Consider the following 72089-nt stretch of genomic DNA (forward strand, 5'->3'; position numbering starts at 1 on the left):
ACACCCACAACGTGTGCACGTTTAAGCAAAACTATGCACATCTAAGTAACAACGAAATGTGGGAATTTACAGTAACAAGCTATGTGTTGGGCAGTTCAGCACTAACACAGACATATTTGTGGTTATATCCAGGTCCCTCAGAACCTATGCCGGGGTCATTTATTAATTAATGACACCAATCCAGATGAAATCTAGGAGTCCATAGAGTAAGACGAGAACTGGTAAGCACTTAAAAATGACAAGTACATGAGCGATAACAGCATCTCTATACAGGAGAAACAGAGAAAAAAAACACTGTATAATAACACAAGGAAGATACAAGATAGCAAGAAATGAACGCTACCTAATGGCGGTATGTCCGCCCTTAAATTAAGTTCTGAGCTTGTGAGAGATGGACAGTGGACTAGATAGTGATGGCTCCTATATATGTTGTTTTCCCTTATAGGGTTCCCACAACTAACAATGGGTGCATAAAAAAAGAAGCAACGCCCCTCAACCAAGAAGATGGAGATTGCGACAAACAATACATGTTGTCCTTTTAACTTGAATGTCTAACCTTGACCAAAGAAGTCAGGGAGAGTCGTGAAGAAAGTCGTTTATTACATGAATCCTTCTGAAACGGGTAGACTTACATAGTAGATGGTGATGACCTGACCTACGAGACAGGTGTATTTGGGGCCAGCTTGGATAAATAACATCATTTTAGATACCTGAGTACTCTGTTATAAGAAAAGTGACAATAACAGATTTACTCTCAGTAAGACACATATCTTCATATAGCAAGGAAACTTAAAACGTTTCTTTTTAGTGATAAATCACACTATGAGGTAGTAATTGATTAAACAATGTGATTTAGGCTTCCACAAGTGTGCACCTCCATAGTTTTTAGAAGAAGTTAGCAAAAGTAATGAGAGAGTATAGAGTCTCTTGATCTATCCCCTAAACTAGATAGGTGGCGCATCAGCGCACTCTAGGGAGAGCTTATCCTGGAACCCACATTTATGAATGGTTCTGTTTGCTTCGTTCACAGAAACTGCAACTGAAGCCGCCATACAACAATATGAAGAGAGGGTTGTCCCATTAAAGCAAGGTACTTTTAAGTAACTCAATGACTGTTGATAGTTATAACAGTTAACAACATTGATAAGCAAATGAAAATGTGTGCGTTGCTAGTCCTACTCACAAGGTTTTTTTTTTTCACTTACATGGGCGATACATGCTCCTAAGCATTGCATTTAGTCCAAATATTGTGGACTTGAGAGGACAAATTAGAAGGTAACCTATGTTTTATTATGCACTTAAAACTATTAAAACAAGTTGGTTAGCTGATACAGTGTCTACATTTTTTTTCTGGCTGAAAAACGAAGGCCTAATCATGTGTAAATTACTATTAATTTTTGTAAATGACACTGACATATGAATTATGGCTTTATAAATGAATTAACATAAATTCGTGCTTGTTTGTATGGCATTGTATATTATTCCAAAATGTTTTAAATGATTTTTAAATTCAAAAATTGGGTGTACTAATAGAACATTGTTGGGTTTAGTGTGTGTGCCCACTGCATATATAGTTCAGGAGTCATTTCATTCTAAATGTGTTAATGGCCAAATGAAAGCCCATGTTCTACACGGACGTGCAGATTGGTTGACCTGCCTTAGACAATATTTTTTGAGAACTTCTTTAGTTTTTCATGGAAGGTCAAGGCTAAGCACCAGGTCCCCCAAGTTTGAGTATCTATACGAACATGTGTTCTCCAGAAGCCAACTGCCCTTCTACACTCATGGCAAGTGTGTCTTAGACCTACCTTGTGGATTAGGCCATCCACTAAATGTATATATTAAAGACATCATGAAAATGGTTCTCCCTGGTCTGCCTATCCTACTCACATCGATCACAAAATCCCTGCATCCTCCTATGTCAAGATAATCTGAAGCATCCTATGCTCCATTAGTACCACCCAGCAGGAAAAAACATTCCTTATATCACAGTGTGTGGTTTCTGCCTGAAATGCTTCAGAGAAAACCTTTCTGTTTCAGAGACTTTTCTCCATGGATTGCAATTACATCCATGCAGAGAGAAATCAACAGAAGCCTTCTGATTTTTGTCAAGTAACCTGACCTTTGCACTGCCCTCTGCTCTAAACCTATTCATAAATGATTTTACAAGATGTCAGTGTGTAAAAAGGCCTCATAATACACTTAAATGGAGGCCTGCTTGTAATATTTACTGGTCACTATATGCCAATATAGTGTTACCTTACTGGTTTCTTCAAGCCTATGTTCCAACTCTCTTAAATTATATTGTCCTACGATTCAGAACTGTACTACTTTATGTCAGGGGTCAGTAATGCGAGGAAGACAACTGTTTGAGAATTTATCAACATATGCCATTTTATTCTTAAAAGAAATATGATTAAAATGCCTCACTATCCCAGCTCTGCGTAGGATGTCCCTGCCTAACCAAAACCATGGGTAAACACCCTAACAAAGGATAACTGGCCCACACACTAAGCAACAAATACACAAAGAAAAGAGATGGCAATGCAACATAACATGAACAATATTCACAGTCTCTGAATACACTTCCAATGTCCTGGGTTATTTCCCTTCCCCAGGATACAAGGTTAATTCTCTATTCTTCAACCAAAGAAAGAAATGTCTCACATTAGTTCTGGATGTTTCAATGTCAAGGTGCAAGTTTGTTAACCTAAGTTCCAATGATAGCACATCTCTTCTCCTTGGTGAAATATCCACTTTCACCTTCCACCAAATAGCACCATTGGTAATCCAGCCACAATGCTTTGTCACCTCTAAAAGAAGACTTGCCAAAGTAAAACAATTAAAAAAAAATGTAATGTCCTTAATTGTCAGTGATACATAGTTCTTGGTTCACAGTTAGTATTCTCTTAGTTACAGTTTTAGAATTCACAATGGTTTATTTGTCAGGATGACTTCTCAGGACTGCTGTTTGCACTTTAACAATTTTATGTCTACTTGATTCACTAAGAGAACAGTCATCTTTGCCTCACAGTACTCCAATCTGTTTGGACTACTACAATATTGCATCTCCTGACAACCAGATATATCACCACAGCTTTGGTATTTTGGGCTGCTACCACAGCTTCAGTGATTTGTACTTCTAGACAGGCTTTGACAAGATAAACTTCAAAGTAGTTTAACAACTTCAAGTAGGCAATGCACTACACCTATAAATACATTTCTTCAAAAGGGCAGACTCTTTGCCTTTCTTGTCCATCTACCACAACAACAACCTGCGTTTGCCTTTACTTCTCTCTGTCTTCCATAGTCTCAGGCAATACAGGTTGTGTAAACTTCAAGACAGTCTTTACAAGCAGCCAGTTTCCCTTCCCTAACTTCACCTGCACCTTTCTGCCAGTTATCAGCCCAAGTAATTACCCAGAAGCCTTGGTGCCAGTCTCTTGGCTTCAGATAATGCTTGCACACTTGTATCTTAGGCCTATGAACTGTTATTAACTTCACAGCGCAGTTATTTTGTTTTCTAACTCTGAGAAACCTGTTTCACTGTTAATATGGGAAGACCCTTGGCTTGGGCAATACTTGTTATCTTCTTCAATAAGATATACACTGTAATTTCTTTCACATGAAAGGTATGCCACGTTAAAGTAAAGAGTAGGGTTCTGTCTTTCTTTTGAAATCACATTTATGCACACACAACCAATTCTTGATGGAGTTTTCAAGGTTTAAAGATTGGTATAGAATTGTTTTCCCATGTGAAATTGAAGATAGAGTTCAATCCTCCTTTGGGAATCACAATTAGGCACACGCGACCACTTCTTGATGTACGTTTCACAAGTAAAATATTTCAACAATGATATCAAGGTTAGATTTTTCGGTTATGGTCTTCGCAGCATTCACTCATTTTAATAAGTGACACATGACCACTCTTTTAGACAGTAACAGTCTTTTAAACATTGAAGAATGGATTTAAGTAGTATTTATTTATTTTTATTTATTGGATATTTATAATGCACCTGTACACAAGTTGTTTCAAGGCGCAACCAGACAGGGGCTGGGGCAGGGATGAAGAAAAACAAAATGTGTCCTAATAGGCCTTTTGACATTCCGATTGTGCAAGTGCAGTGCCAAGAAGTGTGGGGGAGAGAGGAAGGGGGAAGTGCTGGTCAGGGGGGAGGGCCCTGAACTTTAAGGGAGTGCCAGGGGAGGTCAGGTGGACACAGCCAGGGGAATGCATAGAGTGCAGGGCAAGAAGGTCAATATGCTAGGTGTGAGGGGCAGGACTGGAAAGGCTCAAGGGGTGCTGGCACAGCCAGGCTAGTGGAGCAGGATGGAGCCTGGAAGCGCAAGTGCAGGTTGGGGGGTGTCAGGGGAGAACAGATGCAGGGGTAGACTGGTCGAGGACGGCCTGGTGCCCTGTAAGAATCTGAAGGAAACATGCAGCCAGTCAAGAGGCAGAGAGTAACATTCGCAGTGGAGGGGAGAGGGAGGGAGGAAGAAAATGAGGGTCTTGAGAAGCTTTGAGAAGTTAAGGAGATCCTGCTCAAGTCTGAGAGAGGCAGCAAGGCAACTGTGGTGGAAAGAGATCTAAACCGCAATCTCTGCTTGGAAAAGCATTTGATCTGCAGAGAGTAAGAGCTAGAAGACCAAAGGTCTCTAGCAGGGAGGTATTTAGGGAGAGAGAGTTGGATGTAGGTTGGTCACAGGCCCCAGAAAGCCTTGTGGATGATACAGAGGGTCTTGAACTTGATCCTTGCAGCAACCAGGAGCCAGTGGAGAGATTTTGGGAATGGAGAGATGCAGCCCTGGGCATGAGGCTAATGATACGTCTTGCAGTCCTATTCTGGATTAGTTAAAGGGGGCAAAGGGAGGAGGTAGGCATATTGAGGAAGAGGCTGTTGCAGTAGTCCAGACTGGAGAGGACCAGAGCTCTGCATACATTGAGTTTCTGGGTGAAGGTGAGGAAAGGGAGAAAGGGAGAATGCCTCTGAGGAGGTGCAGCTGAAAGAGGGCCTTCTTGGCAAGGTCCATGATGTGAGGAGCGAAGGAGAGGGATGAGTCGAAGGTGACACCAATTTGTTTTGCCTCAAAGCAACCGGGTGCCATTGGAGGGATTTTGGCGATGGAGAGATGTTTTCCCTGGGCTTGAGGCCAATGATACGTCTTGCAGTCCTATTTTGGATTAGTGGAAGGGGGTGAAGGGAGGAGGTAGTCATATTGAGGAAGAGGCTGTTGCAGTAGTCCAGCAAGGAGAGGACCAGAGCTCTGGAGTCATTGAGTTTCTGGGTGAAGTTGAGGAGAGGGAGAATGCCTCTGAGGAGGTGCAGCAGAAAGTCGGCCTTCTTGGCAAGGTCCATGGTGTGAGGAGAGAAGGAGAGTGTTGAGTCGAAGATGACACAAACATTTTTTGCCTCACAGGTGGGTGAGGGGAGGGGGCCCATGGAGGGTGGCTAGAGTGTAGAAGGGGAGGATTGAGCTGAAGTCCCAATGAGAAGGATCACAGTGTTAATGGCATTAAGGCAGATACCTTTAGCAGTGCACCATGCCTAAATAGTAGACAGACAGTCAGGAATTAGAGAGGAAGAGGAGGAGCCAGAGGAGGGAAGCTTGAAAGAGTGCTGTGTGTTTTCTACATAACACAGGAAGTTAGGAGAGAAGGTGGAGATCAAATGGGCTAGAGGGGCAAAGTATATGTTGAAAAGCCAAGGTGAGAGGATAGAGCCCTGAGGGACACCACAGGTGGAGAGTGAGTTGGAGGAGAGAAAAGGGCCCAGTTGAACCAAGGAAGGTCAGTCAGAGAGGTAGAAGATCAACCAGTCCAGAGCCATGTTCAAGATGCCAAGGGTATGATAGAGCCAATTTATAAGGTGACATGGTTGACCGTTTCAAAGGCAGCAGAACGGTCAAGAAGGATGAGAATGGAAGGAGAGTTGGAATCGATATTAGAGAGGTCTTCGCTGGTGTTCAGGTTTCAGGGTTTCAGGGTTTCCATTTCCATGACTCCGGCAGCTCTGAAGCCAGACTGGTGGTCGTAGAATCAACCAAAATATACGGTGTGGTGGATAAGCTAAGGCGATCTACTCTAAGAGTTTGCCCAGGAAGAGGGTAATGGTGTTAGGGTAGTAGTAAACAGGACAGGAGGGGTTGGACGAAGGCATTTTGAAGAAAGGGTGCACAAAGGAGTGCTTGAAGAGTAACATGAAGGATCCAGTGGAAAACGTATCATTGCAGAAATATTCCAAAGCCGGAGCAATGGTGTCATGCGGCAGCCATGGCAATTGTGACATTCACAGAGGATACACTGTATCAATCTGCGTAAATCAGGTCCTGAGAACAACTATCTGAGAAGGAACACATGCGGTCTAGTCCTCTCCCAACATGGCCGCCACATAGGATGGTTGCTATAACAACGCGCCGTAGTCATGGCTCAGTGCATTGTATCATACTTCCTGGTACCCGCTGCAGCTCTCCTAGCTGTTTTCCTCCTGCTCCTCAGTGTTCGCTTCACTAAGGGGTTCTTCCAGTACCCGCCTTGACCCTTTTCATTCTGTTGCCTTTCCCGTTCTGCCTTCATACTTTCACCACTCTTTATCTCTGTGGCTTCAGTTTCATCGAGTTATGTCTCATCTGTTTACCGCTCTAAAGGTATGCCTTCTTACTTTCCTTTCATCGGCTCTTCTGCTTACTTCTCTTGCTGCTGTTCCCACGGAAAGGGTTTTTTTTCACGTCTGTGTCTGTACTTACCTTCTCTGAGCTCCTGCTCATACTGCAGTCACTCTGACATTACTTTTCCTTTTTTCTTCCCTCCGCCTGACTTCAGGTTTACTACAGGTACAATCTGTAGCATTCTTACTGCACATACCTCTAGCGATTTCCTGCCTCCATGGTTGTGCTGTTCCAGTTGGATCCCATTGGAGTTTCTGACCTCTGTTTCCTGGAGATTGTGTCATTCCCAAGGACTCTTAACTGCAGGGTTTTTTGGTGCCAAGTGTTTTTTCCCTGCTATGGAGACTGGCTTCCTGGGGTTCCCTTTGGTCAGATGTTTATATCCTGCCAAGGATGCCTCCGGCGGAGACGTCCTTATTTACGTGAGAAGAAGAGTAAGACCCCGAGGTGCCAAGGAGTTGGAAACTGAAGAAAAGGGATGACAGAGACTCTGACTGGATCATCTGAAGAAAGAGATGAGGAGGGATCATGGGAGAGTTCCTTGGAGTTGTCCAGGCATAACAGTATACAACGCCCAGAAATACCCATGGCTTCATTAGAACAATACCAAGAGATGGTAGCCGCCATCCAAAGCTTAACAGCCCAGATGCAAACCCCCCAAGCTGAAAATGCCATAATTAAACAGCAGGCTACAGCACGGAACGAAGAAAGAGGAGATTTGCCCCCATGCCTCTCTCCTTTGGTAAGTATGACGGTAGTTCCAAAACCAGGAAAGCATTCATGGATGCCTGTCGGGTATACTTCCAGTTCAGGCCTAAAGCTTTTGAAACAGATGTGGCCCGAGTCGGATTCCTGGTTTCGAACATGGTGGGAAACACTTTGGCATGGGCCACTTGTCATGATCACTGCTTCCAAGGAGTCAGGAACAGCCCAACGTCCTTGGAAGCAGGCCCCTAACCGTTATCTTAGGCACCAGCCGGTCCCCACTGGGACCTTTTGGACCTTGTCCTGGCGCCGGTGGCACCAGGCTCATCAAAGCCCTCGGTCCCGGCACTGGAAGCGCCGGGCTCATAATATGTATGAAGATGTTTGGGTGGACTTACCTGCAGCAGACCATGCTGCTTACTTACCAGCCACATAGGAATCCTCTGTGAACAGGAACTACTTTCTTACCTGGGTGGGGCAAGCTCCACTCCCTGGATACAACACGGGAACTCTTCTGGAACTGGAACTCTTTTCTTACCTAGGCGGGGTCGTGGAGGAAGACGCCTCATCACTCCAAGGCTATTTAAACCACACCCGATTGAACAAACGTGCTTCGCGTTATTCTGCATCTGCAGCAGAACGCTCACCGAGTCTGTTCCAGCCTTTCTTCCTTCCGATCCTGAACCTGCAAGAACAATACTTACCACTCTTGTATCCAGTATTCAGCAGCACCTGCAAAGACAAGAAACAACAGGTTAGCACGGCAACCTTTACACGCAGCGCTTTCCTCACCTGATCCTTCGGCAGCGAACATTTCTTCACGCTGCACCTCCGCCTGTGAAGACAAAAGCATTGTTATTACTTACCGGCACTCCGCGAATTCCGGATTTCTTCAACGCTGCAACCCAGCATCTGAAAGACAAACGAAGAGACATTAGACAGGTATTTACTCACGTCCATCGCGCTCGCCACAATAGAACGCCTGCAAATACTCCGGCGTTTTCCAGCATCTCTTCAGCACGAACTCACAGCTGCAAGGGAAAAGAGACAGTTAGAGCGCTTGCATTTACTTACGCATTTCCAAGCGCTTCATTCCAAGGCTCTGGCTCCAACTTCGGCTCTCTTCACACCATCTCCTATCTCAAGAGCCCTGCAAGACAAATAGGAAAAAGCATTATACAGAGTCCTGTTCTATATTAACGTGCCCACGCACCTAAAGACTATAAGGACTAAAAAGGTGTCCGGAAAATCACAGCTCGTGCAGTTAACGACGGTAGTGATCCTCTGATGTCAAGAGGCCTATGTTTCACCAGTGAAGGAACTGGCAACGGCACCCTGCACCAGACGCAGATGGAGAGTCCAGCATTCACCTATCTAAGGTGAGCACGTTGACCTGGGGGCTCTACGGAGAAGCTAGGAAGAGAGAGAGAGAGAGGGACATTCAACAACCCAGATCATTAACCCCCATATTCGTTCACCTGCAGAAATCTCACTCTTCGAGTTCGACACACAGTGCGAAGAGGTTCGGCCCCAGAAGCAAATCGAGTCCTGCACATCACTTTTCGGGTCACAGACACCTTCCTGCCAAGACCAGCGCCTCCGTGGGAATCAGGTGAGCGTTACACCACTCCCCTAGTAACAAACAATGACCCAGCCTTAAAGAACTTTGATCAGTTCGTCCAGCTGTTTCAGAACTGTTTTGATCAGCCGGAGATGTTGTTCACCTCATATGAAGCAATGCTAGACATCCACCAGGGCAGTTCCGATATCCAGACTTACGTGTCTAAATTTCAAAAGATTGCCACTGATGTAGGATGGTCTGATACAGCTCAGCAGATGGTCTTTAGAAGAGGTTTGCACGAAGACCTCAAAGATGAACTAGCTTGGGCGGCACACCGAGGGACTTTTCAAGCGCTAGTTACTCTGACCTTACAGATTGAGTACCGACTGGTGGAAAGGCATCAGGAAAGAAGAAGACAACTGAACTACTCCCTGATGACAGACCTCCCTCCTCCCACCAGAGACTCTTCCAGAACCGAGCGTCCTCCGGATGAGCCCATGCAGATTGGTTCAGCACAAGGGCCCCTTACTCCTGACGAAAGGTAGAGAAGAAAAGATTTAAGCCTCTGTATGTATTGTGGGTCTTCCAGACATTTGCTACACAACTGTACAGTGGTTCCTCCGAGGAGACAGGGAACCGCTTTCCCCCGAGTCAACGCAGGGGTGATACCGGAGGAGCAAACTGAAGACCCTGCAACCATGCCCAAACAATAAATCTCACCGAAGATTGCAGGCTGATGGTGTTCCTTTTAAGGCTTCAATTGAACCCAGAGAAAACTTTAGAAGTGTTGGCAATGCTAGACAGCATAGCTGCCAGCAATTTCATAGGCATTACTTCGGTAAATGAAAGGGGCATTAAGATGATAAACAAGAACAACACCATTCCGGTGGATGGAGTTGATGGTACTCCTCTCTCTTCCGGGCCCATTGTGATGGAGACAATACCCATGCAAGTACAGATGGGCAGACATCAGGAAACCATCTCTTTTGATGTAATCAGAGTCGCTCACTTCCCAGTGATTCTGGGAATTCCTTGGTTGAGGAGACATAATCCTCAAATAGACTGGTCCCTGAACACTTTGAGCTTTGAATCGGTCTTTTGTCGGGAACATTGTCTTCTTCATCAGTCTCAAAAAGAGCAGGTCGGCCACAAGATTGTACTCTCAACATCGGTGGTCTCTAGTATCCCTGTACAATACCAACAATTCTCAGAAGTCTTCGAGGACAAACCACCCAACTACTACCCCTTCTTAGACCTGAGGATTGTACTCTGGAGTTACAAGAAGGGAGCTTGGTTCCTTTTGGCAGGATGTTCCCTCTTTCCCTTCCGGAAAGAAAGGCACTCAAGGAGTACCTTGATGCCAATTTACAGAATGGATTGATCCAGGAGTCCAAATCTTCAGCTGGGGCTTCTTTTTTTTTTAATCCCTAAGAAGGGGACCTCAGAACTACGCCCCTGTACAGACTACTGTGGACTTAATCGGATCACTATACAAGACCGTTATCCCATGACTTTGATCCAAGACATTTTGGAAGCTGTATAAGGTTCTGTTATTTACACTAAGTTGGATCTTCGGGGAGCATATCACCTTCTAAAAGTTCGGGAAGGCCACGAATGGAAGACCGCCTTCCTAACTCCCTTGGGTCTATTTGAATAAAGGGTAATGCCTTTTGGCTTAGTGAATGCTCGCTCCAGCAGTGTTTCAGAGGTTTATTGACAAACTCTATTCTGACCTCTTTTTTCTGACTGAGGTCATATACCTGGACGGCATCTTGGTGTTTTCGGCTAGCCCTTCAGAACATATCGTCCATGTGAAGGAGGTCCTCAGCCGTCTTCAAAGGAATCAACTCTTTGTGAAACCAGAGAAATGTCAATTCAGTGTGTAATCAGTGTTGTATGTTCTGTCCAAGGATGGAGTAGGGATAGAAACCAACAAGGTGGAGGCGATATTAAGAAGGCCAGAACCCAAGAACGTTAAGGACATTCATAGATTTCTGGGCCTGGCAAATTTTTATCGTCGCTTTATACCTGGTTTTTCAAACATGGTTCTTCCCATCACTGCATTATTGTAGAAGGGCGTTAAGTTCCACATGGATCCCAAGGCAGTGCAAGTGTTCCGACAATTAAAGGCATTATTTACCACAGCCCCCCCAGTCTTGATTCAACCGGATCAGACCTGTCAGTTCATAATGGAAACAGGTGCATCGGAAGGAGCAATAGGGGCTGTTCTACTCCAAATGTCAGTGGATAATCAGGAACACCCAGTTGCCTATTTTTCTAGGACACTCACGAACAGTGAAAGCAACTACTCGGTACTAGAGAAAGAGCTGTTGGCCATCAAACAGACCTCTGAAGAGTGGAGGCATCTTTTACAAGGTTCATTACAACCTTTTATTGTGAGGACTGATCATGCCGATTCTTGCCATGCCAAATGGGCATATTACTTTTCTCAATTTGATTTCATTCTCACTTATTTACCTGGCTCACAGAACACTTTGGCCGATGCCATCTCCAGAAGTTGGGATAATGAGGCTAGTTCCCTCCAAGGAAGAGAACTTATCTTGGCCGATAAGAGATTTGTTTCCTCTGTAACAGGATTTCTCCAGGCTATCCAAGAAGGGGTTTGAGCAGAAGACAGAAACGATCCAGCACTTCTACTAAAGGAGGGACTGTTGTATCATAACAAGGCATTGTACATACCTACACCCGATCTAAGAGCTCAGGTATTGGCCTGGTGTCATGATACTCCTCTGGTGGGACATAAGGGATTGAAGAACACCTTGGAGTTAGTAAGGAGTTTATTTTGGTGGCCCACTTTGTACAAGGATGTGCAGTCCTATGTATCTGCTTGCCCGATATGTGTCACTAACAAAACTTTGTCTGGCAAACCATTGGGCTTGTTACAACAACCTCCATTACCAACACAACCTTGGGAACAAGCGTTCGGGAGAATTCTCCAGAATGGCTAATTTCCCTTACCTACTGAGTCCCTCAGCAGCTTTGTTGGATTTCTAGGATTTATGTTTTCACCTGGTAAGAGTGTGAGCCTTTTTTTCCCACTCTTATGTGTGTTTTGTTGTGTGTGTTTAACATTTTCTTGTGTTCATAGACTGTGGAGTCTCACCTACTCCACAGGCAACATCTTTTTACTGTGTGTTACACAGCACCTTCAGTGCAGTGACACAGGGTTGTCTTTTAGACTTCCCAGCTCAGACTCCATTTTCTGGGACTGACTACTGTCTCCCAGAGCATGTAAAGTTTCCATTAACTTTATTAGTCTTTTAAAATGCACAGACCAAGTACAAACTATCTTACATAGAGTACTTGAAAGGGTTAATACTTATCCCTTTTTGTATGTTTCTCTTGGAGCATTGTTTCGCTCCCTTTTCATCAAGACTTGTCTGGTGGCAGTGGTAGCTACCCTATTTTTCCTACCGCTGTTATATTAAAAAAAACCCTGGTAGTGTTTTAGGCTATCTTGGTAGCCTCGAACTTAAACCCGCTAGACCATATACGTCTTCATACGGTTCCAGCTGGGTTTATTCAACATTTCTTTTTGAAATTGTCTTTCTCGTGTTTTACTCCGCACGCACGCCAAACAAGGTTTGGTTCCTTTTTTCACCGTCTTTTCACAGGCTTCTATGCAGAAGCCCTCCTTAGGCGCGTGAAAGTCTGGGTAGGCAGGATGTGAGGGAGCGGTTTTAGGACCCCTGCCATGGGTTCCCCATGTCAGACTCCTGTTTGATTGTCTAGGTGGCTGTCCCGCCAGGACAGCCACCCTGCTGTGTGATTGAAAGTCAGGCTTTGTGAATGGGGGAAAACTGCATAAAAAGCAGGTCTCTGGGATTGGAAAGGCAGAGTTGCCACTGGAATGAAAGAACTGATGAGAAGCTGACAGGAGAGGACCCCTACAATGACTAAATTGCCCGGTGAACCAGTGAAGCCCTTCTGCAGGTCCGAATCTTCAGACTCCAACGACAACGAAGATCTACCAGGAATCCTCTTCCCCTGAGCTGGTGGCACACACCAGTTTGCCCAAACTGCAAGCCAGGACTCCCTCCCCTGGTCGAATTTGCTGCACAGAGCTACAGTGAACCAGATAGCCAGGAAGGTCGGACCCTGCTTGGGTTTTAAGGACCACACCATTTATTTGTTGCTTTGCTCTGCTTCTAGTTTCTTCCCTGGGCAGTGCAGGACCTTCCAGTCTTCCTACTTCATGTCAGTCCGACAGTCGCTTCAGGATCCATGAGCCTGCAGGAACTGCCAGGAACGTCTGCCTCAGCTACAGCTTCTTCTCCAATTAAAGGTACTGTGCAAATCCGGTTTTTCATTTTGTCCGCCGCGGTGAAGGTGTGTGAAATTTATCGCCAATCTGAGGGCTTGTCCTCCTCTACACTTTAAACTAACTTTTCTGCCAACCAACTTCATCTTTAACTCTTGGCAAAGACTTAACCGCAAACTACCCTGAACTGTGTGATCTTGAGCAAAAGACCTTTGTCCTATTGACTTTGGCCCTAAGCCTTTTCGATTTGATTCCATCACTGTAGTTCCTCTTTCTAGATTGACCTGCTTGCATACCTGTTGGTGCTTTTCAATTTGTGTATAACTTTGTCTTTCTTTCCCTTTTGTATTATTGGAGTGCCATTTTGCTCACACTTTATTTTTTTGGCTTAACTTGTCCAGAATCCATTGGGAATGGAGTGGTTCATTAAGAGTGTGATTTTTCAACTGCTTCACTTTAGTGAGATGTTATACAACTGATGTGTAAATACATGGATATTCTTTTACTAGGAAACCTTGAGTCAGTGTTTGTTTGAATCATAGTATTTGCTGTCCTTTGTGTAACTATTGATTCTGCTCACTTGCTCTTGTGATAAGTCTGGCTGCTCAGCCCATCGCTACCACTTTACTGTGTAGTACAGGCTTGTACCAAAGGTGAATTTGCACTGTCACTTGTAGTCTTAATTGTGTGGGGTGTTCCCAAATGGTACTGTATATAATTCTGCCTAACAATACGTCTCAACAGACTTCATTGTGGAACTCCCTTTGACTGATGGCTGTCATGCCATTATGGTTACAGTTGACTCCTATAGCAAGTTCGCTCACTTTTCAGCTCTCTCGGGTCTTCCCACTGCGCCAGAGATGGCTTCTGTTTTCTTCAAAGACATAGTATGACTTCACAGACTCTCTAGACCATACTATCAGATCGTGGATCACAGTTCACTTCTAAATTTTGGACCACATTTTGTGCCCAGCTTGGCATACAGAGAGTGCTTTCATCGGGATTCTACCATCAGAGCAATGGACAGACAGAGCACTTGAATGGCACACTCAAGCAATACCTCACATGTTTCTGTAATCGGGAACAGGGCAATTGGTCATCACTGCTGGCCTTAGCCAAATTCTCTTACAATAATTCTCATCACACTACAATCAATATGAGTACCTATGGATATCATCCTAAACATTTGACCTGGATAGGGTTTTCTGCTTCTCATTCAACCACAGTAGACTGTCTCCTGGAAACATTGAAAAGAACCCATGGAGAGGCCAAGAGTTCTTTGGAAATGAGCAGACAAGGCTATAAGGATATAGCCAAGCACAAGAGACAGGCCAATCCTGATTGGGCTATAGGATCAAAGGTCTGGCTGGCTACCAAGTACCTTCCCATATGGGTACACCTAGGAAGTTTGCCCCTAAATACATAAGGCCTTGCCCCATTCTGAAATGCATTAACCCCATGGCCTGTTGTCTCCGCCTGCCCAAAGGTCTAAAGAGAATACATCCTTTATTCCACTCTTGTCTTTGAAACCTTTTGTGTCAGATCCCTTTCTAAGGAAAAGACAAAAACCCAGATTCATTCATGGAGGATACACTGTATCACTCAGTGTGAATCAGGTCATGAGAACGACTATCTGAGAAGGAACACATGCGGTCTAGTCCTCTCCCAATATGGCCGCTGCATAGGAAGCTTGCTATAACAACGTGCCATAGTCACGGCTTGGCACATTGTATCATACTTCCTGGTACCTGCTGCAGCTCTCCTAGCTGTTATCCTCATGCTCCTCAGTGTTCACTTCACTCGGGGGTTCTTCCATTACCCGCCTTGACCCTTTTCATTCTGTTGCCTTTCCCTTTCTGTCTTCATACTTTCACCACTCTTTATCTCTGTGGCTCCAGTTTCATTGAGTTACGTCTTGTCTGTGTACCACTCTACAGGTACGTCTTCTTACTTTCCTTTCATTGGCTCTTCCGCTTACTTCTCTTGCTGCTGTTCCCATGGTAAGGGTTTTCTTTCACGTCCATGCCTGTACTTCCCTTCTCTGAGCTCCTGCTCATACTGCAGTCACTCTGACATTACTTTTCCTTTTTTCCTTGCTCCGCCTGACTTCAGGTTTACTACAGGTACAATCTTTAGCATTCTTACTGTACATACCTCTAGTTGCTTCCTGCCTCCATGGTTGTGCTTTTCCAGTTGGAACCCATTGGAGTTTCAGACCTCTGTTTCCTGGAGATTGTGTAATTCCCAAGGACTCTTAACTGCAGGGATTTTTGGTGCCAAGTGCTTTTTCCTTGCTCCGGAGGCTAGCTCCCTGGGTTTCCCTTTGGTCAGGTGTTTATATCCTGTCAAGGTGGCCTCTGGCAGAGCCCGTCCTTATTTACGCAAGAGGAAGAGTAAGACCCTTAGGCACCAAGGAGGTGGAAACCAAAGAAAAGGGACGACAGAGACTCTACCGGATCATCAGAAGAAAGAGGTGAGGAGGGATCACAGGAGAGTTCTTTGGGGTTGCTAGAGGCACTGGGGAGCACCTGTTTGGATGAGACTTTTGTAGAGCAGACTTGTCTAGAGACCTCATCATGTGATATGGGATAGAAAGAGCAGAGTAGGAGGGAAGGGGAGAGTGGGGCTAAGGGAGGACTGAGAGCAGATGAGGTGAAGGGAGTGGTGTAGAGAACTGTGACAACAGTAATGAGGTGAGAGGACAGGGAAGGTAGAGGAGGAATGGAGATTGTATTAGGATAGGCACTTTCCTTGCAGATTTTGAAACGTTCAGCCGTGTTGTTAGTGGCCCAGAGATACAGGCTTGGATATATGCCATCTTCTTTGAGCAGATGGAAAGTCTGTATTGCCCTTGGAGCAGGTGGCAGGCCAGTTTGTAAGAGGATGTACTTGAAGCCTGTCACTTCCGATCAACAACTCTGCACTTGCATTTCAGAGAGGCAGGCTGGAGTCCTATAAGGTATTGGACTTCGAGGCAGGCTTCATGCAGATCTTCACGCCCTTGGGCAAGGATGTCCAAAGTGTTGGAGATGTAGAGTTGGAGGTTAGTAAGGCTGTGCCAGAGTAAGACTCAGTGGCAGGAGTTGGAGGAGAATGAAGGTGGCTGCAAAAGCTGACACTGACACTTGCTTCTTAGGTCAAATGAAGGAGAAGGAAAAGAGAGCATGATCAGACCAAGAGAGATGAGTAGTGAGAGGGTTGGAGATGGGCATATCTGCTGAGATGAGAGCATCCAAGGGATGTCTGGCTGATGGTGTCGGTCTGGAGGGAAAATTGGAGAGGGAAAGAGAGTCACAGAAGTCACAGAAGAGTACAGAGGCCACATCAGGGGAGTCAAGGGGAATATTGAAGTCTCCAAGGAGGGGAATCTTGGAGGTGGAGGACAGGAGAGAAGAGGTGAGGTCAGACCACTCTGAGAGGAATAGGGAGACTGGGCCAAGGTGCCTGTAAATGGTGGCCAGACTCAGCGAGAGGATAGGAGAGGCACCAAGACTGCAGACAAGGCCTTCAAAGGAGGAATAGGACTGAGTGGGTATGATAGCAGAAGGTACCCATTCAAGTAAGATCAGTGCAACTCCTCCCCTGGACCAGTTAGGCCTTAGTTTAGAGAGTATCTTGTAGTCCTCAGGGACTAAAGTGTCAAAACCTGTGACAGAGATGGATGTGAACCATGTCTCGGTGAGAGCAAGGACATCAAGTTTCGGGAAGGAGGTGGCAAATGTCAGAGCAGTGTTTGACAGCAGAGCGAGCGTTTTGAGGGTAGCCAACTTGAGCAGGTTGCCACTTTTGAAGGTCTTCGGAGGAGGAGTAATGGAATGTGGTACACCCATCAGTGGTGGCAGAGGGGCTAGAGGCGTGACAGAAGGATACGTGGCAGGAGAAGGGTGAAGGTTGACGAGAGACAAGTAGGAGGAGGTTGGGCTGAGAGCCCTGGACCATGACAGTGCCATTCAGGTAGACATTAATGATGAATTGGCCAATTTGACCACATGTTTTTAATGGTATTGCCCAAATGATCGTACAACCAAAAATGCAGTCAAATCGTCCATACGGTTCCATTATAGTGAATAAGGGGAAAAGACGGTTGCAGGGGGGATTCCCTAATCCTCTTCCTCGCTATAATGGGAACAGGGGTTGCGGGGGTGTCCCCTGCTTCCAAGATATTGGAAAAGGGTAACTTTAAATAAAATAAACAGTAAGGGACACTGCAGCGTCAGTTCCGACCAACCGTTGAGGGGACGGAGCTGATTCTGCAGGGTCAGATGTAAAGCGAACCGTGAAAGGTAAGTGGGGGGGTTGGGGATGTATTGGGGAGGTGGAGGGGAGGGAGGTGGGGATGAATTGAGGAGGGAGCGAAGGAGGGGCATGGATTGGTATGAGTTTGCCCATGGCAAAATTGGGTTGGCAGCAAAATTGACTATGGTAAAACACACTGTAAACAATTATCCCACATTCAAATCATACCAATCCTTAAAGATGGCCCTAGAGGAAAGGAAGTATGCCAAGCGTACTTGCCAATGGGTGCCACCATTAATGGGAGAGGAGGAGAAATAGGAGAACACCAAGACCATATATTGGGGATTCAAAGATCTGGAGAGGGAGCGACAAGGAGGATGCTGATGACAGTCTCCCTGGAAAAGGCATTGACATAGGTGTCAGCGAGGGGCAGGCCTGGATTGGAGACCAGGAGATCCTTCTTGAATTTTTTCCTTCCACCTTCGAAAGAGAGATAGGATAGGTGATAGATTAACATTTAGAGAAGATAGGGGAGATTGAAAGCACCATGGAGGGCTAGCACTGAGAGAACGGGTGGGCGCGGGGTGAGGGAGGAACTGCAGTGCATGACACCCAACTTCAACACACAGCAATACAACAATCTAGAATCAAGTGTCCAGGATAAAGGGAACACAACCTATGTTTCTGCATACAGCAGAAAAGCAAGACACCTACTATAAAGCTTTCTGTATAGAGGGAAAATGTCCTAGGTAGAGGGATAGAGGGAAAAGCCCGATTTTGATTCACAACAGCAAATGCCAAAGTACACAGATTTTATTTTCCTAGATAGAGGAAAAAAGCCTCATTTTCAAACACAACAGCAAATACAAAACACACAGATTCGACTTTCCTAGATAGAGGGGAAAAGCCTAATTTTCAAACACATCAGCAAATGCAAAACTACACAGATTTGACTTTTGTAGATAGAAGGGAAAAGCCCCAATGGCTATCTACGAAAATTCACCTAATGCCAGATATGGATAAGATACAACTGCGACATGCAGCAGACTGCAAACCCAGCTAATAGGAGTAATAATAGAGGAGGGACAGTTAAATAGGGTGCAGTAATGGATGCCCACCCTGCCCGCACCTTTCTTATCTTGTCAATCACTGCTGGTTGATGGCTAAGCTGCATGCTTTCACAGCAATCACAGCCAAACACAGTCTAGAGATGCTACTGTAGGAGCTTCCCTTTGCCTCTGGGCCCTTAGCCGAGGGGCTGCACAGGTGGGGGGCTTACCTAGAGACTTGAATTGAAAGGGAACCAAGCCCAATCAGGTGTCGGGGCTGGCTGAGAGTCGGGTGGAGGGAAGAGGAATAAGGAAGAGGGCAGGGGTGGGGAGGCCCTGGCAACAAGCCACAATGCAGCAAACAACACTAAGGATTCTCTCAAGTTTAAACTTCGAAAATGTAATGTGCACTAATGCACACACTTTCCCGGCAAGAGAGGAGCTTGAAAAAGCAGTGCACATCCTTGGACATGCTGGTGCACCGAACAGCACTCTGAAACCAGGGAACCAAGCCCAATCAAAGGTTGGGGGTGGGCTAGAAGGTGGGTGGATGGAAGAAGAATAAGGAAGAGGGCTGGGGGCTTGGGGAAGACCTTGCAAAACGCTATGAGGTGGCACACAACTGTAAGGATTCACTAAAGTTTGAAATTAAATAATGCAAAATGCACAAATGCACAGACCTTACCGACATGAGAGGAGCTACAAAATGCACTGCACAGCCTCGGACACGCTGGTGCACTGAGCCGCACTCTGAGCCCAGGGCACCAAGCCCAATCAGGGGCCAGCGGCAGGCTTTGAGGTGGATGGAGGGAAGGGGAATAAGGAAGAGGGCTGAAGGGTGGGGAGGGCACTTGCAACAAGCCGTGAGGTGGCAAACAACAGTAACAATTGCCTAAAGTTTAAAATTAAGAAATGTAACATGCACTAATGCGCACACCTTACCTGTACGAGAGGAGCTGGAAATGCAGTGCACAACTTCAGACACACTAGTGCACTGAGCCACACTTTGAGACCATGGCGCAAAGCCCAATCAGGGCCCGGGGCAGGCTGAGAGGTGGGTGGAGGGAAGGAGCAAGGAAGAGGGTTGGGGGATGGAGGAGGCCCTGTTAATAAGCAACAATGCAGTAATCAACAGTATGGATTCTCTAAAATGTAAAATAAACAAATGTAAGGCACACTAATGCACACCATTTACAGGCACGAAAGGAGCTGGAAAAAGCAGTGCACAGCCTCGGACATGCTCGTGCGTTAGCTTTCTACGCGAGAAAAAGGGAATTTCAGATTACACGTGAGTGCTACATTTCTGTTGTTCCAGTATTTCAAATTCAACCAACAACTTCTAGTCACTTTAAACCATATTCAAGTGAATATGGAACTGGATACTGTTGCTGGCAATGCTCACGCAAGGTATTAGAATGCTGTACTTCACTCACCAGCTCCCTTAACATTTGCTCTATGGGTTGCACAGCTTCCCCAAATTCTAACACTACTTCTACTGCTTCTGGATTCTTAGGGGCCCACACCCTCTGTGAAGGTATCTCCAGTCTGGTCACATGTTTATGGAGCCCCTCTCGCTCCTGGGACTTATGGCTTGACAACTGCTCCTCGCCTCGATCTCCAACGTGTTTTCTGCACAGCAACCACGACGATCAGGCTAACATGGGGAAGGACAGCTCTCCTGCATGCTTTCCACTGTGTAGCCTATGCACTTCAGAATTTGGGGGAACATGACCCTCTCAGAACAAGCAGTTGAAATCTGCTGTCTCTACGTTCTGTCGTCCCTCTTGTACTCCCACTTCTGCTTGGTTTGCCAGCCTCATGCTCTCTCCTTTTTGCTACTTCTGCTACAGCTTGCATTCCAGTCATAGTTCCAGCTCCTTTCAATTGCCTGTACCTGAGTGGGCCTTGTACCACTCCCAGGTACCTTTGGGTGTGGGCTATTAGGCTTAATTGCCTGACTACTGCTACAGCATGCTTCCTGTGAGAATCCTGAGGCGTTTCTCCCATGTTATTACCAGGGACCTTTTGTTCAGGTGGCCAAGGGAGGGTCATCGCTCTTGGATCCCAACCCTGTGGCGGTCGAGCAAGGAAGGATCACCTGGGCAGGGGGTCCTTGGAGACTATGGGAGACATGCCTTCCGGCAAGAGATGGGATTCCTCCCATTCCTCACATCCCATCAGTTGTCCTGGCATATAGTCAACAGAGTTCCTTCATACCCCAGTAAGGAAAAGGCGAAAACATCAGGGAAAACAATACCCATTCCTGAATTGCAACATGAGTTTTACACCTCTGTCCTCGAAACCCACTTTTCAACAAACCCCTTTCCCTGACAAAAATCTACTACTTCTTTATCCCTTTTTTGTAGAACACCACAATTCCCATAATTCATTTCCCTATTGAAATATACAAGGACTCGGGTGAAGAAGAAGGAGCAGATGGGAGTCATGAGGATTACCCATAGGAATCAATGGGCAATGGATGCATATGGGCAGTCTCCATGTTCTCCCAATAATGAGGTCAGACAGAGTCAGGCAGGGAGGGACAACTACTCACACCTGACTCCAATCAACTCTAGCTGGGAGTATAAAATCAGCAGCCAGAAACAGAATGTTGAGCATGCTGAGAATGTGAGAAGCCAGAGGAAGACCAGGTGAGCTGCAGAGACCCAGGGAAATCTGAAGCAGGAGGAAACCACCCAAACACTGGACCTTCAAATATAGGGGAGGTTGCCGTCTGGATAGGGAATTGTACCTCCAAGAGCCACAACTAGAGGCAGCTGGGGTCTCCTGGCAGTTATAGATCAGAGGTTCTCCCCTTGGACAGGCAGTGAGCCCAGGTCTCTGAAGTTCTTTGTGAAAACTGAGAGTGGTTTGAGCCATGCTGAGGGAGATCTTTGTGTAAAACATTAAGGAGGGGTCTGAACTCGATGGATGGAGAACCTTAAGAACATTTGGGGCGAGTTCAGGAATATGGAGAGGAACCAGAAAGCCAGAGTGCATAAAAACAAACCTTGAGAGACCAGAGGAGAACATTAATCTAAGATGCCGATTCAGAGTGAGAGAGAGGCTGTGGCCCTGGTGTTGAACAAAGGTTGCCAGCGGCGAGAGTGTCACTGATGAAATATTGGTGAAACGGCGAGTGAGGTGAACCAGATAAAATTTGAACATTGGAGAAGACAGGAAGAAAGTCCCCCTTTTCTACATGATAGCAGAGTGGTCTAGCACCACGTGGGTGCACAGTCAAAAGATCTCTGTCAGGAAGGTATACTGCAAATAGAACATTTGAGATTGGATTATAAAATCGAAGTGGTCTTGTGATGGCTCAAGCCAAATCCTGTACATAGTCAAAAGGCCTTGATACTTGATTGAAATTGGTCCGATCCCGTCTGAGGGAGACCACTTGTGTTAAAAAGGGATCTGAGCCCAGCTGAGGAGGATCTGCACTGGACCGTGAGTCACCCGAAAAGAATATCCTGCGAACATTATGAAAAAAGGATCTGAGCCTGAATGAGAGTGATCCAAAGGGAACAAACATACTGAATAGATCTGAGCCTGACTAGGGGGGATCCGGGTGAATAGTGAATCACCTAACAGTGAACACTTGTGAAAATTCAAAGAGGAAAAGAATTTGTGTTTTTTTTGGTTGCATCAGACTCGCTGAATGAAGAGACTTTGAGAAGCAACCTGACTTGTGTTCAGAAGGTCCTGATGCTAATGATCAAATTGTATCCTCATGCTAAAGAAGACAGAGACAGTGTTACGTTCGAGAGAACTGCTTTGTCCCATGCTGAAAATGTCGGGAAGGGAGGCCAATGGCCTGCTCAACCAGACATATCATTTTTGAACACTTCCTTCTTTTTTCATAAACACCAATCCCCCCTATTTATTATTTTATTTTTAGAGCTAAGGCCTGGCAATAGGTTTTTTAGTATATCCCTTGTTTTTGACAAGACATGACTAGGACTGCATTATTATTATTTGTATTTTTTGATGGCCATAGCTTGATCCCATCTGTAGATTTATGAATAGATAGGCATTTTTCAAATCCTTTTAAGTCAATAAACACCCTTGAACTGTGATCACTTGTGTCTGTAGTCTTACTGTTGATACCATGGTTTCCTAACATTCCTCAGCCCTCTTCCTCATTCCAGTACTTCTGGTATTATGGGACCTAATGCCCCCTTCAACAAAGATGTTTCTTTCAGCAACTGAGTTAATTTTAAGGGCAGATCTACTTCCTGTGAACTCATTAAAATATGGAATGGTAGAATTAGTTAGTACAGTGGAAGACATTTAATTTAAGGAATGTTCTCTAGATCCTTTTACATTATACATTTGGGAGTAAGGAGGGTATTTAATCTGAGATAGCATGATCTTTCTGTCAATAACGCTTGCTCAGATTTAACAGAATGTGTACCATGGGTCACAGATCTTATATGTGAGTCAGGGACATTATAATGACAATATGCCATTACCTGTTGTGGTAATTGTCTTGCCTAATCCCAGGTGATCCTCCCACAGAACACCACCACCAAGGTCAGGATCAGGAAGCGTCTGCCTTTCCCTGTCCACCTGGGAGGAGACTCTAGTTTGGATCAGTTAGGGATCTGTAGGATTCTTCCCATATCCTTCCCCTAAAGACTTGTCCTCCCGGTCCAGGTTTGTACTCCTCTCCCTAACCTGCCGTGCCCACATTTTTAGGAGGTTCACCAATTGTCCAGTCCCATACTGGGGAATAACTTGTCATGTGATCATGAACTATGAGGACAATATGAAGAACAGATAGGTTGGTTTACATTGTGATGTAATTTCTCAAAATTTGGGAAGTCAGTACCAGTAATAATGTATTCTGGTAGACTTTGTATAACAGCGTTCATTCTAGGGATGTTCACCTGCATTCCAATGGTAACAGGAGTTCTGCTATAATGTTCTTCATCTCCATGAATACAAATAACCTGAATAGGTTGAAATTAAGTTTGGTCTTATAGCTGTTTGTCGACTACCAGAATCAATTAAAGCTTGGACTGCAAACTTTCTCACCTTCCATGCTACCAAATGTTTAATCTCCTCCCTCATATTTTCTTGCCTTTTCTTTTGTTCTTCTCTCTTCTTTGGTCTCCCCACTTCCCATCTTGCCTCTCTCAAATCCCTTTATCACTCTGCCCTCCGCACCCTCTGCCTTCTCTCTCCTCATGATTCCATTTCCAACTCACTTTCTCACCTAGGATGGCTTCCTTTCCACTCCCAACTTAAATTGTACTTCCTTTGTTTTGTCTTTAAATCTCTTCATGACCTTGTCATGACCTTGTCCCTCCTTACCTCTCCTCTCTTCTCTCACTCTACACCCCCTCTCCCTCCCTTTGTTCTGCTGACCTCTTCTTACTTTCAGCTCCCCCACCCCATTGTGTCTCTTCTCGTTTCCATTCCTTTCAGCTCCTTGCCCCCTTACACTGGAGCTCCCTACCTTTTTCTATCCGTTCTCCCCTACCTATTCCTCCTTCCGCTCCCCAATGCAATCTCTCCTTCTTCATTTCCCTCACTGATACCCTTCCCCCTCTCATCCTTCTCTCTCCTTCTAGTACCCTTCTCTTTGTTCTATTTATCTTTCCCCTTCTCTTCTAAATCTTCCTTCTTCCTACTGCACTACTCACTTTACTCACTACTCTCTCTCCCTCTCCTTCCTTCTCCACCCCCCCCTCTCCTCTTCTTTCTCAAATGCAAATTGTTCTACATGCTGATTTTCTGGTTTGACTCATATTTACTGTAATTGCTTCTACTGTTCCATGTTGAATTAATCCTGGCCACCTGGTAGGAGACTCTAGGCATTCAGTGAAGGAGCCATAGGAGTATTCTCATTTGCCAGGTACTACTAGACCACTCCCCTACAGATTAGATGACTCACATGCATTTGCTTCCATTGATTGTCCTCACTCGCTACGACACACATCATTTCCATCTTTGCGATTCACACACAGAAGTCACTATGCCCAATTTAGCTTCTATAACATTATCTACAACGTAGTCTCCCCTTTCCAAAATCGACCACACCATCCCCCATAACAGCCCGTCTAACCTTTCCCTTGGGGTTTAAAATGACATAGACACATTTATCAGTGACTGCTGTGAATCCTTGCTCCTCCATCATTCTGTCACACACAGAGGTTGACATGAAGAGATGAAGGGGTGGGCCTTATGAAGAACAGGATTGGACCACATGCCACACTTCCCTCCTTATTCTTATCAACTTCTTGCACCATCCTTCTTTTAATCCTACATATCTATCACACATTGGAACTCCCAAAACCTTCTTTCTTGAAATTGACCTCATCTTCAAGTACCTTCTCACAGATTCCCTATTGTCTTGATGGATGACTTCAGTCTTGTAAGATGTTGACATGTTCAACCTCTTCACCTTATCTTCCTCTCCTCTGTCCTTGGGTCTGCTCCCTCTATTGCTCTCTGTCCCTCCATTCATGCTGCTTTCACTTTTTATCTCTTTCATTCCTCCACTCACCTTTATGCCTAACACCCAATGATTAGGCACACATTTAAACTATATCTGGGAACTCCTTACCTAGCTGAAGTCATTTATTTAATTATTGATCTATCTCCAGTGAAGCTCATGTGGAGGAGCAGTTACATGCCTCTGGAGGATATCCTGCCCCCCCCCCTGCGTCCTATATGTTTGAAGCCTGAGATTGTGCCATGCTTAACACCAGCAGTTGTGACCATAACACGGCGAGTATTCGAAATAAGGTACCCACTGAGACAGCCCTATCGAATGTATCCCCAAAGAGGTGATCATCTGGGGGAGGAACTCCCTGAGGAATTTGAAAAGGAGCAGAAAGAGGAGCTGGTGATGTCACGAAAGACGTGCATGATGCCATGAGGATACTGGCTGAAGAGAATGCATGGATCATACAGAAACTGCTGACGAAGTTAAGAATAAAGTACATTTTCGTATGAGAAAAGAAGATTGCATGTGTGTGAAGCACTGCAGAAAATGCAAGTCGTTCAATAACTATACAGATTCTGTAACGCAAGTAGATTAAGTAATCTCAGAAGCTGGCTATATGTAGTGAATAGACTGCAGGCAAAGCCTCTATTGTATAGAAATTGGACATGAGTGTCATGAATTTAGTAATCCAGGACCCATGGAGAGAAAAGGCGAGAACTGTGTTGCAGCAAGAATAAGCCGAGGTCGTGGAAACTAATGGCGAGGCTGCCTGGCCTGGTATGAAAGCTGAAGCAGCCAAGGTTGGTTATCTATTCTTGAAGGCAGTGAACGTGCAAAGCTGAATCATCTCTTATCAAGGGTCACAGAAAGAACACCAAGAGTTCCAATTTGTATTTATTTAATACATTTAAATGCTGCAGAATAGACCAGAATCATATCATGGTCTCCTGTCACTTGAGCCAAGGATGGAAATAGAGTTAATCATGGACTCCTAGAACATCGATAGTGAACGCCTGTACTCCCATATATTCCCAGAGACAAGAATACTTTGCAAGGCCAAGATCAAAGACAATCTTCATTGCAGAAGGCATGGGTGATTAGAGGTTCTGGGCTAACTGGGTGGCAGGTAAAGTCAAGTCCACCCCCAGGCACCGGGGTCTCAGCTTACGTGCTCCTAAGTAAACTGAATGTTCCAGATATGGCACAAGCGTGCCAACCAATTAAATAGGGTTGTTTAATGAAGGGCCTTATAGTTTGAAGACCAGTGATAAACTGTGTACTTAATAGTGTTAAAGATGATATGTTTTTAGAGGTAGGCATAAGTTGTCCGCCTGACAGTAGACAGCCAATCACAATGCCAGTCCTTATAGAAAGTATACTTAGATGTTCGCCTTGAACCTATCACAGTCCCTCATAGGTATTTCTTTTTGCCAAGTAGTATGACGTCACTTCTGACATATTTTCAGTATAAAGTGTATGTTTTATGGAAGATTTGTAGAAAGCTCAAGCAAACATCCTTTGATGTCCATTGTAACTCCCTGTTTTAGATAATTGTTTTAAAAAAATGTTCTTTATTGTTTTTTTGTATTTTTCCAATACGTCGAACATCAAACCATAGTTCGATAACCTTGAATACCCCATTATACCCCCACCCCTACCATCCCCCCACTTGATGTTGAAATGTATAATGTATAAGCCTAAATCGGTTGTTCGTAGACAGGTTACCAGTTTGGCGACCTATTAGTTTCCAGTGATTGTCACTTATGACATCTCCCATATTGTCCTCCCATTTTGCCCTCTTCCTCTGTTCTCAGACTGTCCTCCCCACTATGACAAGTTTGTATAGTGTAGACACCAGCTTCTGATTTGAAAGTGTCTTTAACACAAATTGTAGGACTGGATGTGCGTTGGGCTTTTAGGGGAATTCAGGGCGTTTAGTTCTAAACACCTCTCTGATCCTGTAGTACATAAGTCGGGTCACTGCTGTCCATTCACCCTTTGTTTGCAGATTGTCCCAGGTTATGAACTTGCCATCCTGTACAAGATATCCTGTTGTCTGGATCCCCAACTTTTGGAAATTGGTCTGGAAGGATTTCTCATGTATAAGTGATATCCGTGTACGTTATGTAATGGGAGACTGGAGGAATATGTCGTAGTTGCGCTAGTCAGTTGTGTGATTCGTTCCCAGGCTCTGCATGTCACGGCCGTGGGCTGAACCTCCCTCCGTGGTATATGCAACTTGGTTCCCCACAGCGTTCCCCTTATATCATTGGGAGTGCTGCTTCTCTAGCTAGTATGGAGTGTGGGACGTCGGGTGTGGATAGGTCCCATCCTGCTATTTATTGTATCTGAGATGCCAAGTAATATAGGTATGTGTCGGTTGATTCTAGGCCGCCCTGTTCATATGATTGTGTAAGAGTGTCATAGGGTATCCTTGCATGCTTACCAGCCCACACCAGTCTGATCATTATACTTCTTGTTCAGGCCCAAATGTCTCAGGGGTGTGGGGGGCAGATGGGCACGTTATTAAATACATAGAGTAATTTGGGTAGTAGGACCATTTTTGCTAATGCAATGCGCTCCGCTTGGGATATTGGTAGATGTATCCATGCTTCTACTTTATGGTCCATTTTATTTAATGCTTTCATATAGTTACCCATGTAAAGATCTCCTATATTGGTAGTCACCAGTATTCCCAGGTAACGCACACCGGAGGAGCACCAACATAAGTCCGGGCCAATATCGGTTTGTTGCACCACCTGGGTCAGTGGTAGTATCTCGGACTTGGTCCAGTTGATTCTGAAACCTGAGATTTCCCCAAATGTGCCTATTTTGTGCATCAAAGGAGGGAGATTTTCTCTTGGGGGTGTGACATATAGTAGAATGTCATCTGCGTACAGTGATATAACGTTAAGGTGGGCCTGCATTCGTACACCCCAGTGTGCATGTAGCTCCCTGATGTGGCAAGCGAGGGGTTCCATCACCAGGGCTAACAGGATTGGCGAGAAGGGACAGCCCTGATGTGTGTCTCTCGACGGATAGATATATTCTGACGTCACCCCATCTGTGTACCGCCACTCTGGGGGCCTTGTATAAAACCTGATCCACTGTAAAAATTGTAATCCAAGCCCCGAGCGCCGGACTAGTCAAAAAGTAAGAGCCATCCACCGAGTTGAAAGCTTTTTCAGCATCTAGTGTTGCTATCGCTATGGGGATTTCAGGATTGACATTATGCATTAGTTGAAATAGTCTCTGCAGGTTGTGTTGTGTAGGCCCAGTATGAATACTGCCTGGTCTATTAGGACCAGTGCAGGCATGTGTGGGAGTAATCTCTCTGCCAGTATTTTCGCAATGAATTTGTTATTTATATTGATTAGTGATAATGGGCCATGTGATGTACATTTTTGGGGGATCTTTCTCGGGTTTGAGTAACACTGTGATTATTGCTGTTCTCGTGCATTCCGGAAGGGTTGTCGTTGCTAGGGCGTTATCGTACTTGTCTCTTAGGCTGGGGAGTATTAAGTCTACATACACCTTATAACATTCAGCAGTTATGCCATCATTACCTAGGGCCTTATCATTTGGGAGAGAGAGGATTGCTTTGCGGATCTCTTTGTCTGTTATTGGGTTGTTCAGTTCCCCCCAACTCAGGGTCCAACCAGCCCAGTGCTACCTCATCTAGGTATCACACCATCGTATCATGTTCTGTACTAGCTTGAGATGCATACAGCTTTTCATAATACCCCCGAAAGATAGTGTTAATTCCTGTCAGGTCTTTAACGAGTCAGCCAGTCTGATCCTCAATGCCCATGATGGGTGGTATTTGCCGTTCTTGCTTTATAGCCCATGCTAGTGTCCTACTGCGGCAGTCTCCCTCTCCATATTTTACAGCTGCTGTCGGGTCCCCTTTGAACCTTTCTTCCCTGATTGCTAATTGGCGTATTTCTTCCCTCTGCTTCTTTAGGGTTTCCCCTATATCGTCTGTGTCCCAGACACCCTGTTGATTCTATAGGCTTTTAATAGCTTTTTCCAGTTTACGCATGGCTGCCTCTAGGGCCTCCAGTACTCCCCCTTCCTTGGACATACAACAGCATCTCATATAAAGACCTCCCAAACCACACCTGGGTCCGAGCCTGAGTTTGCATTTGTGGTTAAGTACGTCAGAATATCTTGGCCTATTTCTTCACAAAATGCCCCGTCCTCTAATGTTGTGGCTCGAAATGTTCATCACAGTTGTTTGGGGGACCCTGTCCTGTGCAGGCTAGGACTGGGGAATGGTCAGAAAGGGTCTGTGTTAGTATAGCCACCTCCATTACATTTCTCTCCAGTGTGGAATTGGCCATAATGTAGTCTATACTAGACGAGCTGCCATGCATGCCTGCGTTGAAGGTATATTCTCTCTTGCTATGTTTCCCCAGCCAGATATACACACCTCCCTTCTTCATCACTTATTTGCTCATGGAGTCTGAAGTCCAGGGAGTTATGTATGTACATTGCAACACTTCTAGAGTGAGTGGTGTAAGAGGAGCCCTATCTCTGGATGCCCCATCCGGGCATGCAAGGGATGGGTGCAATTAGCCTAGTCTTTTTCTTGTTGATGAGGCCCCTGACGTTCCAGGACATTATCGACAGCACTCTGCATTACGACTTTGGAGGTAGCCATGGCGTAGCGCCATGGCTGCCTCCAAAATCGTGTTCGGGTCCGGGTTCCCTGAATGGGGAATTACCGAGCCATTCTGAGTATGGAGGGCCAGGTAATTCCTCCTTCAGGGAAGCCAGGCCCGGTCCTTCCCCATTCCCATTTGAGCCCGCATAGGGCTCAATGGGAATGGGGAGGGAGCTAACAACGGGCCCACTCAAATTGGGCCCATTTTTAGCTCCCTGGTTCCCTCACGGGACCCACTATGGATGTCTGGTTAAACCAGACATCCACAGCTGGTCCCGCGAGGGAACCTCGTAATAGTGCGGAGTGGGTTTAACGGTGCTTGCACCATTACCGGCACTGATAAACCCATTCCGCACATCTTATAATGAGACCCTTTGTCTGCTTATCACATGTGTTGGGCGCGCCTATTAAACCTGTGTAGCACTGCTGTTTTGAATGATACAATTCCTTTCTAACTATGTTATCTATCTGAATGCCTACACAATGGGCCTCCTGTGTCTGTGCTCTTGTGTGAAACCCCTCAGGGCTACTTGCTATAGTGCCGTTTGGAATTCCCCTAGCACCTTCCCTTCAACTCACCCACCCACACCCACACCAGGTAGTGCTTGGTCAGTGTGTGCGAATTGATCCATCTTTGCCTGCTTTTTGGGATTGACCATTCTGGTGCTGAGGCCCCTTCTGCAGGTGGTGCACCACCTAGCCTTTTTGGAACTATGTCACTGGGGTTATCTCCTCTACCAGTGGTGTCCAGCCACTATCAGGTTGTTCCTGAGGCTAGGGTAACCCTCTGGCTGCTGGTTGGGGCGGGTTGATCTTCACGTCAATCTCACCAGGGTATCATGTGTGCTGACCCGTCTACCTCTGTCTCGACCAGGAGCGTGGTGTATCCTGTGTGGGCCTCCACGATCCAGTAGTACATGGGTGGTTTTATCACAGGCAAGCTGATTAGTGAGTGGCTGGGACGCTCTCTCAACAGCTCTTTTGGATGTAGAAGTGGGGTTGAGTGCTCAGGCCATTAGAAATCTGTGACCGACGGTTGTGGGAACAGGTGGTACGGCTCTACTGGTGTGATTTTATTGTGGTCTGTCTCTTCCACCGGCCCTGGTTATCGCTAAGGTCCACTGAAGGTCCTCCCCTGTCCAGGCTGGCTTGCCATGCCATATGCGTGGCCCGCATGTCCCCCGGCGGGTAACTGGGAGCGACCCGTGGGTTGAGGTGTTCAGCGGGAACACCGGGACAAGGTGGGTGCCCGCTATGAGCCCCAAATTTCTTAAGAAGTCACCTGCCACCTAGTTTTGTGGCTGGGATTCACAGCTCATCCCAACAATGGCAGCGTGGTGAATATTCCTTAGTTAGAATTGCCCAGGGGGGAGGTTGCTACTCGCCCTGGATTGCAATGCTATGCCCCCAGCAACGGCCTGGATTTGTTGTCTGGTGTAGCCCACAGGCTGTTGTTGAGGTGTTGCGGCTTCACTGGCTGGTGGGGTCTACAGCATCCACAGCTGTTGGGGTGGTATCCAAGGTCTGTGAGGTTATCCGCCATTTGATGTTCAGCTAGGCAGACTCTGTCTTGGTCCCCGGGCCCCTACACTGTTATTGCTGGATCCTTAAGGCTGTTTCTGCCTGCATAGGTTTCGGAAGTGAATGTCTGCCTGAGGTTCACCGGTCCATCGGCTGTTATTATTACTGATCCCCAAGGGGTTGTGAGGTTTTTTTATTGGCAGGGACCACCCTGAGATCTTGCAAGCTTGCTGTTGGGCGGTCCATCCCACGTTATCCCGGTGGGGTTCACAGGCCCGTGCTGACACCTTTCAGTTATGTGGGCACAGACAGGTGCAACTCACCTTCAGGGCTCGAAACGCTGTTGCGGGCTCATTCTCTGGGTTACCACCAGGTTCTGTAGGTCGGGCCAGGTGGAGCAGACACTGGGCTGGTCACTGTCCACGGCAGCTCACCCGGTGGGCCTCCCTTCCTTCCTCCTTCGTGGCTCGCACACACACTGTTTGGAAGGATGCACACTGTTTCCCTTCGTTTTGGGCAGCTTCTTAGAATCGGTGGCTGTTCCTCACACTATTCCAGCCACACTGGCTGGGCTGCCCCTCCTCTACTATCCTGACCTGTGGATGGGGTTACAGCTGCGCACCGAGCTTGGCCGCACTACGTCATCCCGTTTCGGGCTGAATATTCAAAAGGATGTGCCGTGGCAGTTCACCAGGCTGCTTCACTAGTCGCCGAGGGTAGTCAGGTGGTCCAAGGTAGGATATTCAGCAAATATTTATGGGCGTTGCTGGAGCCTTTCAGGCTGTGGCCATCTCGATGAGCCATGCAACAGCGTCCCCTAGATAATTCTTAATAAATCAGCACCTTTTCCATCTTCCTGAGTTGGTTCGATTATTTGTTGTCAGATTTATTCTACACACCCATCCATTGCATGTGCATTACTAAAAGGGCCATATGCTCACGTGGTAGCGGTGTGGATGGCTGGAAGAGACCCAAACTAGTATTTCTCCAGATTTTCGGATAATCAGGCACCTTCCCTCATTAGCTCCAAGATCACAGGGTTTCCTGTGGAGAGCGGCCGATAGAAATAAACTTGCAAGAAAAACCGAGACGATGGACATGTCCCCCTTTGATGAAATCCTTGCCCAGTTTCCACGGGCACTCTGTGGATGAAAGGCAAAGTGGTCAGATTGGAGGAGGAGTCGATACCGAAGGCCTCAAGTCGATTAACGAATGAATGGTGAGTAGACTAAGGGGAATGGCAAATGAAGGGCATGAGATTGTGATAATTTTTAAGTAACAGGAAATATTGTGTGAAGAAAAAGTAGCACCTAGGAGTCCTGGCTCAAGGGAGTGTCAGAAGGAGATGTTTCAAATCCCAACGTGGGTAGAGCAGAAACATATAATGTGTAAACAGGTTTACGTAAGGTGACGTCTCAAACCCTGTATAGGGTATAAACTAAAGGTGAGAGAAAAAAAGGTGATCACAGTGTTTATTAATGTGTAAATGTGGAATTATCTGTATGTTGTTTGTTGAGTAAAAATATTGAAGAGTGATAGAATTTGTGAAGTAATTGAAAAAGTTGAGGAGCAATAGTGATTAAGCATAGCAAAGTGAGTGGTACCAATCAAAAGGTAGAGATAGCTAATTAAGAAATTAGGGGCTTGATGGTGCATGCTCATATTTGTTGTTTTAAAGGCATTGAAAAAGTGATGATTTAAGTAAAAGTATAAATGTTATTTTGTAAGTCTGCTAAGTATTGACAGCCGATTGATACTCCTCTGATGCACTTATGTAAAACTTTACCGATGCACATGCTCAAGCTCAAACAGTATAGTGCGGAATGGGTGAAAGGCACAACAGATAAAATGTTCATGCCGTGGCCACAAGGGGGATCATTGTCAAAAGCGGTATTGCAACACATGAGCACATACATGCACAATGCGTAAACACGGAAGAAATTAGAGAAAAGATTAGCGATTTTAGAGCTCTGTACCAGCAAGAAATGGAAGACCCTCCACTTGAGCAGTGGATGCTTGGTCAACGAAAGGAGGAAGGTGTTGAGCCTTCAGCTCCCCTTATCTTGCCCGAAGTAAAAAAGGCCCTAGCACGGAAGAAATAGGGTTGTACCCTTTAAAGGAGTTGAAAGCTGCGATGGGGTATAGTAATCCGATATATGAACCCCCAGTTTACAATAGCAATGATAGTCCAGAGGATAATAAGAGAATAGAAAAAATCTATACGATCATACAAGACAAAGAAGAAACGAGTGAGGGATTAAAGCTGTCAACAGAAATAGATAGGGAGATTAAGAAGGAAAGGAGAGAAGGATAAAGCTGATGAGATAGCACTCGTGCAGAAGGATTGGATGGGAGGACAGATATCAATTAAAATAGATTATGAAAGCAAGCGAGGAAGTTAGGTAAAGAGAAGATAAGGATGAACAAGAAAGAAAAGACAAAGAACGAGAGAAGAAATGGAAAGAAGATGAGCAGAAAAGGAAGAGCAGGGAGCAACGTGAACAGATATATCAGGAGGATCAAGAGAAAAAAGAAGAACAGGCAAAAGAACAAAGAAAGTATAACAATAGACAGAAAGCGATAGAAGATAGGGATGGAAGAGAAAGGAAGAGAGAAGAGGAGGAAGTGCAAAGACTAAGGGACAAAAGATTATAGAGATGAAGGGAAGAAGAGGAAGGAAGGGAAGGAGTAAAGAGAGAAGAACAGAGGCAAGAGGAAGAAAGAATTAGAAGGGATGCGAGAAAGAGAAGAGAACTAGATGAAGAAACAGAACAAAGAAGAAGACAGTGGGGTCTTGATACCAGTCTCATTCATAAGGAACCAGTAGGGCCAAGTCCAGAAATACAATGGGACAGAATAGAAGAGATTCCTCCGATGAAGGAAGCAATGCCAACGGCATCTAGAGTAGTATTGGAAAAAGAAGGCTTTGATGCAGTGAGCATTGGAGAAAAGATCAATAAGGCCTATCAAGAATTAAAGGATGGTAGCAAGTATGGAATTTGAGCGAATAGGGATCAATCCCTAGCATTTCAATCATGAAGCAAAGAAGAAATTTTGTTCAGTCATGGACATAGAGCATTGTCCTTAAGCAGACTAAACTTAGACAAAGGTGAGGAAGATAATAGTCACACTATTTCGGGACAAGACATGTCAGACGAGGAAAGAGAATCCAGTCTTGGGGTAGAAAGAGGCAGCGTGTACGCCCCTGAAGGAAGCCTGTAAACGGATAAAGAATTAAGATGGTCGGATCTGGAAAAACCGAAGGATAGGATGCCAGATCCCAAAGCATATCCAGAGTGTCCCCAAGGATGATCGTATAATCAGACGTGGAGAATCACCGCCATATGTGAGAAAGTTAAGGTCATTACCGACAAGGAGACAGACAAGGACGATCATCCCAGCCATGGAAAGACTAATGATTGGAGCCAGCTCTGGGTTGGGGTTCATACAGTTTCCCTTGTTGAACAAAGGGGGAGCAAGACCACAGTATATCCCATGGCTGCAGATGACAAGGATAATATAAGGTGTACACTCCTTAGTTTGACTTTGTGCACTGGGAAATGGATATATGAATTTTAAAAAATGACAGGAGGAAACATGCTGGCCATAGGGGACATAAAAGGTCTTCTCGCAGCTATTCTTGGGGAAAGGGCTGATGACATATGGAGGAGAGCAGGATATTCAAGTGTGACAGCACAAAATACAGTGCATCACGGAGCGCCATTTAATCATTGGGTACATTTAATCTCAGGGTACAGTTCCCCAATACATTATATATGGGTGCAATTATGACACGTAAGATGAAGGAAGATGAAGACCCTTTTGCTTACATTGAGGATATTCAGGAGAAATCGCAACCTGAAATTGCGAACCGTGGGAAAAGACAGTGGCATTAATGTACCACATGTTATGCCAGGTGTTGCCTGAGCCAGTGCAGAGACAGATTAAAAAACAAGTAAGGATGGAAGTGAAACCATGGGCACTTTTCCTTAAGAACTGTCTTTGGCTGCTGCCCCATTCACATTAAGATTAAGATTGTAAATGTAAAATAGTGAATACTGACATGTTTATAGCTAAACTAATAGAAGAAGGCGGTTCTGTGCATGACTGTGCTAATTATGTTGAATTGTATGATTATATACCCCAAGTGAAGTATAATTATTTGGCAGGAGGGGACATTCTCTTTTTTGATGGTTCTTCAAAAATTGATCAGACTATTGGGGAAAGGAATTTAGGTGCCACGGTAGTGAGACACAGATAAAATTGAGAATTTGAAGTTGAGCAAGTGCAAGGATACTGTCTCACTTTTCAGCGCAAGCAGCAGAATTAGTAGCATTTATTGTTACACTCGAGAAACAAGAAGGGCAGAAAGTGACAGTGTACAATGACTACACCTACGTGACATCAACCGTACACGCAGGATTAGCACTTTGGAAAAGGAAGGGCTAATTCCATGCGAACAGCACTTCAGTGCAGCATGCATCCTTATTGGACAGACTTATTAAGGCACTACAACTCCCAATGGCCATAGCAGTTGATAAATGTGCAGCACATACTAAGAGAAAACATTGCATCTCTTGCAGGAATGCAGCCGCAGATGAAGAAGCCAAAAGGGTTCAATATTCCACAGATATTTTGAGTTTTGATACTGAGAGTATTAAAGAAAAAGTAGGTACAATCATGTTAGTGTAAGAAGGGTTTGATAAATTGTCAATAACCCAACTAATGGAGATTCAAGGGAGTGTACCACAGGAAGAGAAGAAATTGTGTAAACGAAGGGGGTGTTCTTTATCCCCCAAATAAGCATTGTGGTGACAATACAGCACTGGAAAGCTGGTGATGGCAGTAAAATTATTAAAGGTCGTGCTTAAACAGCTGCATTACTCCGTACATGTAACTACGGAGAGTCTTGCTGCTACAATTGCAGAAGACTGGTTCATGCCGGATTTGTTGGAGCATGTTGGACTATGTATGGTAAACTGAATTGTGTGTCAAATGTATACTGCTGGGTATACACTGAGAACAATTAGAGGGGTAATACCTCGACCAGATGGTCTGTTTCAGGATTTACATATTGACTATATCGATATGCTGCTAGTATGTAATGGATATAGGCGTCTATTAGTGGTGGTGTATCCCTTCTCTAGGTGGATAGAGTTAGGTCTGTGTACACATCCTGATGCCACTTATGCAGCAGAGCTTTTAGTGTACAATGTTTTCCTGAGGTGGGGTGTGTGTGAAGTGCAGAGATCGGACAATGGGCCACATTTTGTCAATGAGTTATTTGAACAAATAGGGCTTCTATTGAATATAAAGCACACATTTTCTTCTGCTTATCAGCCACAAGTGAACGGGATATGTGAGAGACTCAACAGGCTCCTTAAAGAAAGGATTGCCAAGATTATATTGACTTTGAACTTCATATGCCCTGCGGAATCACCCAGGATCAGACCGCCACAACACCCCGCATGAACTAGTGACAGGGCGTTGAATGAGAACGCCCCTCATTCCTCCATCTCTAAGTAAAAGTGATGCCCAGAGTGTAACTAAAACCTTAGGTGATGAGGTGCACGACCTCTAGCATTTCTTTAATTTCAGATCAAGTCAATCGCAACAGTGGTTGGTCTCAGAACACACCAGAATACAATTCAACAACCAACCCAATACAACTACTATCAACACCTAAATTATATGTTGGAGACATAGTTCTCATTAAAAACTTTACTAGAAAGTGGCATAAGCCACACGTCAATGCTCCCTTTTGCATTGAGAATTTAACCCCTTCAGCTGTAGAGGTCCAAAAAAGACAAGGTTGGCTTCACCTGCGTGACGTAAAAGCCTTTAAAGGCGAGCCCCTCCCTCCTACCATTGCCGATCCAGAAGCAAGGCAAGAAGAAGAATTTCAGCGGGTGCAGAATTGATCGATGACGAAGAAGAAGGATTATGAAGCAACCATCTGATAATAAATATTTTGTATTGAACTGAAATTCAAAAGGACAATCCTTTTAGATATTTTAACAGGAGTGCAAAGACTTGCCGAGAATTTCAGGAATTTTGAAAATGAACTTTTAGAAACACATAGAATCATCAAAGTTATGCCTAAATGTCAGTTCTTCATCAGAAATTGGAAACACGATTAGTATCTTGATTAATTTTGTGGTGAATGCCTGTTCTAAGCAGGTAAATATATGGTACTTACTGACAGTGATGTTCATCGGCGTGTGCTTGCTGTTTTTGTGTTTATACTTCAATCTTACCCTGCACTTTTCAGAAGAGACAATGAAATTCATACTTTTTTACAGGACACTAAGAATGCCCCAGTGATAAGAAGGCTTCTCATCACAATAATTGAGCAGAATTTACAGTTGCAATTGTAAAGAAATGTGATGATTGTATTAAAGATGAGACCTGTAGAAGCCTTCACGGTCCTAGAGAATGACCAAGTTAAACAAGTACCAGGATGGTGCAAGAAATGGATGTCATGATGCCTACCCCCGGAGCATCAGGCCAGGCCCAGCACCCCCGGAAGCAGGCATCATGCCCTCGGGTAAAAGCCCAGCGGCCCCTTATAGGAACACTTTGGACTCAGTCCTGGCGCCTTTGGCGCCAGGCTCATGTTGGACATCAGTCCTGGCGCCATAGGTGCCAGGCTCATAAAGGGAGGTGTTTTGTGCACTTACCTGATGCAGACCATGCTGCATGCTTCAGGCCTCCCTGAGACCTGAAAGGGACTATTTTTTCATAGGGACTATTTTTTCACTCGGGCGTGGCCAGGGAAGGATACATACTTACTTGGGGAAGGATACATACCTGGGACTTCTTTGGAGGCTATTTAAGCCACGCCCAGACAGCAGCTCATGCTTCGCGTTGTTCTGCTTCCTGCAGCTTAACGCTCACCGTGTCTGCTCCTGCTCCTGGACTACAGCCACGCCCGTCTTGAACCTGGAAGACCTGCAAGGAAGGAAGAGAAGAGAAAGGTGAAAACCAAGGGTTATTTCAAGCTCCTTACCTGCATCTGGAATCTTCTTGCCAGCATCCCTGAAGGAAGACTTCAATTTAAAAGCATCGCGTTGCTCGCTGCAGCGCCATGCTTCACTCACCTGTCCTGTTCTCGAGACATCTCCCGGCTCCATCGCGGCTGTCAGCATCGGACGCCACATCTCTGCACCTAGGGGAGAGAGGAAGAAACAAAAGGTGAGCAGAAGGACACACAGAAGGAAAGCCTGATTAACAGCCACAATACTTACCGGCTTTTCTTCCACATTTCGGGTCGGCGTCTCCCCGTTGGCAGGTACCATACCCCAGCCCCTGTGGGGAAAGGACTAGAGACATTTCAGAGGAATGATAAGGACATCTAGAGGGATCGCCCTCATTACTACTCACCTCGGCAGGTTAACCCCTCGACGCATCGCCTTCATTCTGCACCTGAAATAAAGGACAAATCACAGGTGAGAAAGACAGCATAAAGGGGGCCTCACTTGAACTTTGAACTTTCATACTTACGGCGCATCGCTCAGGAAAGTCAAGTGGATTTTGCCAGCGCCATTTTGAAAACCAGTGAAGTAACTGGACGAACGCGCGCCCCTGCACCAGAAGCAGGATGGAGAATTCAACCTTCCAAACCATAAGGTGAGCTTAAACCGGGTTTGGAGGAATAGAGAGGAATGGAGGGGGGAAAGGGGGAGCTAGCACACCATTCTGCAGACTGTTAATCCCCTTTCTCATCTGCAGAAGGATATTCCTACAGGCCAAGGAAGCACGATTTGGAGGTCCTGTCCAATCGGTGTTCCGGGTCCTGCGCATCACGCTAGAAGAGGCCGCAGTAATCCAGACTAGATCAACGCCCCCGTGGGAACCAGGTGGGCGTTACAGAACACGAAGCCTCCCTACAAATTCCCACCCAGGCGCTATGGAAACTTCTGAGACTGACCAACTGGCCCAACTACTGGGGGAATTACGGGCCGAGGTACATGCTGCTCGTCAAGAGACTAATGCCCTCAGAAGAGAAGTGATTGTAACAAGGGAAAGGACTGATGACCTGGCTAGACAGCTTTTGCAAGGTCAAGCTGGACAAACTCCTTTACCCGGTTCCGGGGGGAACCCCACTCCTGTGGTTTCCAGTAACCCTGTGCTGATTAATCTACCTGCAAACATGCCGCTGGCCCCACCCGAACGCTTTGCTGGGGACCCCAAACGATTCGCCGTATTCATGAATCAGTGTCATTTGCACTTCCTATGCAGACCCGGGGCCTTTCCTAATGATCAGACCAAGGTAGCCTTTGTGTTGTCATATCTCAGCGGCTGTGCTGCCAATTGGTCAGTCCCACTGGTAACTCAAGATGACCCGATTCTTCGTGATTTTCAAGGATTTCAAACAAGCATGGAAAGATTATTTGCTCGACATTCCCAGGGACAGGCTCTGGATGATGGACTTCTATCTCTGCGACAGGGCAATCAAGACCTTCTATCCTACATTGCAACCTTCAATAGACTAATTGTGGAAACTGGTTGGTCAGAGGATAAAAGAATCACGTTATTCTATCGAGGTCTTCGCGGAGAACTTAAAGATGTCCTGGCACAAGTTGTAAATCCGCCCCAAGAATGCACTGAATATATAGACTTAGTGGTCCAGTTGGATCATAGGCTGCAAAACAGAAAAGCAGATCGGTCCAAGTTTGAAACCCGGGTGTGGGCCAAAACCCACGCTAACCCCAAGGGGGCTGATGCCTCGGAGCCTATGCAAATCGGAGGAGTTAAAGGACCCCTAACTCAAAAAGAACGGGAAAGAAGACAACAGATGCAATTATGCCTTTATTGTGGGTCCTCAGGACACTTTCTACGAGATTGCCCGGTTAAGCCGCCCAAGAAGGTGGTAGGAGCCGCTGATAAAATCCATGGAAACTCTGTATCAGGAAACGACCACGCCCGGCAAGCGTAGGGGTCCGCTTGCCGAGCTTGAAAACGAACTCTCAGACCTCGCATTTCATTGTGCCAATGGTCCTCGTAGATCCGGAACAGCCAAAACGGTTGCATGCTATAAAGGCATACATCGATAGCGGGGCTATAGGAAACTATGTGGATCGAGAATTGGTCTCTAGGCTAAACCTCCCTCTGTGTCCTAAAACCAGCAAAGATGTCATCACCACTGTAGATGGAACCGAAATTGCCTCTGGACCGGTAACACATTCCACAGCTGAGGTGACACTTGTAGGTCCTGATGGCCATCGGGAGGCAGTTGTGTTTGATGTGATCAAGGCTCCACAGTTTCAGCTTATTCTCGGAGTCCCTTGGTTAGAGACACATAATCCTCGAATTGATTGGTGAGCGAAGAGAATAACCTTCCCGGAATGTGCACAAACCTGCTACCCAGAAAATCCAAAGATTAATCTAGCATCAGTAACCTCTGTCCCCGTGCAACTACCTCCAGAGTACCAAGACTTTCAGGACGTCTTCCAAAAGGAACAGGCCAACACATTACCTCCCCACAGATCGTACGATTGCCAAATCGATCTGGTGGCCGGTGCACAACCCCCTTGTAGCAGGATTTATGCCCTTACTGAACCTGAGAATCTGCATTTGAGACAATATTTAGATCAATACCTCGCCAATGGTTTCATTCGCCCGTCAAAGTCCCTGGCATCTTCAGCTTTGTTCTTCGTGCCTAAAAAAGAGGGCGGTCTTAGGACTTGTATCGATTACCGCGCATTGAACCAGATAACTGTTAAAAATTGTTAACCTCTGCCTCTGATCCCTGAACTCCTTGACAAGGTGAAGGATGCTTGCATATACACTAAGTTAGATCTCCAGGGGGCTTATCATCTGGTACGAGTGAAAGAAGGCGACGAATGAAAAACGGCCTTCCGTACAAAATATGGACTATTCAAATACCAGGTGATACCTTTCGGGTTGTGCAACGCGCCTGCTGCCTTCCAATTCTTCATGAATGATGTCCTTCGGGAACTCATCGATGTCTGTGTTATCGTGTATATCGATGACATTCTTGTGTACTCCTCTTCGGAATCTGATCACAAAAAACATGTCAGGGCCATCCTAGAGAAACTGCGCCAGCACAAACTGTTTGCCAAGCTGGAAAAATGTGTTTTCCATACCACCGAGGTTGAGTTTCTCGGATTCATCCTGACACCTAAAGGGGTTCGAATGGATTCACGGAAAGTGGATGCCATCCTCAAATGGCCATCACCTAGTTCAGTGAAAGGTGTCCAAAGCATGTTTGGTTTTGCCAACTTTTATCGCAGGTTTATTCTGGAGTTTTCAGGTGTGGTGCAACCCATCACTGCACTCTTGCGAAAAAATAAACGTTTTGAATGGACCGAGGAAGCCGAACAGGCCTTTCAGGAGTTGAAAGCTAAGTTCACATCCGCACCTATTTTGAAGCACCTGTGTCCTGATCTCCCATATATAGTCGAAACCGACGCGTCCAGCTTAGCCATGGGAGCTGTCCTGTCTCAGAGATACCCTGAAACCAACCAACTGCACCCCATAGCATTTTGGTCCAGAAAGTTCTCACTGCCGGAGATAAATTATGCGATTACCGATAAGGAACTATTAGCCATTAAGTCCGCCTTTAAGGCTTGGCGGCATTATCTCCTCGGCGCCCGGCATACCAACACTGAGATCACTGATCACCGAAATTTACAATATTTAAAAACTACCAAGGCCCAATCGTCTCGACAGCTCCGATGGGCTTTGTTCTTTGCTGAGTTCGATTTTGTAATCACCTACCGCCCCGGTTCTAAGAATGGTAAGGCGGATGCTCTATCCCAAATTGGAATGGAAGAAATAGACACAAACTCAGAACCTGTGCCGATAATTCCTGAACAAAGAATTTTGGGAATAACCACTTTACAAACCCTTGAAGACATTCAAGCACAAGTAAAACAAGTCCTGCACTCTTCAGCCTTGCAGGATTGGATCAAAAAGGCGTCTAACTTTTCAGTCAAGGATGGCTTACCTTACTTCCAAGGACGCTTATTTTTGCCAGAAAAGGAATTGCAAGAACTGGTTATTTCCCGTCATCATGACACCCTGATGGAAGGACATCCTGGCATTGCCAAAACTGAGGAAAAGGTTAGATGACAATTCTGGTGGCCTTCCTGGCGAAAGGATATTAAATCTTTCGTGATGTCCTGTGGAGTTTGTGCCCAAAACAAAGGTCAAAAGACAAGACCCGCCGGTCTTCTTCAGCCCTTAGACATTCCACCAGCACCTTGGCACACCCTGTCACTAGATTTTATCACGGACCTGCCCTCTTGTAATGGTTACAATACTATTCTGGTCGTGGTGGATTTATTTTCCAAAATGGCCCACTTTATTCCGTTGAAAGGATTACCTTCAGCCTTTGTTCTTGCCAAGGAATTCCTCGAGAATATTATCCGTTTGCATGGATTCCCGTCCATACTAGTCTCCGATCGGGGAAGCCAGTTTATTTCTCATTTTTGGAAAAAGTGTTGTCAGCTGGCACAAATCGACGTAAGACTCTCGACCAGCCACCACCCACAGACCGATGGTCAGACGGAGAGAACGAACCAGACCCTTGAACAATTTCTACGATGTATGTTGCACCAATCGGAGGGTAATTGGAAGGATATTCTATGGGTGGCTGAATATGCTTATAATAACTCGATACACTCTGGAACGGGTCAAAGCCCCTTTTTTACCCTATATGGACATCACCCTCGTACTTCAGACTTGGACTCACCTTCGCGCCTTGAAATGCCCGCAGTGGATCATTTGCATTCTACGATAACTCAAGCCTTCAAGGATGCAACTGCACATTTGCAACATGCGAAAGAGAAATACAAAAAGAATGCAGATCTACATCGAAAGGAGGCGCCTCCGTACCAAATTGGGGATCAAGTATGGTTGGCTACCAAACACTTATCGTGAAGAGGGACCTCGAACTTTTAATCCAAGGTATTTAGGCCCTTACTCAATCAAAGCTATAATTAGCCCAGTAGCAGTCAAGCTCGATCTACCAGCCAACATGCGGATTCACCCCGTTTTTCATGTGTCACTTTTGAAACCAGTACAACCAGGACCCAGATTAATAAAGCCACCAGACCCAAACCTGATAGATGGAGAGCCAGAATTCGAAGTAAAGAACATTTTGGATTCCAAAATCTTAAAATCAAAGCTTTTCTATCTAATTGATTGGAAAGGGTACGGGCCTCAGGAAAGGTCTTGGGAACCCAATGATCACGTACATGCACCTTGGCTGGTAAAAAGGTTCCATCGGAATTTCCCAAACAAAACGAAACCTCCAGAAGGAACGACCTTGGGAGGGGCCTTGGGGGGAGTGCTGTCATGATGCCTACCCCCGGAGCATCAGGCCAGGCCCAGCACCCCCGGAAGCAGGCATCATGCCCTCGGGTAAAAGCCCAGCGGCCCCTTATAGGGACTCTTTGGACTCAGTCCTGGCGCCTTTGGCGCCAGGCTCATGTTGGACATCAGTCCTGGCGCCATAGGTGCCAGGCTCATAAAGGGAGGTGTTGTTTGCACTTACCTGATGCAGACCATGCTGCACGCTTCAGGCCTCCCTGAGACCTGAAAGGGACTATTTTTTCATAGGGACTATTTTTTCACTCTGGCGTGGCCAGGGAAGGATACATACTTAGTTGGGGAAGGATACATACCTGGGACTTCTTTGGAGGCTATTTAAGCCACGCCCAGACAGCAGCTCATGCTTCGCGTTGTTCTGCTTCCTACAGCTTAACGCTCACCGTGTCTGCTCCTGCTCCTGGACTACAGCCACGCCCGTCTTGAACCTGGAAGACCTGCAAGGAAGGAAGAGAAGAGAAAGGTGAAAACCAAGGGTTATTTCAAGCTCCTTACCTGCATCCGGAATCTTCTCGCCAGCATCCCTGAAGGAAGACTTCAATTTAAAAGCATTGCGTTGCTCGCTGCAGCGCCACGCTTCACTCACCTGTCCTGTCCTCGAGACATCTCCCGGCTCCATCGTGGCTGTCAGCATTGGACGCCACATCTCTGCACCTAGGGGAGAGAGGAAGAAACAAAAGGTGAGCAGAAGGACACACAGAAGGAAAGCCTGATTAACAGCCATAATACTTACCGGCTTTTCTTCCACATTTCGGGTCGGCGCCGCCCCGTTGGCAGGTACCGTACCCCGGCACCTGTGGGGAAAGGACTAGAGACATTTCAGAGGAATGATAAGGACATCTAGAGGGATCGCCCTCATTACTACTCACCTCGGCAGGTTAACCCCTCGACGCATCGCCTTCATTCTGCACCTGAAATAAAGGACAGATCACAGGTGAGAAAGACAGCATAAAGGGGGCCTCACTTGAACTTTGAACTTTCATACTTACGGCGCATTGCTCAGGAAAGTCAAGTGGATTTTGCCAGCGCCGTTCTGAAAACCAGTGAAATAACTGGACGAACGTGCGCCCCTGCACCAGAAGCAGGATGGAGAGTTCAACCTTCCAAACCATAAGGTGAGCTTAAACCGGGTTTGGAGGAATAGAGAGGAACAGAGGGGGAAGGGGGGAGCTAGCACACCATTCTACAGACTGTTAAGCCCCTTTCTCATCTGCAGAAGGATATTCCTACGGGCCACGGAAGCACGATTTGGAGGTCCTGTCCAATCGGTGTTCCGGGTCCTGCGCATCACGCTAGAAGAGGCCACAGTAATCCAGACTAGATCAGCGCCCCCGTGGGAACCAGGTGGGCGTTCCAATGGATGCCTATGTTTTTGTGCATAGTCTTGTACAATTACACTTTGTCTTTCTGTTTCTCATTTTTCACAGTCTCTATCATGTTAGTACTTCCACTGAGGAAGAGGTCTCTATGGTTATTCCTACTATGGAAACTTCCTTTTATATACTTCATGAATGGTACAAGGATTATAAAAGACACAGGAGAGATGCAGAGGAGGATAATGAGGATATAATTAGCTATGTAGATAATGCATGCAGCACACTTGTATAATACCATGTGGTACCAGCACATGAGGGAAGTGGGGAAAAATCATCTAAGGAGATGTGCTACGTCAGCGCTCTCATCCACTATGCCATGGATACAGTACACACTTTTATCTCAGGTGCTTCATTCATGCTGCAGCATGTATGACCAGAGGACAATTTCAGGGAAGTTGGGCAACTTTAAGATGTAGATCAAAATGGTTGTTTCTGTTCCAGGATGATTATATCAAGACTACACAGATGGAAAGGGAACCTGGATGGGAGAGCAAGATGCTTGTGTATTCTGCAGCAGGACAGGAAGAGGTAGTCAGTGAAGACACAAAGAGAATGGATTGCACTGATATAACAGAAATAACAGGATCACCTGGATGTTGGGAACAAACTCAATTCTTGGTCTATGGACGGGTGAAGTGTAAGAAGGGATGGGAAGTAGGACAGATGTCCTGTGCAGCTCATCTACTGAAGTCAGATTATGTGCAAGAGGTGCAGAGAGTGAACAATGGGTGTTTGAAGTCATGGGCTAAACATGCCAAACTACTTACATAGGTAGAAGTAGAATCAGGTCCAATGGTTGTGATCCCGTTGGTAAATGCAACATTGTGCTTCCGAAGACACAGAAATAATTTTGTGGGAGATAACTAAGACTGCAAAACTACAGTTGACATTTACAGGATGGGAGAAGGGACAGCTTGAATCATCCCTTATCCCGGGGCAAAGTAAGAACACCAAGAGTGCCAAGTTGTATTCATTTAAGACATTTAAATGCTGCAGAATAGACCAGAATCATGGTCTCCTGTCACGTGAGCCAAGGATAGAAATAGCGTTGAGCCTGGAGTCCTAGAACAACGATATTGAGAGCCTGTAATCTCATATACTGTCAGAGACAAGAATACTTTGCAAAGCCAAGTTCGAAGACAATCTTCATGGCAGAAGGCATGGGTGATGAGAATTGTGGGCTAATAGGGTTGGGAGGTAAAGTCAAATCCACCTCCGGGCACCTAGATCTGAGCTTACTTGCTGCTAAGTTAACCATATGTTCCAGACATGGCACACGCGTGCCAACCAAATATAGAGGGCTGTATAACAAAGGGCCCTATAGTTTAAAGACCAATGATAAACTGTTAATAGTGTTAATGATTTTTTTTTTTTTAGAAGTAAGCATAACTTGTCCACCTGACAGTAGACAGCCAATCACAATGCCAGTCCTTATATAAAGTATACTTAGATGTTCGCCTTGAACCTATCACAGTCCCTCATAGGTTTTTCTTATTTGCCAATTAGTATGATGTCACTTCTGACATATTTTCCATATAACCTGTATGTTTTATGCAAGATTTGTCGAGAGCTCAAGCAAACGTCTGTTGATGTCCATTGTAACTCCATGTGTCAGATAATTGTTAATAAAACAGCACCTTTGCCATCTTCCTGAGTTGGTTTGATTATTTGGTGTCAGAGTTATTCTGCATCTCCATCCATTGCCTGCACGTTACTAAAAGGGCCATATGCTCACTCAGCTGAACAGAACAGGTCTTTGCGGACAACACATCCGCCTTCACCTTTCCCATTCAGTACCCCTACACCACTAAAATGCTAGCTCATTTTCACTCTCTCACTCTTGTCTCAAGCCTTGGGACACTATCCTCATCTGTCAGCTGAAGATATCCATGCAAGCCCATCTGTGATGCTGTAGCAAGTCCATGTTTCCTGCTTCCATTGGCTGCTCCAAGAAATGGCTGCTGGATTTCTTGTTGGAACTGGACTCTGCTATATCCTCTTAGAAGACAAAACGTATGTCTTTTCTGTGCTCCCATGACACCAACTTTGCCTATACTCTCCAAGATATGTTCCTCCGCTCTCACCCATCTTCATCACTTTCTCTCTCTGAGCCATATAATTCCCTTTTACCCTGCGTCCAGCATCTCTAGATTTAGTGACAAAGTGACCACATCCCTAGCCCCCTACGTCTTTACACCATCATTTTCATCACTACTTCCTGTCTACTACCATTATCTCCCACTACCCCTACAGAATTGGCAACCATCCTCCGAAATGTCAACCAATCTAAGCTGTTGCCAACAGAACATATGTGATCTAGCAGCCCTATCATGCTTCGACCTCTCCTCTCTGTTTAACTGCTCTCTTATCTCTGGCATATTAAATATTTGTTACACAAGTGGTCCTATTTTTATTTTTTATTTATTTATGTTATTAAAACTTGGACATCCCTAGAAGGTTTTGGAGTAACTTACAAAGTTTAAAAGAAAGGAGGTGACAAAAAAAATTACACTGTTTTTAGAATAGGCAAGCAAAATTAGGATCGGCAAACAATAGGGGTCTGTCATGTTCAGGTATGGGAAAACAATGGTTGCTAACTTACACACCTGTTGGGAAGGGGTGTACCACTAGTAGCTACAGGTTTGTTAATGGTTGTGCAGAATATTTGACAGCACCCAGCACAACCTATTATTTAGTGTTAGTGATTGGTTTTGTTTATGTTTGAGTCCTTCTTTTATTTTGCTCTTTAGTTAACCTTAGTGTTAATTACTAGACTAGAATAATTCCTTAATTATATATTCGATTAAGTTATATTTCAGATGCACATGTCACTTTATGCATTGCACTTTATACTTGCTTAGAAAGTCTTTAAGGTTTCAATGAATATATTAATACATTGAATGTATTATTACAATTGAATATAGGGTAATTACATTGTTTATCCTTGCTGAAGCTGTGCTATCCTCCTGTATAACGATAACTTTATTACACACATATGCTCAAGGTCTGTTGTATTAGAATGGGGAAAAACACATTATGTGTCTTTACTATTAGGTGGTGATGAAAGGTGCAGTATGGATGTGCGGTGGGTAAAACACTTTTTGTGTGAAGCTTAATTTACAGATTGTAATGTGTTAGAGATTTCTGGTGGCATGTCTGGTGTTTGTATAGGTAAGGTAAGTATATGATGCAGAGTCCTTTGAAGGCAATCTTATGGGGTATTAGTAACCGGTGGAGCTAGGACACAGCTGGGGTGATGTTTGAGTGTTTTGGTAGGAATAATGAGTCTTGCTGCTAAGTTCTGTGTGACTTCAGTGGGGCAAGAGTGTTGTTGGGGGGGGGGGGTCATTTGAGGTTCTGACCAGTCCATCTTCTTCAGAACCAGTTCCTGGACTGAAGTGTGCATGTCATTAGGGGAAGAATGCATCTTATCTTATGTAGGTGACTATTGGCTTGGCTGACTCCATCCCCACTATGCCAAAATACAAGACTGTGTATTGTTCAACCATTTAACTACCTATATAGAAAATATGAACAGCAGGACACCATTCAATCAGAGAATCACATTATGCACTCCACGGAAATAGCTCTCACTCAGCGCTCCATCTTTCTTACCAGTGCTAAACGTTCCTTATCTCTCATCCTTCTGATGCTGGTGAAATACGTTGCTTCTTCCCATCCTTCACTCATGAAGTATCCCCTACCTATCCAACCTTCTGTCTGCCATTTCAGTTGTCATTGAATAGCACTTCAATCCCTTATGCTCAATTTATCCAACAACAAAATCATCTACATTCCAGGTACTACACCTCATCCCTTTCGTTCTCCTCCCTACTACAGTTACACATTTGGGGTCTAATTCGTGGATACTTTGGTAGGCCTGTCTACTTCAAATGAGGGTAATCCAGTTGCAATCCTACTAGCACCAGAGTGTTGGTGATGTGGTGTTGTCTAAGAAAGTATTTCACAAAATTCCTTAAAGCCTTTAGGATAAACCAACAACATTACTCAACCTTTATAATACTGGGTAAGGAAGGCATTTTCTTGTCAAAAGTGATGCCGAAGATTATTTTCCCCAAAACATAATCTAAATTCTAGCTGGATGAAACTATCGAAGGAACCACCCAAATGTAATTCAAAATGTCCACATTAAACCGGTAAATAATGTGACAGCAATAGTGTGTGATCCCATCTGTGATTGAATGTCAACCCTCAACTCGAGTCACAATAAGAAGCATCTTTAGTCAATAGCTCTATGAAATGTACACAGTCATGCAGTGAGGAATACAATGAAACACGTGGTAATATTCCCTGTATGTCTATGTTACAGCAACACAAAGCTTTTTACTGTTTGTTGTTTAGCCTGTACTCCTTGGTTGCTAGGTGCTTGTGTTTTTTAAGCAGCTTGCTAATAGCCCTACATAGCCACATAGTAGATTGTCCCGGAAGGATAGCTCAAACAAGATGCAACAGAGGTTCGATCCACGGGTCTGCGCTTAGAAACCTCTGTGTATTAAGCATGTTATAAATACGCCTGGGCTGTGCGAGCACTTTAATAATGCAAATAAATAAATAAAATTGTTGAAAGCATACTTGCAAATATAGTTGGTGCCTCCCCCTCCCCAGATCACTTAAACCATGTTTTAATTTTTCACAAAAGGAACATCACAAATAATCACTTCTCCTTTTGTTCATGACCTCATTTTTTAATTTTATTTTTTATTCAGTCACCTTGCTTCAATATTTGCTTTAAGCAACCCATATATTTTAGAAATACTTGCTTGATAACTCTTTTGTAAATGCTACCATCCTCAAGATTTATTTATGATATAGCTATGTCACCCTCATTGTAATGAACAACGCAATGAACAAAAGCCCAAGCTCAAATATTTACCTTTATTTGGTTGTAGATTTGAAATGTAGCACATTTCCTCTTCATAAAAACACTAACATGTTCCCTAACAATCTCCCTATATCTACTCCAGCATTTAGCTCCTCTATCTCTGCCCCCCTAATGCCCTCACACTGGGTCTCTGGCAGACTGCTCTCCAAAATGATCCCCATCACCCAAAACACTCATTGATGGCTTTCACCAAAATCTGGATTTCCCCCCAACCTACATTTATCCTGGCAGTCCTTAACACCGACTTTGCTCTTTCTCTCAATCCCCTCTTCTTTCAAAAAATGGTGGTGGTGTTGGCCTCATGATTAGAAAGAACACACTATTGGTATCATGTCCCTCTCTAATTTCACTCCCTCCTCCTTTAAGCATACCTCAGACCAATGCACAGCTCCCACACCTCTCATCTACCACCCATGTGTCAGCCTTAACCTCTTCTTCTCTGATCTAAGTCCTTGCCTTTATAATAGGCAATCGCTCCAATATATCTTAAGTCTGGTATTCCTATCTTCCACTCTGGTCTCCGCTCACTCAATGTCCCCCCAACAACTCTTTCACTCCCCCTTTCCACTGATCATCACATCCTTCTCTCACACATAGCAACAAGCATACATTCAAGACCCACCTCTTAGTCACCTACCAAAACCAACTTAACATTTCACTCCAATCTTTCTTTCCCCCACTTGCTCACCTCAGTGATCTTGCCTTCACAAAATTCACCTCTGTGTTTTTCACCCCCTGTCTGCTCCTTTCCCAATCCCAGTGGATCCCTCAGATCTCCCAAGCCATCCAGCTGCCTTAGACAACCAGGCCACAGATTAAGCCACTGGTGCATTGACCACCCACCACTCTTCTTATTGCCTATAAGGATCCTCTACGGGCCCTGTACATAGTGTTTGAAAAAGATTATTCATCATACTACAGTAATCTTGCCTCCTCTCTGTACTTGTACCCTCCAGGTCATGATTCCTCTTCTAAAGAGCTGCTCTGTTTCCTCCTCTCTCTCTCTGCTTCCTACTTCCCCACTTTAGTTCATAAAAGAGGACATCCTATCCACCCTTTTTTCTCTCACATTCTATACCTCATTCTTCATTCCACCCATCTTTCCGCCACTCCCCTTACCAACCCACTCCTCCCACAAACCCTCAAATGAACCTCAACCTATTATTTACTCTGCCATACCATCCTGATCACAAAATGTCCTCATTGCAACACATATTGCTAAGGAACATTCCACTGTCACCTCCACTCAGCTCTCTGGCTTATTCAACCACTCTCTTCTGTGGCATGAGATCAGCCTGTTACAAAACAGCAGCAGACATAGCTATCCGAAAGAAAACAAATGCCATCCCAACAACCTCTCATTCTACAATCCTGTCTCTGTCCTTACCTATCACTCTAAAATTCTTGAAACTATTCTCTTCAACCGCATAGTTATCTATCTAGAGAAACATTTACTTGCTGATCACCACCAAACTGGATTCCATTGTAAACATTCCACGCAGATTGCTCTAACCCATGTTGCCAATTTTATAACTACTGCCCCTCCACCCTTACATTTAATTCATTCTCATCATTCCAGAACTTTCTGCCACATTCAACATTGTGGATCATCACCTCTTCAAACACTTGCCCTCCATGACTGTTCGCACACTGCACTTGAATTGGTGTTCCCAGATCTTTCTAACCACTCCTTTCCTATCTCATAGGACTACAGTACCTCTTTTCTGACACTCTTCAATTTGGGTTTTGCACAAGAATCAGTCCTAGGTCCAATTCTCTTTAAGATGTAAAACGTTTCCCTCAGCAAACTCGTATGCTCCTTTTGCTTTATGTCTCACCTATGTCACACTAAGATCTTCTGCCCCCCGCCCCGATTATCCCTTCAATCTCTGAGCTTACAACAAACTGAGTAACCACCATCTACCACTGGATAACTCTACACTGCCTCATGATCAGCCCCTCAAAGACTCAAGCCATCTTTCACCCCGTCTTTAAGGATAACCCCACTCTCCTTTCTCTAATCATTTCCAGACCTTACCTCCTCCTGTCCTTATCCATGGCTCACAAGCGTGGGGTTCCCCTTAACAGAGACCTGAAATTCTTCCAGTTCATCAGAGCGACTGAAACTGCAGCTAGAACCCTACCCCTAAATATAATACAAACCCATCTATACCTCGCTCTCCATTTAAATGTAATACTCTGCTCTTGTGCTCATTAAGCTGGACTACAGTGCAAGCCCACTTCTTGTACTTCTCTGATATGCGTTTGCTCCCCTTAACATTTATGCTTTTCAACCTCACTTGACCCTCCTCCACCTCTTCCAACCATCATAATGCTGGATGGCATTCCATGCAAAAGTGTTCTCTCTTTACATTTCTGCTACTTTTTCAGAAATCTAACCATGGTTTTGCACCCCACTGCCCCACTGACTGCCCTCCTCTACTCTTTCTCTCAACTATCTGCCCCTCGTCTATTCATTACCCTGCCCAGTGCATCCTCCTGCTTTTGCTCCTTTTCCCATATTACCCCACTCTACTTCAAGGCTCTCTGTCCCTTCCTTTGCTATACAAGTCATCTCTTCATTGGAACTGTTCAAAACATGGCAAAGATCCATCTACTAGTGATGGAAGGAGCCCCACAAACCCTTCCACACTCGTATACAATCAAACTGCAAAATCCATCCCTCCTGCATGCTGCCCTCAAGGCCACCACTCTATGTACTTTTTTTAAATATTTTTTTTATTGTATATGGTTCAAAACAAAAGAAGACATTTAAACCTTTACAATTTATTAACAATCCAACTTTCATAGTATAAAAAGGACAAAAGAATCAATGACAACTTTCCTCATGAAACCTTTCAAATAAAACAATACACTAAGTTTGTAAACACTAAAAGGAAAACACCCAGCCTAAAACAGTACTAACTTTTCAATTCCTACTAAGGACTGAGGACCCCTCCCTGTTTGCGTCATGTGATCTATTCCTTTGGAGCTCGTACCAAGGTCCCCTAGCTCTCTGGGGATGTTATGCTCCTTTCAGTTTCCCATGAGGGGATTACCCATCCACTGACCTCTTCCCGGCAACTCTAGGTAAGGAAGTTTAGCACCTTCAGGATTTCTGCAACCGCTGCTGTTAGCTGTACTTCGTATCCTGAGATCATTCGATCCCAGAAGTGCTCCGATAGGATCCCCTCCTCCCTGTGAACAAATCTTCCTAACCTTTCCAAGCTCAAGGCCCAAGTCCCTTCGCACTCCATTAATAGATGACGGAGTGACTATAGTCTTGGGTTGGCACAGATGTTACATAATTTGGCTATTTTCTCCCCCTGCTTGCATATGTCCAAGATCTCGCCAGTGGGTAGGAGGCTCAATCTTATCTGCAGGAAGTTGTTCCTTATCCTTGGATCAGGGTATTATTCCAGGTAGCGAGGGAGAGAACCTACATTTTTTTCAGCCATCAAGAATGTGTTATATGGGGTGGAACTTCTCACCTTGGCTATGGTTTCAATCCGGTCCAGGCGTTCTAGGTCTATGTACTTTTTGAAAGTGTAAATACTATCCACAGGGTAGCAATCTTAAATATATTATGTCATCCATTCCATGTCCCTGGTATATGCTTCTTTGACACCCTGCACACATCAATCAATCTTACAATACTCATATGTAGAGGTGCCTTGCCTAGGACAGAGTCTGTTGTCTGTAAGGGCCAACTTTTAAAATAATTTCTGTTCAAAACTGCACCCTGTTGCTCAATAAAGACCAAAACAAACTCAAATAATTAGTGAATGCATCATTCAGCTTAATAAAGAGCAGATAATCAGTTGTGTGTTCAAGTGCAGTGTGGGTGCTATGTAGGACTCATTCATCAGTTTGAGATAAATGAAGCTGCCTTTGTTACAGGCCTAGCTCCAGCACGGAGGGCAGGGAAACCAGGACCCCCCAGGGCCACCTCTGATGCCTCCTAGAATTGTGTTAAACACCGTTGTATTGGGGGTTTTGGGGGAAGGCAAGGGGGAATTCACTCTAAACATACTGCAGCAACTTCAGTGTGATTAGCATCCTGAAGTGCTGCACTGCAGTAGGCCTGGCCAGGATTTGTCTGCTTGCCCTGGGCAGTTAGGTTTGCCCCACAGACATGGAAGCACACATGACCAGGGAGATGGCGGACCATTTACTCCTCTAAGTGAGGTAGCACACTTGCTCAAGCAGACTTCCTACAAATATCCAAGAGCATGTGTTGCTTTTGTTTTTAATTGCACTGTTCATCTTACCCACATTCCCAATATCTCAGTTACATCAAATCTAAACTCACAGGTTGATATCTGTAATGTAAAGTATGTTTATTTTTTGTGGGAATATAACTGTTCAATAATGCTTAATAAAGTGGTAGACTGTATCAAACAATAAATAACAGGTGATGTTGCTTGCACACAGGGGAGAGTGTAGTAAAATCAAAAAGTGAAAGACGCAAGGCATTGAATTAAACATGACCACTGTCATTGCCCTGGGAATCCTTCTTTGCCATAAGTATTTAGTATGTTTTTGACATTACAAAAGGGGACAAGCCATTAATAAATTAGCCTTGGTTCTGCCACCAAAAGGTGCAGTTCAACCTCTTCTGATAGGCCATGTCCCGTGTGAACTGGAACACATGCCACAGCAGGCATTTTTAGCCCTTGTGGTCTAGCAGGTTGGGCAGGACTGTTCCCATTAGTGGCAGGGAAATGGCTGATTTGCAAGCAGTGGCCAGGAAGGCTGACCAAAGCAATGCACATGGTTATGATTGATTCATCCATACTTTTTTAATAGATGTAAGACAGAGCTTTTGCACTGGAAAACAGATAGGATGAAGATTGGATGTGAGGTCCGACACACAGTTTATGGGGGCGGTTGGTCATTTAAAAACTCATTGAATAATCACGGCATCCCCAACAACTACCTGTCCCTCCCTGATGAAACATACCCTATTGGTAACTCTTTGAGTAAGATCTGTCACAAAGTAACACCAATGTGTGTGCCTCAAAAACTGGCCAGCGTTATATCTATGCATTCCTTTGAATGTTTAATGACTTAAATGCCAATGTAATTGAGCTCCTGGTGTAAGATAAATCCCCTAAAAATGTGCTTCTGTAGCCTGTTCATTTATAAGCCATATCTGCATCATGCATCTGTTAATTGCACTGGAGTCCTGTCTAAAACAAGTAATCACAAAGCCAAGCATTTGGGATTTTATATAGGTACTGCAAGACACCAGATGGTGTCTCACTCACTAGTCCCTGGTGATCTGTCATCCAGTTGGCCAGGACACAGCCATCACTTTTGCATCCAGTTCTTGGAGGTGGACCAGTGAGGGAGGACCATCTGGGTTAGGGGTCTTCGGGGAGTGGGACCCCAGATGGTGAGATGTGGTATCCCCTTCTCTGCAACACCTTTAGCCCATGCTACCAAGTAGGATATTTAGAAACTCTACTACCCCCCTTTTTACAACACGAAAACCTTTTCACAGATAGCCCACTATGAGGGAAAACAGACTAACACCTGAGCAGTACACCTGATGTTTCCCAATACAATGGTCAGGCGAGGTCAGGCAATTACTGACCATCACACACACCTGACTTCCATTACTTTTCCCCACAAGGATAAAAGGCAGAGCATGAGAGCACACTCTGAGCGAGGCAAAGCACAGGAGGAAACAGCAGCTGAGCAAGAGTGGAAAGACAGCAAAGCCAAAGGGGATCGCAAGGAGGGAAATTACCTTGACCTTTTCGACAAGGAAGCGTGACTTTCCCGAAACCTCAAGAGTAGAAGGTCTAAGACCAGGCTGAAGAATCCTGATTTGTGTGTCAGAGATATCCACATACATCAAGCATCAATAATCAAGGCGAGGGGAATCACCAGCCGCTGTGGTACCATCCTTGGCTCCAAGAACAAAGTTTCTTCGGTGAAATCAACACAGCCGGTGAGTTGGGGAGACCGATACAAGACCGGTCTGTATTGAAGCCAATGGTGCAAGTAACAATATTGTATAGCGAGCTCTGGAACAAATATTGTTAAAACACGTGTGATAAGAGACGCAAGTGAAGTGAACTGCTGATGAGTGGTTGATCTTTAAAGCAAGCTACAATACCTTTGACAGAGTGGTCCGGCACCGTGTGGGTGCTCAATCAAAGGTCTCTGTAAGGTTTCTAGCAGAGAAGTGATAAAAGTAAATACATTTGGTCCGAGCCTGGCAGAGGGAGATCAATTGACAGAGAATTAATAAATGTGAATCGAAGTAGTCCCCTGACGGGTAAAGCAAAATCCCAAGCACAGTCAAAAGTCCTCGATTTTTATGGAATAGATAAAGTTTGGAAAAGTACATGAATCTGGTCCGAGCACTGCAGAGGGAGACCAATTGCAAGTTCCGGTGCAAAAGTGGGTCTGAGACCGGCAGAGGGGCACCCCTGGGGTGAACAGTAAATCACCTGAGAAGTTGTATAACTGAACATCTTGAGAAGAAAGGAACTTTCATGTTTTGTCGTGTTGCATCAGGCCCTCTGAAATAAGAGATTTTGAATGACAAAGGCCCTCATTACGACCCAGGCGGTAAGTTACCGCCTGGGCCGTGACTTTACCACCATGGCGTAAACTAGGTTTACGCCATGGTGGTTGGCGGACTTACCGCCCCATTTCGACCTTGGCGGGGCGGTAAGTCCCCAATCCCCATTTACCCTTCCCCATTCCCATTTTTGACCCATAGGGCATAATGGGAGTGGGGAAGGCGTTAATTACGCCACCGTAAATTACGGTGGCGTAATTAACTCCATGGTCCCTTAGCGCCATGGATTTTAACACCTGCTAAAAGCAGGTGTTAAGTCCGCCATGGCGCTAAGGGACCTCGTACTCAGGCGGTAAGGGTCGGCGCTGTTTACGGCGCCGTAAACCCCTTACCGCCTGAGTTGTAATGAGGGCCAAAGAGACTTTAGCACAGAAGGCCCTGATGTTGAATTCTTGCACAGCTTCCTCGTGCTAAAGAAGCCAGAGAGTGTGCTAAGCTTGAGTGTGTTGCCTTGTCCCATGCTAAAAACGTGGGGAAGGGAAGCCAACGCTTGAATATAATGACATATCATTCATTGAACACACACCAAAAACACACCAAAGTGCGGCGGAAGTGCAGTCTATGACAGTCCCCCACGCATTTTTGCAGATGTTGCATGTATTCCAGCTCCAAGGTCTTATCATGTCAAAGCGTTTGGGCCAGGTTGCTGAAGGCACTTAGCAGTGTAAATTGTGCCTACAGCCTTAAGGAAAGCTACGTGGAGGTTCCTGGGCTCTGCCTCCCAACTGGGCTGGACCTTCAAAACCTTGCATGATCCGCGAAGCGGCCGCGATGTGCGGCAGAAGTGCAGTATATGACAGTCCACGAGAAGCCACGGATTCCCAGGAAGTTCAGGTAACACGCTGCTTGACAGGGTCCCTGATTTTGAAAAAAAGAAAACATTTTAAAAACATAACAAAAGACAATTAACTTTAGCAAAGAAAGTAAAGAAGCCAACTGCAAATCCACCTTGGAACAGCTCGATTTGATAGTCCTGCTTGGTTTGATAGTCCTGCCCTTTAGACTGGTAGCATCGAGGCTGGAGCAGCCGAGTGCGGGTTTTCCTCGACTTTGCATCAGTGCTGCGGAGACTGCAGGAATGTTGTTCTTTGATCAGCGGCTCTCTGGAAGCTGGTCCAATGGCTGCCCTTATGTTCTCTGATTCACTCGCCTTAAACCAGCAGGAGGCGGGTTCGGAGACAAAGGAGCCTCAATACATAAACTTACCACTGGGTAATGTCCTGACCTTGTCTCTTTCTGCTATATGTGGCGGGTGCCTGTTATCTCCCAATGTTTAGATTGGCTCTAAGACTACTTCCTATAAGAATATGTTGCATGCTACCCTGGCTGATAAATTTGACATTGTTGGGGAAACTTTTTTCCTCTCTACGCCGGAGCATATTAACTCTAACACCGAAAGTGTCAGGTCAGACTGGAGAGACTTACTAGTCGGGGGGTCCAAAGCGTGGCCGAGGGACTCCAGCCTGAACAGAGTTTAGTACCCAACAAAGTTGAACAACAATTTAGGGCTTCGGGGGGGCCTCAAAATGAGCAACAACCTGATCTCCCTAGACTTTCCTCCCAGATTGTCAGGAGGAGGAGGAGACAGGGCAAAAGGAACAAAGTCTGCAGTTTACCGACATCTATACTTTTAGCATCTCCACAAGTAAAACGCACCACAACATATTTTCTCAGCACAAGGCTACTTCTTGCTGGAAACCCTCTGGCATCACTCCATCCATGAAGCTGATCTCTCACAACTTTTCACATACCCGGCCAAGTGATCCGCAAAAATACAGCTCAACTACCTGTGCGACTAAACAAATCTCACGGTCACCATGACATCAGTAAATGTACTTTCCTCTCTCATCAATTGCAATGGCCTATTGGGGTTTGCAAGGCTTTAATCAGGCACCCAATGAGAGCACTCTGCAAAACTCCAATCTTCATCACCTAGACAAAAGGAGGGCGGATGCCTGTGTCTCAGTAAAACTGTCAGAGAGAAGGGGGTTGCTACTTTACCTGTACAACAGTCTTCTAGATCTTGGATCGAAAGTGAATTGCACTCCTAGGCCGACCGAATTAAGGCCCACTCAGCAGTGACCCAACCACCCCTAGAGAGGATTACATTCTCTAGGAAACCAACAAACACTGGTCCCCAACAAATGATCTTCTCCGGTAAACAACAACACATGGGGTCTTCTTTAACAGACCAAGATCTGTTAATGGATATGGCGGCAACACAAGTGGAAGAACAAACCGAACCAAAATCAACAATTGATGCAGGGATGATTGCAGCATACACAATAACTATTGCCCAGTTTATGAAACTGATTGAAATGCAAAATGAGCAGTTGAAAGACCAGACTACTATCATCGCCATGTTACATTCCAAATTAATGTATGTGGAGGGGTTTATTACGGTGCTCCAGACAAACTTAGACAAACATACAGATCAAATCACTCATATCCTAAAATGTATACTTGAACCCATTATACTAGAAAAGGAAAAAAGAATATCAGTAAGATTAAGCACCAATACACACAAACCTGGTGAGGTTTTGGAAACTTCAGTTTGAGAAGACCATCAAATATCAGTGGAAACTCACAGACAAACTGAGTTTAATACACAACTCCAAAAGGGAACACAATTTACTTCAAATGGAATAGGAAATAATCGAATGGATAAGGCTACAACCATATCAGAAACCTCAAATTTAGAGGGGGCAGCTGCCCTGATGGCATTAGTTTCTACAGCAGCAACAGCGGAGGTGGGGGATCCTCTAAATTTGCAACCTATACATAGAAAACAATCATCCACCAAGCCTGTACAAATTGAAAGCCATAGCCCACTACAATCGACTCAAAAATATGAAATATTTATGAGGCTGCGAGGAGTGACAACAATCCTATCACTGGGGAAAATACTCCTCAAAAAACCTGGCAAACAAAAAAATAACAACAATACCACTAACCAAAAAGGAATGAAGGGCAATCCCAGTCACTGACATCAGGGGCAAAAACGAGAAAAGTTGCAACAAGGGCCTCAAATCTTCGTTTTAAGAAAAAAAAACACACATTACCATGTAACATACTAAAGCTCAACAAGGCAGTGCTGTTTGAAAGACCTGTTACAAAAGGGTGCTCTACTTCCTCCAATTAGGAGGAGAAGTTGTCATTGGAGGATAAAGGAGATGCCGGCTGGGTGGAAATAGACACTGACTCTGACCAACAAGATGTGGAGGAGTCTTTAATAAATCTCTCAATTTATTAGGACGTAGAAATACTGGATGAGCTCCAAGGCACAAGTACAACCCAGTACAGAAATAACGCACAGGAGCACCAAGACTCCCCTAGCAAGGACTTGCATCCAGCCAATAATTTTTAATTTGCTGGGCATGCACAAGATCAATAACTAGGTCAAACCTTCAAGACCCTAAAGGGCTAAAACCGAATAACACCTTGAAGTCAACGGGCTGGAAAACAAGAGTCCATCAAAATTCGAACGTTAGGGAAATTTTTCATGAAAAAGACCTTCCAGAGAGTGAAATTATACGAAATACAGCAATTTCGAAAATGTTACAGCAAAGAAATGAGCTGCTGGCTCATAAAAAGAGTGATGCCACTGAGGCTAAAAGACCATTGTTCCTGGTGTGATAAACAGAGAAAAATTACATGGGTGGTTAAATACATCAATGACAGTGGCTTTACTAGAGGTCAAGAGTCCCAGGTTTTCAAGCTGAACTTAAACACCTAGCAATTTGAAGCTAAAGATACCAATGGAACACACAGAATGGGTCTCTAGAGAATTTTAAGTATTTTCAACAAGCTCATTATTAATAGGGCTAATGTAATGAGGCTCTTGCTTAGCATTCCAGTGCTTAAATCAATCATCTCTAAGGGACCTCGTACTCAGGCGGTAAGGGTCGGCGCTGTTTACGGCGCCGTAAACCCCTTACCGCCTGAGTTGTAATGAGGGCCAAAGAGACTTTAGCACAGAAGGCCCTGATGTTGAATTCTTGCACAGCTTCCTCGTGCTAAAGAAGCCAGAGAGTGTGCTAAGCTTGAGTGTGTTGCCTTGTCCCATGCTAAAAACGTGGGGAAGGGAAGCCAACGCTTGAATATAATGACATATCATTCATTGAACACACACCAAAAACACACCAAAGTGCGGCGGAAGTGCAGTCTATGACAGTCCCCCACGCATTTTTGCAGATGTTGCATGTATTCCAGCTCCAAGGTCTTATCATGTCAAAGCGTTTGGGCCAGGTTGCTGAAGGCACTTAGCAGTGTAAATTGTGCCTACAGCCTTAAGGAAAGCTACGTGGAGGTTCCTGGGCTCTGCCTCCCAACTGGGCTGGACCTTCAAAACCTTGCATGATCCGCGAAGCGGCCGCGATGTGCGGCAGAAGTGCAGTATATGACAGTCCACGAGAAGCCACGGATTCCCAGGAAGTTCAGGTAACACGCTGCTTGACAGGGTCCCTGATTTTGAAAAAAAGAAAACATTTTAAAAACATAACAAAAGACAATTAACTTTAGCAAAGAAAGTAAAGAAGCCAACTGCAAATCCACCTTGGAACAGCTCGATTTGATAGTCCTGCTTGGTTTGATAGTCCTGCCCTTTAGACTGGTAGCATCGAGGCTGGAGCAGCCGAGTGCGGGTTTTCCTCGACTTTGCATCAGTGCTGCGGAGACTGCAGGAATGTTGTTCTTTGATCAGCGGCTCTCTGGAAGCTGGTCCAATGGCTGCCCTTATGTTCTCTGATTCACTCGCCTTAAACCAGCAGGAGGCGGGTTCGGAGACAAAGGAGCCTCAATACATAAACTTACCACTGGGTAATGTCCTGACCTTGTCTCTTTCTGCTATATGTGGCGGGTGCCTGTTATCTCCCAATGTTTAGATTGGCTCTAAGACTACTTCCTATAAGAATATGTTGCATGCTACCCTGGCTGATAAATTTGACATTGTTGGGGAAACTTTTTTCCTCTCTACGCCGGAGCATATTAACTCTAACACCGAAAGTGTCAGGTCAGACTGGAGAGACTTACTAGTCGGGGGGTCCAAAGCGTGGCCGAGGGACTCCAGCCTGAACAGAGTTTAGTACCCAACAAAGTTGAACAACAATTTAGGGCTTCGGGGGGGCCTCAAAATGAGCAACAACCTGATCTCCCTAGACTTTCCTCCCAGATTGTCAGGAGGAGGAGGAGACAGGGCAAAAGGAACAAAGTCTGCAGTTTACCGACATCTATACTTTTAGCATCTCCACAAGTAAAACGCACCACAACATATTTTCTCAGCACAAGGCTACTTCTTGCTGGAAACCCTCTGGCATCACTCCATCCATGAAGCTGATCTCTCACAACTTTTCACATACCCGGCCAAGTGATCCGCAAAAATACAGCTCAACTACCTGTGCGACTAAACAAATCTCACGGTCACCATGACATCAGTAAATGTACTTTCCTCTCTCATCAATTGCAATGGCCTATTGGGGTTTGCAAGGCTTTAATCAGGCACCCAATGAGAGCACTCTGCAAAACTCCAATCTTCATCACCTAGACAAAAGGAGGGCGGATGCCTGTGTCTCAGTAAAACTGTCAGAGAGAAGGGGGTTGCTACTTTACCTGTACAACAGTCTTCTAGATCTTGGATCGAAAGTGAATTGCACTCCTAGGCCGACCGAATTAAGGCCCACTCAGCAGTGACCCAACCACCCCTAGAGAGGATTACATTCTCTAGGAAACCAACAAACACTGGTCCCCAACAAATGATCTTCTCCGGTAAACAACAACACATGGGGTCTTCTTTAACAGACCAAGATCTGTTAATGGATATGGCGGCAACACAAGTGGAAGAACAAACCGAACCAAAATCAACAATTGATGCAGGGATGATTGCAGCATACACAATAACTATTGCCCAGTTTATGAAACTGATTGAAATGCAAAATGAGCAGTTGAAAGACCAGACTACTATCATCGCCATGTTACATTCCAAATTAATGTATGTGGAGGGGTTTATTACGGTGCTCCAGACAAACTTAGACAAACATACAGATCAAATCACTCATATCCTAAAATGTATACTTGAACCCATTATACTAGAAAAGGAAAAAAGAATATCAGTAAGATTAAGCACCAATACACACAAACCTGGTGAGGTTTTGGAAACTTCAGTTTGAGAAGACCATAAAATATCAGTGGAAACTCACAGACAAACTGAGTTTAATACACAACTCCAAAAGGGAACACAATTTACTTCAAATGGAATAGGAAATAATCGAATGGATAAGGCTACAACCATATCAGAAACCTCAAATTTAGAGGGGGCAGCTGCCCTGATGGCATTAGTTTCTACAGCAGCAACAGCGGAGGTGGGGGATCCTCTAAATTTGCAACCTATACATAGAAAACAATCATCCACCAAGCCTGTACAAATTGAAAGCCATAGCCCACTACAATCGACTCAAAAATATGAAATATTTATGAGGCTGCGAGGAGTGACAACAATCCTATCACTGGGGAAAATACTCCTCAAAAAACCTGGCAAACAAAAAAATAACAACAATACCACTAACCAAAAAGGAATGAAGGGCAATCCCAGTCACTGACATCAGGGGCAAAAACGAGAAAAGTTGCAACAAGGGCCTCAAATCTTCGTTTTAAGAAAAAAAAACACACATTACCATGTAACATACTAAAGCTCAACAAGGCAGTGCTGTTTGAAAGACCTGTTACAAAAGGGTGCTCTACTTCCTCCAATTAGGAGGAGAAGTTGTCATTGGAGGATAAAGGAGATGCCGGCTGGGTGGAAATAGACACTGACTCTGACCAACAAGATGTGGAGGAGTCTTTAATAAATCTCTCAATTTATTAGGACGTAGAAATACTGGATGAGCTCCAAGGCACAAGTACAACCCAGTACAGAAATAACGCACAGGAGCACCAAGACTCCCCTAGCAAGGACTTGCATCCAGCCAATAATTTTTAATTTGCTGGGCATGCACAAGATCAATAACTAGGTCAAACCTTCAAGACCCTAAAGGGCTAAAACCGAATAACACCTTGAAGTCAACGGGCTGGAAAACAAGAGTCCATCAAAATTCGAACGTTAGGGAAATTTTTCATGAAAAAGACCTTCCAGAGAGTGAAATTATACGAAATACAGCAATTTCGAAAATGTTACAGCAAAGAAATGAGCTGCTGGCTCATAAAAAGAGTGATGCCACTGAGGCTAAAAGACCATTGTTCCTGGTGTGATAAACAGAGAAAAATTACATGGGTGGTTAAATACATCAATGACAGTGGCTTTACTAGAGGTCAAGAGTCCCAGGTTTTCAAGCTGAACTTAAACACCTAGCAATTTGAAGCTAAAGATACCAATGGAACACACAGAATGGGTCTCTAGAGAATTTTAAGTATTTTCAACAAGCTCATTATTAATAGGGCTAATGTAATGAGGCTCTTGCTTAGCATTCCAGTGCTTAAATCAATCATCTCTAAGGACATAAACCTTATAGAATTTTCGAACGAGTCACGTCATGATAGAGTAATAGTTTATCTTACTAAATGGAATACCAGGAATCTATTAGATAAAGAAGGGCACACATTAAACAAGTATTGCTTTCTTTTAAAGGAACTAGCCAACGAGGTACCACAAACCAATAGGCAGACACAAGACCTTGAAAATAATTCACCTGAGCTGACCCGGGATCAACAAAAAAAAACAGAGTCCTTTAGGCATTCCCGGGATCCGAGGGATAATGATAGATCGAATGAAATGGAAAATGTAAACTATGTGGTGGCCTTTAACAAAGGAAAGAGAGCGTTTTTTTTATAGCAAAAACAAAAGTGACCCAGCCGAGCTACAGGAAGAATAGAGTTGGTTGGTGGGAACGTTAGCCACCAGATCATAATGCCAACAGCGCCTTCATGAAGATACGCCTAAAGAAATGACCTTTGGAAGCTGGACCACTAGTTGATTTTCTCACCTCTACCGAAACGGTGACCTCAACTTCATAGATTATGGTGTCCTATGTCTACAGCAAACTTGGGTGAGTGAAGTATCCCTGCTAGAAGGCTTTGAGGTTTACATAAATCCGGCACTAAAAAGGCCCATGGGTTATCCGTCAACAGGCCTTCTCACAGCCATTAACAGTTCAAGTGGCTTTGTAGTAATATCATCAATAAATTCTAACCCATGGGCACAATTTACTATAATAAAAAGTGCCTCCACAATTAAACGAAATCCGTGGAAGTTGCTGATCTGCAATTTCTATTGGATGCCTGGCTTACAGCGCGGAGCCAAATTCATAGAATCAATACTAATGCAGATTGATGACGCAAGGGTAGCCTGGACTAATTTAGATGTCCTGGTATGTGGTGACCTCAATATGGAATGCTTCAACAAAGACTTGTTAGTTATAGATAAACATATGACAAATGCACTCAGGAATGTACAAAAAGGTCTTGACTTCAAGAAATAATTGCTAGACAGGAACATCCATATGGTAAATGGCAATCTAAAATTGCGATATACCCCCAGCAGTAACCTGGAAAAGAGGCGCCCAAACTAGCATATTGGATTATATATGTGTCACACAAAAGCTCTTTGGGAAACTAAGGAGTATGTCTGTGAAATCTACAAAACTCAGTGACCATAATTTGCACCAGGTTAATGGTGCACACTGGACAGATGTTTACACTCCAATTGATCGATTGAAAAGAACAACATAATGGACCTCTAATAACTCCAGCGGGGCGGGGCTCAATTGGCTCAACAATGCAATATTAAAACAACCTGGAAAAATGGGCATACTTTATGTCAGAGCTGTTTGAAAGAGTTGGGAAAACAAAGGTAATTCTGCATTCCTGGACCACGTCCATAGTGATCCCCATTTTCAAAAATGGTGATAGAACCTTACCAGCCAACTATAGGCCTATCGCCCTCCTCAATGTGGTGGGAAAAATATTCACAGCAATCCTGCTGAGGGATCTCAACACCTGGAGTTTAGCATCAAACCATCAAGATGCTTGACAGGTGGGTTTTAGAAAGGGTATCAGGACAGCCCTGAACCTTTTCCTTATAAACTTGTTAAAATGCAGGGTGAAACAGAAAAAAATCAAAAGAATTTTCATTGCGTCAATAGACCTGGAACACGCCTTTGATTCTATAGACAGAGGCATCTTGTGATCCAAGCTGTGGAAGTGGGGTTGCCCGACAGACCTCAGAGAGGCTTTGGAAGCCCTTCACAAAGAGACAACCTTGAGAGTTAGAGCTGGGACTAACCTCGATATATACATCCACAGTGTTGAAAATGCTCTCGTTCTTTAGGAAGTGTTTAGACCCACCAGGAGCGAGTGGTTTCACGACCATCAAATCAGCACTAGACAAACAAGAAGATCCAACACTAACAGAGTGGCAAGACATATGTCTATCAATTCTGACAAACATTGCACAAACAGAATAAACACTACTTAGAAATACCTACAGGGTGAAAAAAAACATCTAGATCTGTACTGGACATCAACAAAAGAAAGGATAGATTACTTAAAATCCAAGTGCCCAGCTGTGCATTGAACATACCAAAAGAGGCACAGTGCCACTGTACATAAACACATTTCCATTGCAGGTCGCAAGACAAAATTTCATGAGACTATGTTTCAATTTATACCCAAAGAAAGAAGTCACCGAAAGGAGGATAAGAGACCCGTCCTCAAGAAATTCAACATGTCATCTCTGTACAAACACTGTGGAAACCTTGAAGCACTTAGTCCTGCAGTGCAAGTCATTAACGGATATGAGAAACAAATACTTGGGAAAATTCTTCTCAGATTTACCGTTGTATAAGTTGGTAAACTGGTAGCAAATTCTAAGACGGGGAGAAGGTTATCAATGACGTTGGTTCTACTGCATTTTGTAAAATAAATGTTTGAACATCTCACTTGAATAGTACTAAATTGTTTGACGAAACTGGTCTATACATGTTCAAAGAGCCATGAAAGCTTCAATTTGAAACATTGATAAATTCCGTCCACCACATCCCAACTGTCCTCACTTCAGACATTGCTTTCCCAACTCTTGGGTGTTTTCCTTACGTGTTTGTTTTGTTTGTAAATTGTAAAATGTTTGGTAAAGCATATAAGGTTTTACTTGTAAGCCAAATGATGCTTAATAAAAAAATAAAAAAATTAAAAAAAAATATTTGCTGCTCGTATGTGCTCTCATCTTTAAATTGAGGATTAGATAGGCATTTGTCAAACCCAATTGAAGTTCAATAAACACCATTCAACTGTGTCTTTCTTACTGTTTGATACCATGCCTTCCTTACAGTACTAGCACAAGCACCCGTTCGGGTTCTGTAGACAGACATGATAACACTGATCCTGTAGGTTGCTGGTCCGATTCACTTATCACTTGATGTGCTGTGCACCCTGAAGTGAACTGCACTAGGAATGAGCACATGTGGCTGACGTTGGGGGGAGGCAAGAGTCTATGTGCTACTGCATACTGGGACCTTCTGTGCTCTCTCCCCACCTGTCGCCTCACCCTGGCGTGGTTTCTTTTTTTGTGGTGCATTGCAGTGTAAATATCTTGGAAATCGTGCTTCCTAGGGCCTGCACCTCAAGTTGTGTTCCTTGTGTCGGGGGCCAGTCCTTCTCGGACTATTTCAGGCAACCATCCCATATGTGAAGGTGCTGAAATCCAGGCAAAGGAATGGAGTGCCGAAATGTCATGAAGCTAGTAATGTCAGTAGGGTCCTAACAGGTAACTATGCAAAATATGGTGCATATTGCTGAAACAGTGTGGAAATGTATAAGGAGCAAAGCTTTGCCAAGCCACATACTCACACATTTCAATTTCTGCTGAAATCCGGGTAGTGGGGTTGGGTGCCCAAATGTCATGTACCCAGTAATGTCCAAAGGTTCCTAACAATCATTCAAAATGTGGTGCAGATTTGTGAAACGGTGTGGAATTGCATAAGAAACAACACTTTGCCACAAATCCCACCACAAACAAAGTTGGACTTTTATATAGATTAGACAGACATTTGAGGAAATTACATCATATGCCCAGGTAATTGCACCCGTTTCTAGCTGTTCCCATCTCATGGCCGCCAGGTGGCAACCCTTTGGCAGCACCTGGCAAATGCTTATCTCATGCCTACTCAAAAGCCCAATCTGTTGGCTTTGCCAATGTATGTTGGCTTCAGTAAGTGAAAGTGTATTCCCAGATGTTTGTGCCTTGCTTGCTAAACCTAGGGAATCAACCATCAGTGTGCCAATACAACAAGATCCAACGACATGAACATGTCAAGGCTAGTATGACAAATATGTCCAGTTTCAGATCTTATCCTCATGCATACTTACAAGTGGGGTTCTGGCCATAATGTTAAATAGGCCCCGAGCGGGGGTGGGGGGCATTACCCCTTCAGGTAATGCCCTGGGCCCATAGTTACAAGCTTGAGTGAAGCAAGGGCCTTAATGAAGGCCCTGGGACATTATCTGAAGTAGTAATGCCCCCCCTGCAAGGGGTTTATTGCTATTAGTACCCCAACCGGTAATACAGGGGTACTAAAAGCATTTTTTTTTTCAGTTCCAAAACGCTCCAGCATTTCGAAACTGGAAAAAAAGGGAAAAAAATATGCTGCCGGGGAAGGGAAAACTAAAATGGCCACCATGGAAACGGGAGAAGGGAATACACATAGTCCCTTCTCTCTTTCCATGGAGCCCATTAAAAAAGTAAACAAAAAAAATGGCCGCCATGGAAAGGAAGGAGGGACTACATGTAGTCCCTTCTTCCTTTCCATGATGGCCTGTCGGAGATCAGGAGTGGACGCCATTGTAACTATTATATTTCAAAGAATGTGTGTTTCTTTGTTTTTTTACTAGACCCATGTACAGAAAGCACTTGTAACTGTGTTCACATTTCACCAATAGATTTAAACATTCAGTTACAAAACTGTAAGCCACCAAGAACAACTGATTTTTCAATCCAATTGGTATTCCTTGTGCACATTTAACTGGGACACGAGCGATTCTTACCTCCTGGAGTATGAAAGCTTTCTCTGCAGTTTTATATGTCACTGCTATGTATTCCCGATAGGATTTCTAATGCTAATCTGGCTCCGCAGTGGCCTTTATCACAGAGAGTGGCTCCACTAGCATGCCCAGCATGCACCTGACAGCATGCCTAGCATGCACCTGACATGCTTGTTCCTCCCGCCTCTTCCTTTTTTCATTTCCTTTGCTCTGAGATAAATATATATTTTTCTGTTTCTGTTCTCAGGTCCCCATTCTGTCCCACATCACATTAGCAGAGACCTCCTGTATTAATGTAGACGTCAATCACCATGCGCTTGGTAACCCCTCTGTGTTTCCTGCGGCGTTTTTTAGCATCATTACAGGTGCACGGCTTATATCACATAAATATCTGTGGTTGGTTATGACCTGCACTGGGATGACTTCTCATGACCAAATGTTTACTTATTAAGGATGTGACTTAAATCTCATAGTCTTCATCAGATCCCTTCCTCTACTTTCATTGGATAGACTTCATCTCTGGTAATTGGTCTCTCTCACAGCCATATCGCCAGCTCTATAATTGAGTCTGACTGGTCGGAGCACTCATTAGTCAATTTTGACATAATGGGCACACACATACTATCCATAAAAGCTAACCCCAAGATTTCAGTTGAATGCCTTTCCTCGGCCCTTTCGAGAGTAGCCCTAGACACAGGAACAGGGTCTTCTGTAATGATTTAGTCAATTCCCAGAATGACCAAATATTAGCTGCTGTACGTTAGGTTTCCCATCTTAAAGTTCAGTGTTCCCATCCTAAAGTGAGACTGACTTGTTTTTCTGCAGGTAAACAAGCATTGGCAGTGCCATGAGTTTTGGCTTTTGTGTAGGCATGGGGAAGGCATTTGTCAGGCACTGCTGTAGTGGTGTTAACTGTCCATTGATTGCAGCAGCTGCAAAATGGAGTACCTGGGCATCAGGGGTGCAACAAAACCTACATTTCTGGGGAGAGGGGACTAACCCTTCAAATGTTGGGAGAGGTGCTAACTACCGAGACAGTGGGGAGGGGCAAAACTAGTTGTTTGATGGGAATCTAACTTCTTTACGCAATCTAATGAGCTATTCTAGTGCAGCATCAATGTTACAAACAATTAACTTTCTCCTTTAAGTCTGAAAGCAAGCACCTAAAGACTGATATAAAAATGAGTGGTCTCCTTTACCCTCTATTCCCTTCCAAACACTCCGCTGACATGAAAGTACTCACTCCACATCACGATTTCAATTCCCCAATAATTTATGCATAGGAATGCAGGTGCTAACAGTGAAATTCTTTGTGCAAGAAATTGCCAGGACTTTGTCAACAGCATATCAAAAATGTCACGTGGGGGTGAAAGGGATGGGGGTCTGAATCCAGGTCAGCTCAATGGTGTTGCAGCACTTGGGCTTTATATGAAAGCTAAATACTCATTTGGAACCAGGGTAGGGAAAATTCAATAGCTGATTCCTGTCAAGGCCCATATCTCTTGTGAGCTGAATCAGGAGACTTAATGACGTACGAACGATGTGCGTCCGATCTCTGCCACAAAGCTTCTTGCTTTCCTGCCCCGTGACAGCCTTACAATTAAAGCCTGAAGCTCTGGTAATTCCCTGAAGCCGCTGTCGCCTCCATAATTGTATAATTATAGGTCTTGCGGCACTCTCCATAGCTCTGTCATTTTACAGATAAAAAATAAAAAATGTCCCTGATCCTGAGTGCTTTTTGTCATGTTGCAAAGTTGCTGTTTAACAGATGAAGAGGCCTGCGGGTGGTCGAAGACTCCAGGCTGAGGTATGAGAATTCACTGGGGTTATCCTTGGGGGAAGTCCCTGCAGAGGCAGCACCACTCTTATAAAAACTCTGCCCATCCCCACTGGGCCACCCGCCGGTTATGTGTTTGATTTGGTGGGTCACCCCATAATTTACAGTAGGCCACCCCTATGAAAAATGTCTCGGGCACCATTGGGTCCCTGTGGGTCTGTCTACCCTCAAAGCGGAAGGCAGGACTCGCGACTAGCAGAGCTTTCATGCAACGCGGCACTTGAGCAGTAGTATAGTCTGTGCACTGAACCCTTTATGGCCCTCTAAACAACTAAACTGTATTTATTTTAAAAACCAACAAACAATGCCAGTTTTCCATACACCGTTATACTCCAGTTAAGGTGCTCTTTGTTTGCATGTTGAACAATCTAAAATGAGATTTAAACACATGCTCATTAATGGTGATTGACGGGTTCAAGCAAATGTCAAACCACTTTTGGGGTGGTAGAGTCTTGTGAACGTTTTGAACTTTTTTTGATCCCAAAAATGTTATTATATAGAACCACTGTTAATATCAGTGGTAAAACACCATTGACCTGACCAGGTTTCAGCCTTGTTAGTAAAGATTTCTCTTGATGCAACTATGCCTCCATACTCTATGGACCCCCAAACCTTTTGCATTTTTTACTGTATCCTGACATGACATTTTAACACTCACACCAGAAAACTTACACCCCACGAGGGAAAAAGGCCCAGCACACCCTTTGCATGGAGAACAAGGTTTAATCTCACAAAAAAGTACATGCTAGCATGATCTCTGCTGCCATGGAGCACTCTGACAAAAAGAGCATGAGCAATAGGTTTTAAAGGTATGCAGCATCCTAAGAGACGTACATAGGTTACAAATACAGGTAGCTGATTGGTGTCACCCTATACACATACAGCCTGCTATCTATGGGATGCCAGGCTATTGGTCCCAGCATCCTCTGTCCATCTTCTTCCATGTGCGGATCTTCATCTTACGTCATCGGGTACAAAGTCCCTAATTGGCAATTTAGTTACACGATTCATTATTTCTTAGGTTCTACAGTGCACCTGGTACCAAGGACATGAGGGAGGCAGATACTTTGGAGGTCATGATAACTTCTCAGAACTACGTGAACCCCTGCTCCAATCCGAGACACGTTGGTGACTCTGCAACTTTCACACTTGTGGCATATATTTAATACCTTTTCCCCTGGCACCTCGCAGCACAAATCATATGAACTAATGGTGGGAGCAGCCCACCCCTGCTCTCTGATCTTCTGGATCGATTAGTGATTTTACTGTTTTATGGCCAGGGATCTTGGGCTGGTCAGTGTCCTCAAATGTTTGTATCTGGGGATTATGGGTCTCAGGTTGCTATAACTTATAGATCTGGACAGTGAAAGCCTAAAACTCTCACCCCCATTTCTTGTGAGATAACTCTTCAAAGACCCATTCTGACCCTCTCTTGGCATTGCAGGCCACATTCATTCTGGGTGACGTGTACTACTGATAAGACACATGAAAGAAATGTCTGTGTGTGTATTCAAGAAGTAACCTTCTGCAAAGCTACCAGGGCTGTGAGCAAATGAAGCATACACACCCTTCTAATGCTCAGGTCTGAATGTAAGTGTACTAACATGGCCATGGCACTACGCCTACATTTCAAGATGGCGTCTACCTCTAAAATGGAGTTTCATTACACATATGATGCTAATGTTGAAATTTTATTCCCCTCTCCCTTCCATTCTGATAGCTTCCCTACAGCATCTCCTCCTACAATTACCTTGTCCTGAATCACAGAGGGGCCTGGGATATTTGCCCCTACTCCCCAACAGAGCACAGCCCTCAGCTGCACTTCACTGGGCTTTAGCTCATTGTTCTGTG

Source organism: Ambystoma mexicanum, chromosome 2p (genome assembly GCF_040938575.1).
Source record: "Ambystoma mexicanum isolate Mex_15411 chromosome 2p, UKY_AmexF1_1, whole genome shotgun sequence".
In the NCBI taxonomy this organism is placed as follows: Eukaryota; Metazoa; Chordata; class Amphibia; order Caudata; family Ambystomatidae; genus Ambystoma; species Ambystoma mexicanum.